Below are 72,089 nucleotides of genomic sequence, written 5' to 3'. Positions count from 1 at the left end.
CCACGCTACCAACACGTAAGTCGTTCGACCCTTAGAAGAGATTGTCTTAAATCATGGAAAACGCTAAATCCGAACTAATTTCATACTTTTCAAACTTACAAACTGGTGTAAACTTAACAACGGATGTGTGGTCGGTACCTAATGGTTCGCCCGACTCATACATTTGTGTGACGGCTCATTGGGTTGACCCCGAGTCGTGGCAAATGATGAAACGAACCGTTGCGTTTCAATTGTTTGATTACCCGCACACGGGTAGAAATATTTTTAAACTCTTGGATAAAGTCATTCGACAATACAAGATTGAACATAAAATCTTTTCAATTTCGTTTGATAACGCGTCCAACAATACGGCCGCGGTTGGCCATTTGAAATTAAAGTATAAACCTATTTGTGATGGAGCGTTTTTTCATAGCCGATGCATTGCACATATTATCAACTTGGCCGTGCAAGATGGGTTAAACGTGATCGAAACGCAAAGAAACAATTTTAAAAGAATGTTACGAGATGTTTTTAGCAACAATACAACATTTTCAAGATACAAAAAATTTTGTGTAGAAGCTAATTGTCAATGGTTGGAGCCAAATTGGGATTGTCCAACAAGATGGAACTCGACTTGTGATATGTTTGAGAAAGCCATCCAACAAAAAGATTCATTAATTGCGTTTCATCAAATTTTGTCAAATAGGGGTAAATGTGCACCGTACGATCCTAGAAACTGGTTATTGATTGAGATCGTTACGGAGGTCCTTCAAATTTTTAAATCTTGCACAACTAGTTTATCCGGGGTTTACTATCCAACAAGCCCCATTGCTTTACCAAAAATTGCTGTCATGTGCACAAAGTTGAGTGAACTTCATTGTAGGGGTGCACCTTATTTTGATATGGGTGTAAAAATGAAAGAAAAATTTAGAAAATATTTTCAACAAATACCCGCTGTTTTGACATGTGCTGCTGCGTTAAACCCTTGCATCAATGTTGGTGGTGTTGAAGCTTTAATAGAAAAAATTTGTGATGAGCTAGAGTTAAACGACGATCAAAACCCCTATTATAACCAAACTTTAAAGAATGCTTTCAACACCACCTTGTCAAACATGTATGATGTTTACCTTACAAAATACGGGTCGTCTTCCCAAATTCATGACTCGTTAAGAGCTGTTGCCCAATCCCAATCCCAAACCGACCTTGAAATGGGGATGTACTACATGATTTGGGAAGACGCCGGTAAACGTCAAAAGGTAAACACCCCAAGCAGTGAACTTGGAAGGTATGGTGGTACCAACTTTGTGAAACACATGACTCCGGATGAATTTAGAAGTCTTGATTTGCTGGCTTGGTGGAGAGGTAAGGAGGATGAGTTTCCGATCCTCGCCGCCATGGCCAAAGATTTACTAACGGTCCAAACTTCCACGGTAGCTTCGGAGTCTGCTTTTTCTGTTTCTGGCAGGGTTATATCGATTAGGAGGACTCGACTCACTCCACCAGCTGTAGAGATGTCGATTTGCTACAAGGATTACTTGGACTCTTTAGATAGGGCACAACATCAACGCTCACTCGAGGGGGAAATGGACTATGAGGCGGCCTTGTATGAAGACGAGGTCAATCAAGGACACACTCAACCAATGACCGATGAAGAAGCCGCGTACGACGATTACCTAAGGAATAGCTCGGGATCGGGTAGCGAAGAAAATTAGTTAAAGAAACAGCAAACATGGAGGCAAATAATGAGTAAGAAACAGCAAGTTGTTAATGTAATCGTGTCTAAGCATTATTTAATGTTTGTATTTTTGAGTTACGAATATGCGATAACGATTTAATGTTTGTATTTTTTATGTAAAAGCTATAAATGAAAGTTATGTGTTTTTAATCTTCCAAGCAAAGAACCCTAACAACGAAAGCAAAGAATGGCTTCGGTCTTCCAAACTAAACCCTAAACCCTAAACCCAAAAAAAAAAAAAAAAAAAAAAAAAAAAACCGGTTAACCGGTTAGACCGGTTATTAGAAAACCGGTTAATAAAAAAACCGGTTTATTAACCGGTTCTAACCCGGTCCTGACCGGTTAGGGTTTTCAGATACAAAAACCGGTTAATAACCGGTCCGGTTATTAACCGAACCGGTTTTTTTCCGGGCCAAAAAAACCGGTCCGGTTAATAACCGAACCGGTTTTTTTTAAAAAACCGATTTGTGCACCTCTAATCCTAACAATCCATAAACAAAAAGCCATTATTAGTTTATTGCTTCCGTTGTTTCTTTCCCAATAATCAACCTATGGTATTATGTACTCTCTTTTCTTTTCTTTATTTTAAACGACAAACTTCTTTAAAAAGCTTGCAAGGTATTGGATGTCAAAAAACACACGACATTACAGGTTAAAAGTACACTAATCTTTTCACACGATGCGCTTAAAGGAGGATCGGTTTTTTATTCAAAGAAAGCTTATCGATTTGATGTCCACTAATGTCGTAGTTAAGCAATCCTGTTTATTTGAAAAAAATGACGTCATTTATCGTTTTTCAAATACACCAACAAGCTGTTAGGATGATCCCATGCACCATCTTGTTTTTGCGATGACCCAAGTTACTAACTTCATGGATTTTAAGCAAATCACGAACCAAGAACGTGCATATGGGAGGCGAGTGACACCAGATGCTTACCGATTGCCAAACTAGAGTAGCAAAGTGACAACCGGTAAAAAGATGGTAACTCGTTTTTTCATAATGACCATAAAGCTCATCCTAACTAAGGGGCTTGTTGGAACACGAACACAAAATTTTATCTGAACAAATATCGATTATTTTTGTCTAATTATAATTCTTGATCCACTTACAATAACCCTAACCAATCTATGTATACCATACTATTTCTACTCAAGCCTAAACATAAGCTCAACTTACTCAAACTGAAACCCCCCAATTCTAGACTTTCAAACTTGATAAACTTGCAAAACATTCAAAAACAAAACTGATAAATTTAAATTTTCAAACTATTAATTAAATCATATTTAAATAAATTCTTACACAACACCCTTCAACTTTCACTTTCTTTTAAAACCATTTCATTTTAGCCTTTTAGAATAAACTTCCAATAGGGCTCACAGATCTCCTCCATCTCTCCTCCACGATGGTCAGTAAAATAATGGATTTTCAAAGGAGTATTAATGAATAATGTTTAAATGAATATCAATATCCCTTTAGTATTATTTATCTTTTTCAACTTTGTAACTTATAACTTATATATGTGATAACCCTTTAAATTAATTTGAATCATATTACAAGATTCTGTCTTTATGCAATAAATTTTGCCTTTTTTGGAGATGAATAAAATAATACTATATTTTTTCTTTTGCTCCACACTATAAAGTTTTCTTCATTTTAAACGAGAAGAATTGACAAACGAGGTTCGGGTGTCTTTTGTTTTATACGACGATGTCCCTTGACAAACCTTAACAAAATGGATCATTGCAGTCTTCTAGAGTTGTAGGGGAGATCCACATCACAACACACCGTCCATGTCTCACACGGTCAACAAACGTGCTAATGTGCTATTATGTTAAAAAGGAAAAAAACGCATGTCTTATTTAAAAGAAGATACAAATAAAATAATAAATCCACAGCCCTAAAACTTACATTTTAACGAAAAAAATTTAGATTACAATAGAAATAATTGCGCTGCCTTTGGTTTACCACCCTCATAAGAAACCAACTATAATAAATGAAGATAAAATGGCAAAACAGGTCCTTTATGTTTGCACGTTTTTTCATTAGACGTCCTTTGGCAAACATAATGACAGAAAACGTATTTCATGTTTTAAATTTTGTTCACGTTACATCCTTTGGTACTAACCCAGTTAATTTTTTTTGTTAAATATGGTTATGTGTTTTGCACATGAGGGTAGTGTGGTCATTTTACTCATTCAAGGACTGTTTGTGTAATTAGACTAAAGATTTGACCTTTTGAAAAAATACTTTTATATTTTAATAAAATAAAAAAATATGCACAAATAACCCCTCTCTCTTTCTCACATCCCTCTACCATAATAACACATCCACCATCACTATCCTCTCCCATCTTCTTCATCATCACCACACCCCCAAAAACCACCATCACCACTAATTCACTATAACTTAACGGCCACAAATCAAAGCCGCCATCGATCTACCGTCTTTAAATCAACCTCCAATACCACCACCAAGACCGCCATCGAGCACTTGAAATCAACCTCCATATGTGAGTCAAGAACATAGCATTGGAGATCTCAGATCTTTGGATATATATATATATATATAAGAGAGAGAGAGAGAGAGAGAGAGACAACGAAAAACACACTCCTCCAAATTCCCCCAAATTTTGTGAAGAATGCGACGAACTAGGGCAAAAAAATGGACTTGAATCGGACCAAATGTGATATGTAAACCAGATCATTAATAAGTCGGACAAAATCGGACCAGAAATAAGAGTGATAGTCTTGTATATCGGGTGAATTTTGTAGTTGTGGCCTGCTGACGGTGGTTTCATGTGGCGGCAATATCTGTGATTGTGGTTGGCAACATTCAAGCAACTGTTCCGGCTACACTGCAGGTGGTCGGTAGGGTTTTGAGAAAAACTGGTGGTGTGGTGGTGGTGGTTTAGTTGTGGTTCAGTGTTGTTGTATCTGAGAGAGAGAGAGAGAGAGAGAGAGAGATTATATTTATTTTATAATGAATTATTTTTTGCTTTTAATTATTAAATAAATGTGTGAATTTACTACAATGCCCTCATGTGCAAAGCACATTACCATATTTAACGAAAAAAATTAACTTGGTTAGTACCAAAGGATATAACGTGAATAAAATTTGAAACATGAAATAAGTTTTCTGTCATTAAGTTTGTCAAAGGACGTCTAATGAAAAAATGTACAAACATAAAGGACCTATTTTGTCATTTTGTCATAAATGAATAAAACCTTTAGCCTTATTCAACTCTCTGAAAACTAGGGATGGCAATGAAACCCGAACCCGATGGGAATATCCGAAACCCGACATAAATGGGACGGGTAAAACCCGTCCCATTAGGGATTGGGACGGGTTTGGGTTTGGTCTTGAAATTTTCATGGGTTTGGGACAGGTTTGGGATTTCTAAAATACCCGATTACCCGATAACATTAACCCATTTACCCGATTATATACCCGGCATAACTCATATTATTATTATTATTATTATTGCTAAGTGTATACCTCAGTAGCAATAAAAAATCAAAAAACAAACATAAATTTATTTGAAATTTGTTTTTAGCAGTTATTAGAGATATTTTATGATAAATATCATTATTCATTTGTTATAATTTGTTAAAACCCGATACTTACCCGATGGGTTTTTATTTGGGCATAGCAACGGGTACCTGAAACCCAACGGGTTTGCCCGATACCCGACAGGTAATTACCCGACAAAAACCCGACGGGTTTGGAACGGGTTTGTGATGAGTTTTACTAATCGGGTATGGATTTGGGATTGCCTAAACACGTCCTATTGCCATTCCTATGAAAAACCAACTTAGTAAGTATTTTATTGCAGTTTACTTCACCTAATAAGCGAACAATAATATTTCATATATACAATTAAAATAATTATATAAATATATATATAATTATATGTTAAGTCTCTTTTTTAGCATGTTCATATTTTTGTTATTATTGATGTTTATATTTTAGTGTTATTAAAACATTACATGTATTTTATAACGTATATCATATGTTCACTAATGATAATAATTATTATAAGGCTATTCGTAATGGGGCGAATTTGAGGAGCGGAAAAGGCGATTTTTGAAAGGATCCCCCCCTGGCGACAATAGGGACGTTGGGGGGGATGAGTTTTTGTCGCCTGTGAAAGGTTTGAGGAAGTAATTATTTTATTCTTGTGTGATATATATATGGCTACAACACCATTACACCCCTAAAACAAAAACTCATACTTTGCTGACTGGACGTTACATGACACAAAACACCTCATTTTATAGTCTCTCCACTACACATAGCCTAATGAAATCTGTTGTGGATGCCAAATTAAGCGCCATGCGTAATATCACCTCTCAAAAATAGGCGGCAATCCACATCATTAACAAATGCAAGCGCCATCCATTTTTTTATCCTTTAACACCACTACCATGGTGCACGCCATCCCTATTGGTGGGTGGGGTCTAGTTCAAACTCATTGTCATAGCCCCCGACCCCTACACCCTGGGAGGGAAGCCTTGAACATTGATTGGTGGTATTGGTGTTTATTAAATTATTTTGCAGCGGAATAATTCTTCAGAACCGTAGTTAGGAAAAATGATCAGAGTTATAAAAAAACCATGTTTATTTTTATTATAAACTGGGAATTTAACCCATTTTGATACAAACATAAACTTTATAGGGATAAACCTTAATTTACAAAACACGTTTCTTTATTCTGGTGACAAGCCACTTATTTAAGCTGGAAGCTCGCGTGCATCATTCCTTTGTCTCTAACAAGTCACCTGAAACATGTTTAAAATATTTAATCAGCAAGAAATACTGGTGAGTACATTCATTTGTAAATGACACATTTTACATTTACAGCATTATGATGTTTTTTACACATGCCTGCTTATAAATTACCGAAAGGTACTTGTCACTCGACCGTATCTATGATTATGGTCATATTACTTATTGGCTAACACTTGTCCAATAAGTAACGTGTAATAGCCAAGTAGGCAAGCCTTGTATACAAAACCCCACCATACCAGTAGTAACCATCCCGTAAGTCTACAGAGACTTAATCACTGTAATGTATTTAAAATACTTTAAAAATATATTTGAAAACATTTAGACCATCTGCCATGAGTTTTATAGTTTTGAAATCATCATGACAGTGTCGGAAACACAGTTGTCTCACGCAAATGTGAGTGGTACAAAAACTCGAATGTCTCACCTTGCAAGTTTACAATTAAATAAAACGCCTCTTGGTATTAAGCAGCTAGGATAAACACAATGTAGTATATCTAGATTAGTATAAAACCAATAATCATAACGATAATCACGAGAGTAGAAACTTTACACGATAGCACAATGTCTTACCTTAATAGGCAAAGCTTTCGGATTCGTGTATATTAATTTCTTTTGATCGGGTAGGATATCGCTACGACACTCGGGTATTATACTATATTCTTAATATGTATGTATAGAAATTCAGAGAGAAAAAGTGAGTTTGGACGAAGAGTGAAGGTCTCATGTTCAAACTATTTATAGCGGATTATGAAGCCCATCGCGATACGCGATGGCCATATACAAAAGTCATCGCGTATCGCGAAGAATCTATAGCTTCGATGAGTCAGCCCTAGGCATGCTACGTGGCACGCCACGTGGCATGCAACGTGTCTCGTCTGCGTATCTTCCACGTCGTGATACGCGATGTGCTACTTTGATAGTCCATCGCGTATCGCTACGTCACAATTTTTATGGATAAGTTTACACGTCATCCCGCTACGCGATGAGGCTAATCTAAACCCGTCGCGTATCGCGATGGAAGGATTATTTAAAATCTTAATTTTCCACAAAAATACTAAGGCGGCCCTTAAGCGGCGATGCGAGCGTGCGAAGTGCGATGGAACCCGAGCCCGTGCGCGTGCGCGTTCGGGTGCTTCGCACCCTCCGCTAGGACCACTGGGTTTGATATGTTATATAAAAACATTAACATATGAGTTTTCTTTCTTATAAATAACTCATGGGTTTTATAATCTAGCGATGTGTGACAAGGACTTACACTCCTATTTATACGGTGGTGGAAGCTTCTCATTTTCTTTCCTCCACCAATGTGGGATGGAATTTTCTCCTTTCATTTCCTTACTTTTTCCTTAAATTTATTTTGTAGTTTGTTATAGTCTCCCCTCCTTATTTTGAATCTCGTCCTCGAGATTTACTTGGAATAAGTGTGGGTACTTCCGTTTCATTTCTGATTCCAATTCCCAAGTATATTCTGGCCCACGTTTTGAATCCCACTTCACTTTGACCAGAACTATTCTTTTAAGTTTGAGATTCTTGATCTTTCTATCTTCAATTTGCAAGGGTTTCTCAACGAATTTCAACTTTTCATTTATCTTTATATCTTGAATAGTACTTTTAGTGATTTATCAGCTAAACATTTTTTTAAGTTACTTACATGAAATACATCATGTATACCTGACTTTTTCTCTGGTAATTCTAGCTGATAAGATACTGGTTCAATTCGTTTGGTAATTTGAAATGGTCCAACAAATCGTGGACTTAACTTTCCTCTCTTACCGAATCGGATTACTCCTTTCCATGGAGATACTTTCAGTAGCACCCTGTCTCCAACTTGAAATTCCAATGGTTTGCGTCGATGATCCGCATAACTCTTCTGACGATCTCGTGCAGTTTTTAATCTCTCCTTAACTTGATTTATCTTGTCAGTACTTTCTTGAATGATTTCAGGACCTGATAATTGTTTTCCTCCTATTTCTGCCCAACATATTGGAATTCTGCACCTTCGTCCATAAAGGGCTACAAATTGGGCAACATTAATACTTGTATGATAACTGTTATTATAAGAGAATTCTATTAGTGGTAAATGGTCATCCCAATTTCCACCAAAATCTATTACACATGCTCTTAGCATGTCTTCCAATGTTTGTATGGTCCTTTCACTTGACCATCAGTCTGTGGATGGTATGCTGTGCTCAAGTTTAATTTTGTTCTCATAGCTACTTGGAAACTTTTCCAAAAATGAGAAGTAGAACGGCTATCCCGATCCGATGCAATGGATAATGGAACTCCATGTAATGAGACAACTTTGTCTACATACAGCTTAGCTAATTGTTCCATTTTTAAAGTTTCCTTAATTGGTATAAAATGAGCTGATTTTGTTAATCTATCCACAATTACCCAGATTGTGTCATTACCTCTTCTTGTAGTAGGTAATTTGGTAACAAAATCCATTGTTTGAAATTCCCATTTCCATTCTGGCATTTCTAATTGTTGAAGTAATCCTGATGGCTTTTGATGTTCTGCTTTAACTTATGAACAAGTTAAACATTTTGAAACATAACTAGTTATGCCCTTTTTGATTCCTATCCACCAATAGATTTTCTTCAAATCTTGATACATTTTATCTCTTTCAGGATGCATTGTGTATTTGGATTTATGAGTTTCTTCGAGAATCCTTTCTCGTAATCCTCCTATGATTGTATCCAGATCTTATTCCCCATTCGGAGAATTTCATCATTTCCTTTGACAAGTAGATCAATGGTACCATTCATTTTCTCATCAGCAATATTATTTTCTTCTATTGCTTGTTTATGAGCATTTTTTACTTCATCAATTAAATTGATTTGAAGTTCTAACCTTAAGGCTCGCACTCTCTTAGGTTTCTCATGCTCTTTTCTGCTTAATGCATCGGCTACTATATTAGTCTTGCCTTCACGATATTGGATTTCACAATCATAGTCGCTAAGAATTTCCATCTAACGTCTTTGCCTCATGTTAAGCTCCTTTTGCCTAAAAATATACTTTAAACTTTTATGATTTGTGAATACGGTAAACTTACTACCATATAGATAGTGTCTCCAGATCTTTAGGGCAAAATTATTGCTCCAAATTCTAAGTCATGTGTTGTGTAATTCTCTTCATGCTTCTTTAACTGTCTAGATGCGTAAGCAATAACTTTTTCACTTTGCATTAGTACACATCCTAGTCCTGATTTAGAAGCATCACAACAAATTGTGAAATCTTCAGTTCCTTCTGGTAGTGCAAGTATTGGGGCGTTTGTTAATTTTTGCTTCAAAGTTACAAAAACTTCTTCTTGCTTAGGTCCCCATTCAAACTTGACAGTCTTACACGTTAACTTGGTTAACGAAACTGCTATTCGGGAAAAGTTTTGAATGAAACGTCTATAGTATCCCGCTAATCCTAAGAAACTTCGAATTTCTGTAGGAGTTTTAGGAATTTCTCAATTAGTAATAGCTTCTATTTTTGCAGGGTCCACGTGAATACCTTCATGGTTAGTCAAGTGTCCTAGAAACTGTATTTCTTGTAACCAAAACTCACACTTTGAGAATTTAGCGTAAAGCCTCTCTTTTCTCAATAGTGTCAAAAGTGTATGAATATGTTTGACATGATCTTCACTGGTTTTGGAATAAATGAGTATATCGTCTATAAAAACGATTACAAATTTATCCTAATATGGTTTACATATTCGATTCATCATATCCATGAATGCAGCTGGTGCATTGGTTAAACCAAATGGCATGACTGTAAACTCATAATGACCATATCTTGTTCTAAAAGCTGTTTTAGGAATATCTTCTTCTTACACTTTTAATTGGTGGTATCCTGAGCGTAAATCAATTTTAGAAAAATATCGAGCTCCTTGGAGTTGATCGAATAAATCATCAATTCTCGGTAAGGGATACCGATTCTAAATTGTGACTTTATTCAATTCTCTATAATCGATACATATACGCATTGACCCATCTTTCTTTTTGACAAACAACACTGATGCTCCCCAGGGTGATGAGCTAGGTCGTATAAAACTTTTTTCTAGCAATTCATCTAATTGCTTCTTTAATTCTAAATCTCTGTTGGCGCTAATCTATATGGTGCGAAGTGCAAAGTGCGCCACATTGCGCCCATCGCGTGTGCGCGTTCGGGTGCTTCGCATCCTCCGCTAAGACCGCTGGGTGTGATATGTCTTATAAGAACATTAACATATGAGTTTTATTTCTTATAAAGGACTCATTAGTTTTATAATCTAACGATGTGAGAAAATGACTTACACTCCTATTTATACCATGGTAGAAGCTTCTCATTTTCTTTCATCCACCAATGTGGAATGGAATTTTCTCCTTTCATTTCCTTACTTTTTCCTTAAATTTATTTTATAGTTTGTTGTAGTCACAAATGATATGCAATTACACACATATTTATTTACTTTTTATTTTCATAAAAATAGATGTGGAATTTGGAATTCATCATAATAGTCGGCCAATATTTTCTCAAAATCATCATTTAGTCATGTAGAAATTAGATGATTAGGGCACGAATCAAACCTATGTTATATGGAAAATCAAGTTTCTTTATTATCACTACACTGCCGACTAATTGTCCCGTAGCACTAGACCACGTCGGATGAAAATCAAGTAAGTTTTTGAATACATTGATCAACTTCAATTTTTTTTGGGTAAATTTCCGTTATTACAAGCATATGTTAACTTTTGTTGTTTCTTAGTGTTTTGACGTTTTGTTTTGCTTTTCCTCTCTTTTCTTTCCCAAATTCTTCCTTTTCTGCTCTTTCCTTCGTAAATACAACCTATATTTGTTTATCTTGTTTTCTTGACTTCTAAATAATGTGCATCTTCAATGTCAATGATTTATGTAATTACGGTTTATTCAATGTGTGTGGCCCCATTCATTCACTTGAATCGACATATGTTATCATATAATAGGGTTGCCCTATTCTTCACATCTTGATATATCTTTGGTGCAATTATGTCGTTTAGCTTGTTCTCAAGTTAAACATCCATAATATAACAAAACAACATTAAATGAAATATCACAATGAGCAAATGGTACCGGTATCATCGGTACCAACTATTTGATGTTTCAGGACCGGTACCAGTACAGTTTGGTACCGTATTTCCGAATTTTTGTCCACGCTATCTGTACCAAGCTAAGCTGAGCATTTCCGGTATTGGTATCAATAGTAAGTTTTTAAGAAAATAATAATCGAGAAATTCGGGATCGGTATATCTTTTTGATATAAGCTTGGAATAGAGTTCTTTCCCACCACAATGCTACGCTGATCTCAAACAATAGTGTTGATGTTATATATACTATCATCAACCTTGTACACTTTCAGTTTCCTTGAACTATGGATTGGTGAGACACTTTCAGTTTCTAATATTGTTGAACACATATGACATAACCAATCTTATTATGAAATGACAACATTTATGAAACACCATCCATTTTGATTTTGTCTAGCTATTCTTAGTATTATGCCTATAGATATCATCGGTTTTATTAATATATCCCTTGTCATTGTCTTAAAAATCTTTATAACTTATTACCGAGTACTTGATCGATAACCTCAACACAACAATTAATCACATCAAACATAAAGCCATGTTGTTTAAGTATATGTGAATTCTCCTTAGCTCAAGGGATCCCTCTTTTTTTAGCTTTTCTCATTGAGGTCCTCATGTTTGATACACATGTTCTTTGATTTTGCGAAAACAGTTTGATTAACAATGGTGTTAGTTATGTTAATTAATCAATTGTTTATTTGATAAAGAGAAATAAAAAACAAAACAAAGAAATACATAATTGCCAACTTAGCCAATAACTTTGAATCTTGTGTACCTATTAAGGGTGGCAAACCCAACCTAAATGGGTTGTTTTGGATCAAGATGGATAAAGATTAAAAGTTAAATGGGTCAGGATGGATAAAAAAATTCTTCGATGAGGTCGGGATTGGTTGAAAGTATACAAGTGGGTTTCATTTGTAGGTTAAAATGAGTCAAAATAAAATACCCAAGTTATCCAAAATTTATCTATTTCAAAATATCCAAACTATCACGTGTGAAACAAAACTCAAACAAAACACAAAAACACGACCAAAACAAAGCAAAAACACCGAACCGGCCAGAATGAAACAAAAAAAAAACGAAACTGAACCGAAATAGAAAAAGCGACCAAAACGAAATAAAAAACGAAACCGAAAAACTGACAAAAAAAAACAAAAAAAAAAACAAAATGCAACCGAAAAGCTGACCAAAACGAAACAAAAACACTGAATCGACCAAAACGAAAAAAAAACAAACAAAACGAAACTGAACAGAAATAGAAAAACGAAACAAAAAAATGAAATAAAACTGAAAAACTGACCAAAACGAAACAAAAAAAACGAAATGCAACCGAAAAGCTGACCAAAACGAAACAAAAACACCGAATCGACCAAAACGAAACAAAACAACCGAAACGAAACTTAACTGAAATAGAAAACGACCAAAACAAAACAAAAAACTATAAGAAAACCAAAAGTTGACCAAAACGAAATAAAAAGTGAAATGCAACTGAAAAGCTGACCAAAACAAAACAAAAACACCGAATCTACCAAAACGAAACAAAAAAAAATGAAATGAAATCGAAAGCCCGTGTGTTCGTGTCCACGGGAATAAAGTTATTATTATTTTTTGCTGCCGTTGGGGGTCCCAAAGCAAAAGAGTGAGCTTCTTGTAACCTGGCTGCCGTTGAGCTGTATCTGCCTTCATCATCTTCACGGTATACTCGTTCCTTTCTCACTATTATTATTATTAGTATTATTATTATTATTATCATTAGAACATACGTGATCCGGATCTTTGGAGTTTATTTTCATTTTAAGATCTCTTGACTATTATTGTTATTGCTACACACTATTATTATTATTATTATTATTATTATTATTATTATTATTATTATTATTATTATTATTATTATTGATTTGGTGTCCTATTGCTTGTGTTTGTGTGATTAGTTGCAACCATAGAGCGTAGGAACCATGACTATTACTTGAGACCATGTCCTGAAACGAGGGGTGTAGGAAAGATTAAAGATAGGGAGCGTATATTGCGTTTGGCTTCTTGGAATGTAGGAACATTAAATGGTAAGTTGCTAGAATTGGTAGATGTGCTTAAAAGACGTAGGGTTCAGATAGCATGCCTCCAGGAGACTAAGTGGAAAGGACATAGAGGGGCTGACTGTAATGGGTATAAGTTGTGGTACTCGGGGTCTGATGGAGTTAGGAATGGAGTGGGATTTCTAGTGGCTAAGGAAATACACACTAGTGTGGTGGAGGTGATAAGACATAATGACAGGATTATGGTGTTGAAATTAGTACTAGGAGAGGAAGTAGTGGCAGTAGTCTCCGCCTACGCGCCTTATGTAGGCCTAGGGGATCAGGAAAAGAGAGAATTTTGGGATTGCCTAGACGCAGTGGTAGGGGGCATACCTAGGGGGAGAGGATTTGCATAGGAGGTGATTTTAATGGACACATTGGTAAGGCTAACGATGGTTTTCAAGCCGTACATGGGGGTTTCGGTTTTGGTGATAGGAATGAGACCGGAACAGATCTTCTAGAGTTTGCGGTGGCACATGACCTAGGTATTATAAATTCTTATTTTAGGAAACAAGATTCTCATTTAATCACTTTTAGCAGTGGCGGACGCGACACGCAAATTGACTACCTTTTGATGAGGCAAGGAGACCGACGTTGGTGGAAGGACTGAAAAGTCATACCTGGGGAGGCAGTTGTGACTCAACATCGAATACTAGTGACAGATATAGCCTTCAGAAATAAGCTGATTGTTCGAGAGAAGAAAGGTACACGGAGAATTCGATGGGGAAATTTGAAGGACAAAAATCTCCTACTGTTTAAGGATAAACTCATACTGCATACACGGGCTCGACTAAATGGGGACTCAACTCATATATGGGAAGCTATGGAGACAAAGATCATCCAAGTAGCAAAGGAGACTCTCGGGGTCACAACAGGAAAGACAAGTGGGCATAAAGAGTCTTGGTGGTGGAATGACGCAGTGCAAGACAAGATAAGGGACAAACAAGGATGTTTTACGGAGCTAATGAGGTGCACGAATGAGGAGGAGTGAGTGGAATTGAGGGACAACTACAAAACGGACAAGATAGAGGCGAAGAAGGCAGTGGCGGAAGCAAAGAAGGCGGCCTTTAAACGGATGTATGAAAGTCTAGAAACAAAAGAGGGGGACCATGCTATGTTTAAGATTGCCAAAGCCAGGGAGCGTAGAAGGCAAGATCTAGGACCGGTGAAGTTCATAAAGGATACAGATGGGCATGTACTGGTCAAGGAGCAGGACATCAAGCTAAGATGGCAAACCTACTTCCACAATCTTTTTAACAATGGGAGAGCTTAGCAAGAATAACATGACAACACAAACTTTCAACGACAACAATCGAATAACTGCTACTGCCGACGGATCACACGAGAAGAGGTGAAGGATGCACTTAGGAGGATGGGAAGGTCTAAGGTGGTTGGCCCAGACAACATACCCATCGAGGTGTGGAAGTGTCTGGGGGAGGAAGGAGTCATGTGGTTAACTACTCTGTTCAATAGTATTCTCAAATCAGGTAAGATGCCAGACCAGTGGAGGAGCAGCGTTGTAGTTCCTATCTATAAGAACAAAGGAGACGCCCAATGTTGTGGTAACTACCGAGGAATCAAACTACTAAGTCATACTATGAAGCTATGGGAAAGAGTGATTGAGGTTAGACTTAGACGAGAAACTCAGGTTACGGTCAACCAATTTGGCTTCATGTCGGGGCGTTCCACCACAGAGGCAATACACCTTATAAGAAGATTAATGGAAAAGTATAGGGAGAAGAAGCATGATCTACATATGGTGTTTATTGACCTAGAAAAGGCCTAAGACAGTGTGCCACGACAGGTGCTCTGGGAGTGCTTGGAGGGTAGAAGAGTACCCAGGAAATACATAGAGATAATTATGGATATGTATACCAGGAGTGAAACAAGTGTCCGTGCGCCAGTGGGGGATACTGATTTCTTTCCTGTAGAGGTAGGTCTTCACCAGGGGTCAGCGTTGAGCCCGTTTCTTTTTGCAGTAGTCTTGGATGAGTTGTCAAAGTCGATTCAGGGGACTCTCCCGTGGTGTATGATGTTCGCAGACGATATTGTGTTACTTGCTGAGAAAAAACAAGATCTAAACATGAGGCTTGAGGAGTGGCGAACAACCTTAGAGACAAAAGGTTTAAAGATTAGCCGATCTAAGGCGGAGTACCTCCACTGTGATTTTGGTGGGATAAACGACAATGAAGACGCACAGATCACAATTGAAGGGCAGGTGGTCCCGCAGGTAACGAAGTTCAAGTATTTAGGATCATTTGTACAGGGCGATGGGGAATTAGACAGTGATGTGACCCACCGAGTTCAGGTAGGATGGTGTAGATGGAAAGCAGCCACAGGTATATTGTGCGACAAGAGTTTCCCGACTAAACTAAAGGGAAAATTCTATAGGGTGGCAGTTAGACCTGCAATGCTATATGGAACAGAATGTTGGGCCATCAAGAAGGCACAAGTGCGGAAGTTGGAGGTAGCAGAAATGAGAATGCTACGTTGGATGTGTGGGCACACAAGGCTAGACCGAATAAGAAACGTTGTGTTTCGCGAGAGATTAGGGGTGGCGAACATAGCAGACAAGATAAGAGAGTGGAGATTGAGATGGTTTGGACATGTAAAGAGAAGACAGACGACGAATCCTGTTAGATCCGTAGAAAACATTACTATAGAGGGGAGGAGGGGTAGAGGACGACCGAAATTGACTTGGGATGAGAGGATTAGGCATGATTTGATAGACCTAAACCTCTCCGAGGACATGGTTGAGGATAGGAATTCGTGGAGAAGTAGAATTAAAGTTAAGGATTTTTAGAGAGAATTGAATACCTTAGGGCTTAGACTTAACTTATTTAGGTCACATACCATAATGGTATTTCCCTTACATATATTATTATTATTATAATTATTATTAGCTTTTATATAGCTGCTAAATTGTGATCTTATTATTAATATTATTATAATTAGTAGTAGTTTTTATATAACGGTTAAACTTTGATTTCCTTTATTTCCTTTATTATTAGCTTTTATTTTGCTTCATACACATGTACTTAGAGCCGAGGGTCTCTCTGGAAGCCACCTTTTTATTCCTTTGGATAGAGGTACGGTGTGCCTACATCCCACCCTCCCCAGACCCTACTTATAGCTTTGCTGTCGGTGGGATTTTACTGGGCATAATTGATTGATTGATTGAAATCGAAAAACTGACTAAAAGGAAACAAAAAAACGAAATGCAACCGAAAAGCTGACCAAAACGAATTATAAATACCGAACCGACCGAAACGAAACAAAAAAACAGAAACGAAACTGAACCGAAATAGAAAAGTGACCAAAACGATACAAAAAAACCGATATTAAACCGTGAAACTAACCAAACCGAAACTAAAAATAACGAAATGCAACCGAAAAGCTTACTAAAGCGAAACAAAAAACCGAAACGTAGCCGACCAAAACGAAACAAAATGAATCAAAACGGAACAAAATAAACGAAATGAAACCGAAAAACCGACCAAAACGAAATAAAAACGCTGAAATCGAAAAATATACCAAAACGAAAAGTATTAACCGAACCTGAATCGAAATGAAAAAGAAAAAACCGACCAAAACAAAACAGAGTAACTGAAAAGATCGAAACCTAAGAGCTAAACTAAACCTTTAAACCGATATTTCTCGTTTTTTTTATATGAACTAGGATGACAGGGGAAAACAATTTAGTTGTTTTACATTTTTTGTTTTTTATTTATATTTTAAGTTACTAATTTTAATTATATTTTTTTGAATTTTTTAAGGTGTTTTTGAAACCTTTTGTATTTTAATCTTTACATGGGTCAAGATATATTAACTTAACCCATCCTGACCTATATCCATCTGAAGAGGTAGGTCCCCGCAAAGCCCAGTTGGACCCACAAGACTTACCTTGAAGAGGTACATCTGCGCAAAGACCAACTGGATCCGCAGGACCCACCATGCTCAGAGAGATGAAGACCATACACGCAGTAAGCCAGCTGTTCCCGCAGGAAAGCCTCTCTTGGTACAGTACCCTGCCTGTCCCCGCAGTTGTAGGTACAAGCAAAGAAGGAAGGCCACCCGCACTAACAGTAAGGCTACACGCATAAGGCACTTAACTCTTAATACTTCAGTAATATCACCTGAAGAAGGAATGAGCAGTGCGGGAATATTCCCGCCCAAAAGAGCCAGTCCGTACGCTTCTAGAAGATCTTTTGTACTATACCTACCAAGGTATGGACAAATAGACAAAATCTGACAAAAGCGACCCATGAACCAATCACAGGGTAACAGCTCACCGACAATAGTACGAGGAGGAGCACGCTCTAGTACAAAATGTCACTATCAGCCGCTGCCTACCCACCAACTCCCATCGTGGCACGAACATAGCCCATGGTTGGTGGAAAAGGAATATTATATACAGCTGGCCGTACCTGCTTGGAAACCTACCTTCGGCTATAAATACTCCAACACCTTGGAACGGTATCATCATCTTCTCTCTAGCTATTTCTCTCAATATACACTTATATTCAGAGCAATCTAGTCTGATTCTCACGCCGGAGGGTGGTCACAAGGAGGAACCCCCCCCCCCTTCTCAGTGACGAGCTTACGGTGTTTGTTTTGCAGGTTGAGAAGAATAACCATCTTTGTCGGACCTAACCCTCGTGGGAAACATCTACTTAACCCTAAGATTATCCTTAATCTGCCAGGGTCACTTAGTGTTTCTTCACCATCCTAACTTAATTTTTTTTTAAATTCATCCTGACCGAAACCCATCTTGACCCATCACCTCAACCCAACTCAGCCCATTCAAATTGCCACCTCCAGTACCTATCGCTAAGGCAAATAGTAAAGACCCTTTGGTCTTTATAGGTTAGTGTTATATTTAATTCATAAATTGGTTCCTAGTCTAATACTGTAAAAATTCTCTAAATAATCTCAACAAATAATTACAAAGACTACATACATTCTCATCGAATCTTCAACTTGATCTTACTTTGATTGTACGCGTTCTCAAAGTAACTTCCTAAGAGTCTTCATCAACCGGTACAAACTTTCTCTAACACTAGAAAGTTCTTCACCAATACGAAGTTACTATCATTAGTAACTCTTCGTCGGTAGTAAGTGTTCCATAAGTCAGAATCACTTATCTATATTAAACACTTTGATCTACAATACAACTCACCAATCACCATGTTTGTCATTATCAGCATTAACAAAGCTTTTAACTTCAATAACCCTAAAGAAGTCCCTTTCATCAGCATAAGTTTTAATAGTTTGTGAATCTTTTTGTTTTGTTCAATTACTTCTAATACAATAGCAAAAAAGCTAATCATTGTAAACCTTCACCGTTGTTTCACCAGTAAGCTAGTGTATCGAATGTGCTAATAAGCCACATTTGAATCTACAACAATTTAGATGCTCTTCGATGTTGAACATTCCGAATTTAGATCTTATAAATATTTTGGTTTGGTTCATAGGCTCAAAAGGTTGTAGTTACAATTAAAAGCTGCAAGAAAATCCTAATTTATTTGCAAAATAAACCATATAAACAATCAAAGTTTTAAGAAACCCTTCGATATGTGAAATCAACTTTACCATTCTTTGTCTTTCACGGAAAAGATGGAAGTAAGGAACCTAAGTTTACTTGATTAAATGGTGATGCTTGACTCAACTCTCGCGTTTGCAAACAGTTTCAGAGGTACAATGTAGAAAGGTGTATGCTAAACATGAATAGAAGTACAAGTGTAACATATTTTAAAATAATTATTTTATTTGTTTTATATTTACGACAAAAACATTTGTTATTATAATTATTAACAAGTAATTATTGATAGGGGTGAGCAATAACCGAATCGTTAACCGAAACTAAACCGATAACCGTCGAAACCGAACCGATATAACCGAAAACCGAATTAACCGAACCGAACCGAACTCTTCATTTTTTAATATTTTCAAGCATTTTTCCTTCTATTTCATGTATTATATGCATTACTAGTTTAATACTATCATTTTTATGTATTTATATCCCCATTTCATGTATTAATATCTCAATTTCATATATTTAAACCTTCATTTCATGTAGTTATGCATTCATTTTATGTATTTAAACATTCATTTCATGAATTTTTAAGCAAAATTTTAGCACAAATTTGATACTGGTTATTAACCGAAATTAACCGAACCGATAACCGATCGGTTAGGTTGGGTTAATGCTAATAACCGAACCGTGCACACCCCTAATTATTGATACAATCATACACAATAAATTAGATATTTGGTTGTAAATAATTGGTCTCTAAAATGACTCAAGTAAGTTAGCTTTAATCCAGGATCAAATTCAAAGTTAAACGAGTTAACTTAGCTTGGCTTTTTTTGCTATTATCAACTAGAATACCAGGTGAAATTTGAGCTTGTTCTCGATTAGTTAAACTCTCGACCAACTCATTCAAATTTAGTTTAATATTTATTGTAACGTAAGAAAATATTAATAAAAAATCAATACTGTATTTATCTATAGTAGGCTTATGAATATAACTAGGTTTATAACATTAAATTTTGGGTTTAACTTAAACCACTCAGATAAGCATGCCAACAGGCGAGATTAACTTCACCTGAGCCTCACTTGTTTACAAATTAAGCTAGCTCGACTAACAAGCCAATTTCGAAAAAACATGTTTTAAATTAGCTTTAAACCAGCTCTAAATCACGAGCCTTGTGAACAAGCAATCATGCTAAATATAACCTTATAATATATACTATATTTACTATTTATACTTTGACATGTATTAACTTTTTTTGAAGGACACTTAACATGTACTAACGACTTTATTAATTAGGGATGACAATAGGCTGGGTTTAGACTGGGTATTGCTAATCCTAGTCTATACCACGTGCTAAAATTGTGTCCCATATCCGGTTCAATACCCACCTTGTATTAATCTGTCGTGCAACTACCCGTCAGATCTTACGTAAACCCGTTAGTTTGTTACCAAAAAAATCCACTTAGAATTTCAGTGCACATATTTTTACCATTATAATTGTTGTATATCTTTTAATAATATATCAACTATTGCAAATTAAAGTATAACATTACATATAAATATAAGTTATCATAAATAAATAATATCACTATAACTTTACATATATACTTCATAACATATAAAATATAAATAATATCATTAAATATAGACAGAATTACAAATTTTGTCCTTTAAAAAAGCCAAACTACGGTTCATGTCATTTTTTTAATTTCTTTGCAGGCGGTGTACTTTAAACATTGTTTTCCTACACGTTATGTCCTTTACACTAACTGGGTTAGAAAAACTCAGTTAAATACCCTCACGTGAGACGCATTTGAGGGCATATTGGTCTTTTCAAAACAAATTCATATACTCATATTATTAATAATAATAACATAACCACCTCCTTCAATCACCATCATCAATCTCACCGTCCACCCTAAACACCCCCGCCGGACTCACCACCACCACCACCATCACCACCGGAATCACAACAACCGCCGCCGGAGGAAATCCTAACAAAGCACAAATCTACAACTCCACCCGTCCAGTCTACCGCCCACAGCCTCGCCGGAGCCACCGTAGCTGCTGCCGTACTGGTGGTCGGAAAACCGACTGTGACGGCGATGGTGATTATAGGGAAGGAGAAGTCAATAGCCATGAGTGATTTTTATGTCGGTGACGGCGACTGTGACCACTATCGTAGGATTCAGATCTGCGATTTTTCAGATCTGCGATCTGCGATTTCGACTTTCAGATCTGCAAGGATTACGATGGTGGAGGAGTAGTATTGTTCCGATGGACGGTGATGATGGCGATTGAACGATGGTGGAGGCGTAGCGGTGTTCCGGTGATGACGGCGACTGGACTGTGGTTGTCTTCAGATAGAGAAAGATGAGAGATATAGAGAGAGAGAGAGAGAGAGAGAGAGAGAGAGAGAGAATGGGAGAGTTTCTTAGATTAGGTATTGTTGGTGGTGGTTTATGGTTGGAGTGGAGATGGTTTTTGTCGTCGGAGAAGACGGTGGCGGTGGCTTGCCGGATAGGGAACCCGGTGGCAGGTAAGGGAGGAAAGGACGAAGGGGGAGACGGGGGTGGGTTGGGTTTTGTTTGACTTCAAGGGGTTTTGTTTGCAGGTGTAACACCCTTGGCAAACACAACATCGTCCCACTCTTAGGTTATCCCACATCGACCGTGGACAAGAGAGATCCTTGATTCATAAGTAATGTCCTGCCTCTTAACATCACCAACGCGTTTTGGGCAACCAAAAACAAATCCGTGAGCTCTTCGTGGGCAGAGCGGACAATATTGGTGGTACGAGAGGCCGGGGTGTTACAGGTGGTATCAAAGCCATTCTTGCGCCGTTCGGGATGATGAGACATGCCTCATCGAGGACAATGAGTCCAAAGGGAGGTTGTTTGTAACACCCTTGGCAAACACAACATCGTCCCACTCTTAGGCTATCCCACATCGGCCGTGGACAAGAGAGATCCTTGGTTCATAAGTAATGTCCTGCCTCTTAACATCACCAACGCGTTTCGGGCAACCAAAAACAAATCCGTGAGCTCTTCGTGGGCAGAGCGGACAATATTGGTGGTACGAGAGGCCGGGGTGTTACAGCAGGTACAGACGAAAAGATAAAAATTCCCTCACATACGCCTCACGTGAGGGTATTTAACTGAGTTTTTCTAACCCAGTTAGCGTAAATGACATAATGTGTAGGAAAAAAATGTTTAAAGTACACCGCATGCAAAGAAACTAAAACAAAGACACGAACCGTAATTTGGCTACAAAATTTGTAATTCTGTCTTAAATATATAATAATTTTTATTATTTATTTTGTATAATGAACATACAAAATTATTATCGCACAAAAGAAAATAAAAATTTTCTGGTTTATGTGTTGAAATTATTTGGTTTTGTATAAAGTTATTGGTTTTATATAATCGAGTCGGATATCACATAATCCTGTTCTTGTAAAAAATATTAAAACAAACCCCATAGCTAGTCGAATACTCACTTGTCTTTGAACATCCCCATCTTGGTCTCCCATATGTTTCGGGTTTTGAGCCTTTTTTTTGGAAAATTCCCAAAATAGCCCATTTATAGTTAGTGTTTCCAAGTTTATCCTTCATAATTCAAGTTTCCAATTTTAGCCTTTTGCTATCTCGTCGCCGACGACATGATAGCGAACATCGACGATGCGTTACCGAAACAAATAAGATAACGACACGTGGCCGGAATCTGGCCGGAATAGGTTTTCGACGATGCGTTAGTGGATAACGCATCGCTGCGACCCTACGTTATCAACATAACGCATCGTTGCTGCCCTACGTTACCTTAGCAACATAACGCATCGCTGCTACCCTAACGTAGGGTAGCAACGATGCGTTATGTTGCTAACGTAGGGTAGCGGCGATGCGTTATGTTGCTAACGTAACGTAGGGTAGCAACGATGCATTATGTTGCTAACGTAGGGTCGCAACGATGCGTTATCCACTAACGCATCGTCGACGACCTATTCCGGCCACGTGTCGTTATCTTATTTGTTTCGGTAACGCATCGTCGGTGTTCACTATCATGTCGTCGACGACGAGATAGCAAACGGCTAAAATTGGAAACTCGAATTATGGAGGATAAACTTGGAAACACTAACTATAAATGGACTATTTTGGGAATTTTACTCTACTAATAAAAAAAAATAATGATGCTGATGTATCATAACTACATTATTTCCTACTTTTTAATCTTTATTCTATATAATCTATGCTATCCAGGTTGAAATTATTTTGGCAATTAGGTTATAAAATAATCAATTTTCCATTCTAATAGTCATTTACAATGTTTATCAATTATTTAATATATTTTTTTCTTATTTATTTCTGATATCTATTCTATTTCTATGAAAGAGTGAGTTACATGTGTACGACGTTAATGATAATGCACCAGTTGGTGAACTTTTCCAAACCAGATTACCTTTGCCTATATTGATTACAAATACATATGTATATTTATATTCTTATTTTTTGTACATGTTGAATAAAGTTAGGGTATATAGTTTTAGTTATTGAATTGTATTGAGGCTGATATATGGCTAGTAAAAGCGTAGTGGTCGATTTAATTAGTCTGGAATTCAATATATGCATGTTGCTACTAAAAATTTGGTTATTATATGTTAAAATCGAATATTTCAGATTTTTTATGTTATTTTCCACTTAGATTTGTTACTATATTTGCCACCTATGAATCTTACCTTAAACATGCCTTTTTATGTTCACTCATATTCTCTCTCTAATGATTCATGTTTGGACAACAAGAGGGGCTTTTAGATGCCACATGGTGGGCCATACATATGAATTTTCAGATATGGGCCCGTCTAGATAACACAATAAATAATGGAGTATTTTTCTTCAAATAAAAATATTGAAATTTTCCTTCGATAAAATAGTGTAAACACTAAAACAGTCCGGTGTCCTTCACCTTCTCCTCTTCCCTCCGGTTGTGTCACGTGGTATTTTGAAAGCTCAAGGCTAGTTTAAAAAAGGTTCCATCTTGCACAGCTAGCTCGCTTGAAATTGGCTACTTGGTAAATGAGTCGAACTGAGTCTGGGCGGCTCGGTCTATACACGAGTCGATCCCAAACAAAGGCCGCCTAGACTCATGGCTCACTCGTGAGCTGACTCATTTAAATAAAGAGGTCAAATACAAACTGCTAAGAGTCTAGGTCATCTAAAATATTTGTGAAACCATTTTCAAACAATATTTTATTAACTTTTATGTTTTCATTCTTTTTGCATGTTACTAATCTTTGCTAAATTAAAATATATATATATATAGCTTGTTAAATTACATATACATATATGTAGCTTATATATATATAGACTAGTTTTTATCCCCCGTATTACGGGGGTTGTTTTATATTATCTGTTTCTAATATTTATTTATTTTTTGAATTTTTATTATTTTTATTGTATGAAAGTTAATATATACTTATGGTTTATGGTTTGATGATAAATTGTTTCACTAATAAATGAGATGTTATAAGCCGGTTTAAAAGTTATATGTGTTGATGAGACCCAATACTCGTTTATTTTTTTACTATAAAATTGGGTTTTTAATTATAAATAATATATATATATATATATTAAATAATCATATATTAATTTTTTGTATATCCCCTACTTTATATGGTTACACGTAAAAGGAATATATCAGGTTAAATTTAAACGAAAAAAATCAATCAAACGTATGTTTGTAAATCTTGAGTGTAGGAGTATATGTATGCCATTTGTCTTTGCTAGTTTTTGGTTTTATATATACAAATCAAACGTATATTTTTATATATATAGCTTGTATGAAATACATATATGTGTAAAATATATAAAAACTCTTTTTATAAGATTTTTGTTTATTTTGGCATACATTAATATGTAAAAACTCATAAAAGTAAGCAAGTTAGCTAGGTAAACCATGAGTTCGCCTTGAGCTTCTGGTGAGTCAAGCTTGACCTCAACATTTCAGCCCATTAAGCTAGCTAGCTGAGCCGGCTCAACACAATTTGTAAATGAGTCCAGCTCGAGCCACACTTGCTCGGGTTGACGTTGCCCGTTTACAGCCCTAGCTGTGTCACCTACCATCATAGAAAATCACTCGTCCTCAATCATTATAACCCACCAATGACAACTCATATTCGTCAAGAGACCAACACTACTTGACACTTCCCGTTCACGACCACTTATTGTGTGAGATACACCGGCTGTTGAGAGTTTATACATCTTATTTCCACACAGACTTTTCTACCTTTAACTATCTTAAAGGCCACATACTCCTCTTAAGTTGCATGTTACCTGATCTAGTTTGTTAGAAAGGTAATGATGGAATGAGAGTTAAGAGTTTCCATGAATTTTTAAGTAACAAGTTCTCATGATTAAAAGAGAGCTTACTGGTTTGTGGTTAAAAGTGAGTTTTGTACTATTTGAGTTGTGCAACTGTATGTGATGTTGGGTTATGTTTTCAAATACAGTCCAGACTTACCGTGAAAGTCCGTTTTCTTAGAAAGTTGGGATGATAGCCGGTGGTGCTAGCCTGCTAGGCATGGCCAATGCCGCGTAAATAGTCGATTTTGAATGTAATATATGAATTACATCATGTGTTACAATTAAAAACCACGTCACCATTCACTAATAAAATAATGAATATCTTGTTAACCATTTAGTTTGCTAAACTAGCTCATAGTTTTTGACTTCGTTAGCTTTTAAAAAGAAAAACGAAACTTTTAATAAATAAGAAAACTATTAGAAATTAGAATGTATTTATGCGTTACTATTTTATAATATCATGTTAGAATTAAAGAACACCCGTGGACCCAAAATGTTGTGGGGGATTTTTTTTTTTTTGAATGTTAATGCTTTCCTCCTACTATTTACATTAAACCGCCATTGCCAGGGATCGAACCCTGGACCTCTCACCCAAAGGCCAAAGCCTTTACCATTCCACCAAAGTGGAGATGGCAATGTTGTGGGGGATTTGGTAGGTGAAATGGGGATCTCAAATCTTTACAGAAAAATAAAAAATGATTAAATTCTGTGGCAAAGATTCAGACAACCCCTCAAACCACAAAAGATTCAAACAACTCATGTAACACCCCGGATTGGTGGGGACATTCCCTTTTAATGTTACAAAATACATTTGTCTTCTTCCTTGCATCCATCTGTCTTCTTTCGTTTGGTTTGAAAGAATATTGTAACACATTCGGGTGCTCGTGGGTCGAAAACCAGACCGACCGAGACTGAAGATACAAGAGTTTTTATACCAAAGACTCGATGGTCTCTACGAGTGTTGCAGATATCCCGATTATGTGTCAATTAATCACCGATTAATTGCTAGGTCTCATTTCAATGAATAATTTTGGGCTAATTGGTCGAATCTGGCTAAAATCAGGATTCATCGGACATAATGGGCTTTTTATATGAGTTTTTGGCCAAAATAGGTAGTTTTCGGCAAGTTCCCGGCCAAAATCAACTGTTTATGATGAGATTCCAGTAAAAATTAGCGGTTACTAGCGAAATTTACAGCCAAAGTATGTTTATGTGTGTATAAAACTAAAAATTACTTATAATAATGTGTGTGTGTATAAAACTGAAAATCATTAAAGTCCGGTCTGATTAATCTCGATTAATCGTTAGTCCCCACTCTACCGTCCGACTTGCGACTAATGATTTTTACAACACTTTGTTTAAGTGCATATGCTATTATCACTTTATCAGGCAGTTCATTCGCCAGACCGATTTAGAACCATTTAAAATAAGTGTTTATATATATTTGATTCAGGAGTTTGTATTAAAACTCATGTATCAAAATTTCACAAGTCATAAAATATTTGACTTTAACTTGTAAAATAGTTATAGTTAAAGAAATAGAAAAAATCAAACCACTTACTATTGATTCTGGTCGGTTCAAATCAGTCTTGGTTTGGACTGACCTTAATGTTTCTCAGCCTTAGATGGAAGTATGTTTAGCGTACTATTTTTAAGGGTAAAACTAAAATATAAAGAAGACAAAACTGAACAATTTATGACCATATAAAAAACCCTTAAAATTAAATTCAAAAAAATAATAAAAAAATCATAACTCAATATATAAATAAAAAATAAAAAATTTAAAAAACTAAAATGTTTCCGTCATCATTACTGTTAAAAAAAAAAAAAAAAATTTATGAAAAGACACAATCCCGAGATCAAAGACAAAATGACGAAAATGAACAAAATAAACAATTATAACTAAAAAAAGGCACAATAGATCGCACAATTTAGTACAACTCCGTACAAAATATAGCACAATGTTAAGTAATATAACACAATATAAAAAAAAATGACACAATGTCAAAGAAAATAAACACAGTCAATGACGAAAATAAACATAAAAACACAATGATAAGCAAAAAGACACAATAATCTTTTTCACTAACCATTGTTTTTTTATCGAGAAAGATGGTGGAAACATTTGTGTGTTTTTACTTTTTTCGTTTTTTATTAAATTTTGAGTTATGATTTTTTTAAAGTTTTTTTTGTAACTATAAATTCTTCTCGTACTTCTCATTTTTATTCATCTTTGTATAATAACTTGACCCATCTTTATAAACAGCCCGCGCGTTGTGGCGGGAACGTAACGGGAGTTTGGTTGGTAGCAGGACAGTTTGTTATGGTACCGGGAATAAGCGACTACAAAATTAATATTCGACATAGTTTATGGTACAAAAGATAATTTGTCAAACCTGACATGCAATTTGACTTTACCTGGTCAAAATGTATGCAAATATGCAATCTGTCGCATTAATAATTTGATGATTCGATTTGCTATATATTTATATATAATATGCAAATTCATACCAGAGACAAAGTGAACTCCGTTAACATACAATATTACAAGTATTACAATGTTAATTGATTTTGAAACTAACACATTAATTACATGTTACATCCTCTAAACTTCATAAAATGCCATTTAGTATCCAATGACAGGAAAAAAAAACACAATCTTAAATCATCATTCTGCCTCATTCACTTGAGGTGCCTCCATAAATAGATACTGCATAAAACAACAAACAGGTTAAACTGATCACTCCTAAAATGATACAACTTTTGCATAAAATGAACAAAATTTAATCGCCAACACCTCAAATGATTTCTTGAAACGTTTCAGAATACTCAGTTTCTTTGCCGTTGGCCCATAAACTTTCAAAAGGTCATTAGGTACGAAATTTCCACGGTGTTAAAAAAACCAATCTAGTGTTTCTCGCTCGAGTTGATAGTAAATATAGCGAAGTTGGAATTTGAGTGCAAAGTCAATTTGATAATTTTGCACTTCTTTTTTCCAACTTAAGTACAAAATAACAAATTGGACCGACTTTGACCCACAAAAAGTCGAACCTTGACTACAAAACGGCTTCTGGTCAAAATGTGATCCAATCGGACTGGGTTCGGTAACGAATTTGAGCGAAAAGGAGTTCATGTTAAAATGGTCAACCTTATAAAAAAAACCTGGTTCGGGTCAAAACGAGCCACTTGAGAAATAAGTAATTCTAATATGCAGTTTATTCTTTATTTCCAATTTAAACACGAAATAGCAATCAAACTTTAACCAACTTTGACCACAGAAGCCCAACCTTGACGAACAAGTCACCAGGAACCAACTTTTTTCTTTGCTTCCAAAATTCTTATTCATCTATATTAAACGAGATGGACTTCACGATAGGGTCTGAAGCAAAAAAAAATCAATGAAGAGTTTTATTTCTAACCAAAGTTGGGTGAATATGTAACATGGATGAGCACATTTTGCAAGCTTGGTCATAATAGATAAGGTACAAACTAAATAAACAACAAATATGGAACTAAAACAATGAGAGTAAAGGTTTATTAAATCTAAATGTGTTTTTGCTACTAGTGCATAAATAAGCATTTAGGAAATTATACATTCGACTCATAGACTCAAGAAAGAAACGAAGGGAGAGTGGGAGAAAGAAAAGGGCAGGGGACATACACTAATGATATAATTTTTTTCCAAATCAGTCACCATAGGCTGCAAAAGAGATTGAATCACATGATTAGCTTGAATGAAAAGTTAAAAAAAAAAAAAGCACAAACCTCCACTGCTTCACTATTGTTATAAAAAAAAAGAAGCACAGACACACACATGAACAAACATACAGAGCAATAAATTACCATTGTTATAATGTTATTAACCAAATTCGCTTGATTTATTCCAGCAAACTAATCGAACAAATTTGAATGGCTCTGAAACAAGTAGGAAAACATAACCGCATAATTAAGGAAGAAAATGATAAAGTTTTATTTAGAAATTTAAGGAGGCGGTAAAACACTAAGGTCATGATCGTGTTGTGTTAGTGGGTGAACACGACCCATATATTTATTCGTGTCAAAACCATCAACTCTTTTAACCCGAACGTGACCCATATAACTTATCAAAACATCGCAAACAAGTCGGTGGGTCATAATCAAGCTGTAAACAGGTTAAATGTAACTTTAAATAGCTTGACCTTAACATGACGAATGTACATACAAATACAACCGACCCATCATCATCGTTTGATTTTTTATTTTAAGTTTTCGAGCCTTAACACTTGTTGTTTTCTTTTTCAAATCCTCAATATGAAAAACTTAAATTATAATTCACACCCCGACCAAAGGCGGAACATGCCGGGGTGCAACATGATTGGACAAATACACAAGACACTATTTAAAGTGACAATATTCATTTAACTCATTTTATTTCAACAAATCAATAAACAACACTTCTCGTCTACACAAACAAACTGAATACAAGTAATAACTATATTGTTCGTTTTGCTAATATCCTAAAGGTCTTGGTAACGTTTTCCGTCAAGCACTCGAGTCAACAAAAGTCAAACCTGTAACATTTCATAAAATAAAGTTTGTCAACACAAAAGTTGGTGAGCAATTCATAAGTTTGAGCATATAAGTGTATAGTATGAAAATCCACAAAACTTGTATACAAAACAATAAATAAGAGCTATAAATTGGAATAAATAGTTATCGCTAAACAAGTTAGCAACGCCTAGCTATTGGCAATTAGTCTAGGATTTTATGACAGTTGCTAATAAGCTTACATTAGCACCACCTAGCTACAAGGGGATGCCGAGTAGTCTAGGATTTATAGTTATCGTTAATAGCATACGTTAACGACACCTTACCATTGCCAAATGGTATAGGATTTATAGATTCACCATCCAAAAGCTGTAAACACATAGCCAAATAAGCATACAACACCAAATCGAGCAATTATTCAAGTAAGGTATACAATCACGTTTGTGGGTTTAAGATGCAAGTAATTAAAGCATTTAGTTTGATAAGTATGAAATGTCACCCCAAAACGAAAGATGGAAAAAGGGGTATGAAAGTACTCACCTCGATTGATGAACCGATAAATAAATAGATAAATAAATGAAGCTCGAACGACAAACGAAAAAGATCCGACTTGAAACGATAAACACCTTAGCTAAAATAAATAATGTAATATATATTAATGAACTTGAAACCATAATGAAACTATATTGGAAACAATGACCGACGAGGTTTGGTTATAAATCGGATTACCGGTTAATTTGTTAATGATTAAGGACTCACACTTAATTGATAATTAAAATAAAAATAATATTATTTTATTGAGGCTTTTAATTAGCTAAACTAATATTAAAAAAAAACAAGACGGGTTTTTAATCAATGGTTCGGTTTTATAAAAAAAATGAATTGATAATCAAGTTTATAATAATATTATTAATGATAATGATAGTAATGATAATAATAGTTTTAGAACATGTTATTAATATATATATATATATAGATATATAAGATAATAATGATAATAATAATAATAATAACAATAATTATTATTAATAATACTAATTTAGTATAATACTAATAATATTAGTTTAAGAATAACGATCTTAATATTAATTAAAATGTTGTTGATAAAAATAATAATAATAAAAAATAATATTGATAGTATATAATGATATTATACGTGATGTAGGTTCGATTTTTAAATGAGTTCACTAAATAAATATAATAATATTATTGCTAATAATAAATGGTAATAATATGAAGATAATAATAATAAGATATTTAATAATATTAATAACAACTTTAATATTTATAATAATAATGATAATAATAATAGTTAAAGAATAATAATAATAATAATAATAATAATAATAATAATAATAATCTAGTTGATAATAATAATAATAATAATAATAATAATAATCTTTACGTATTTATGTTAATACTAATAGTAATAATAAATTTATTAAGTATAACAATAAACAATACCAAAAACCGATCTAGGATGACCCGAATCTGAGACCTCTAATTTAATAAACGCACCAACCAAACCGAACCAAAATAATTAAACCCAAGAACTTATTATATCCATTACCGATCGTTTATCTTTTCCCAAATCAAAACAACTATATATGAAAAAAAAAAACTAACAATATCAAAACCCAAATCATATTTACCTATTATATGAGCACGAGGTCGCCGGAGTTGATTTCAAAAAAAAAACGAACTTGAGAGAGAGCGACTGAGAGTTAGAGATAGAGAGGGAGAGAGAACGAAGAGAAAGAGAGAGGGAGAGTTGCGGTGCCGGCGGCCGGATTTCCGGTCGCCGGAAAAACGAAACCGAAATGAAAGGAAGGGGGTTTGGGTGCGGGGTTTTCCGGGGAACCAAGAGAGGGCAAGTGTGTGGTGGCGTCGGAGTCGGAGGTGGGTGGTGCTCGGTGGTGGTGTATCGGAAACGAGGAGAGGTATGCGGTGGCCGGAGATGGCGTTGCCGGAGGTGGCGAGTGGTGGTTTTGGAGGTGGTGTCCGGCAGGTGGGGTTGGCCGGAATCGCTGCGGCGGCCGGAAATCGGCTGGAGGTTAAGGGTGGCGGCTGGGATGATTAAGAAATAGGGTTAGGGTTTGTTCTTTTTATAGGTGGGTATAAATGTTACGCTTTTGGCCCCTCAAGTTTGGTATTTAGTTATAAATGGTTTAAATCTTGAATAGGTTTAAGGAAATCCACTTTAGCCCCTAGAGTTTATTTAACCGAGCTTATAAACTATAAATAACTTTATTTTGACAAACCTCGCACACGCTAGAGTTATATTATCAATGAGTTGATGAATTCCGATTCGAATTTACAAGTTTAACCACAATTACTAAGTATAACTTATTTAAAATTAACGCGAAAGAAATCAGCATGTTACAAAAAAAATGAATATAGAACGAGACTCAAATTTGACGAATGTCACAATAATCAACCCGTATATGATGAAGCAAGAAATATAGATTTGATGCTTTTAAATTGAATTCAATGGCTTTGAAACAAAAATCCAACCAAGAAATAGTTTTATAAAATGAATTTCTGTTAACAGTTTTGTTAATTTATTTAAAATGACAACTTTACCCTTTTCTTAGGTAATCGGGCCCACGAAAAACGGCTCAATTGGAACACTAATGAATGTCTGCTAACAGTTCTGCACATATGAAACAACCAAACATTGTTGTAGTAGGTGCAACGCGCAGGCTCTCTGCGCGCGAACCAAGCTGATACCCTTTCAAAGGGGCCCGTTGTGACCATAACTAAACCGAAACCTTTTAAAAGCAACATGTTTCGACATGAACCAAACCGAGAAAAACCGAATATTGAACTGAACCGGTATGCAAAACTGAATAACTGAAACTGACTTAAACGAAACCAAAGGGTCATGGTTGTTAGGTTAACCGAAAGTCGATTATAGTTACGATTTGGGTAAAGACCCCAACTTTGAACCAAACAGCGCAATACTAAATATATGAACCAAACCAACATGCATACGTGTGATCTAAAATTTGAATAATAATAATAATAATAATAATAATAATAAAACCTCACTGGATGCAAGTGGCCTCTAACAAAGTTACACCAGCAAAGCCCAGCGATCCTCACACTACCAAAGTTGATTCTTGTTATAACCTACGCAAGTATAATATGTTAAAATTAGGAAGCTTATACCAATCATTTCAATTATTTATCAAAATTCTTTTACATAATCTCAATTACTACAGTATCCACATACCCGGTGCAACTTTACATTAACCATCTTCTGTTCATCAAGCTGCAACAATTGTGATTCTACATTAGCCATCTTCTGCTCAAACTCATACTCTTTAACCAGTACTTTTGTAGTCTAATAACCAAAACACCAGACCTACATATTAGAAACAGATTGGTTGGTTCGTATACACACCAAAATAAAACATTATAAGTTATAAAGAATTGATTATTATTATTATTATTATTATTATTATTATTATTATTATTATTATTTAACCCAAAACCTTGAAGTAACAAAGAATGTGATACTTCTAAAACCATCCTCTGTAGTATCATCATAATCCCCGAATCTTGATTCCAATATGAACATCTAAACTCAAAAAAAAAGTCGCATTAGTTGATAGTCATATGAAATAATGTTTGTAAATTTCTAGTGTAAAAAGAAAGGTTCAGTTCATGATACCCTCTCTAAAACTGGACAATTCATTTTTGGACTCAAAAAAAGATCAACGTGGTAGCAGGTTGGGGTTCAATTTTACCTATTGTGCTCCATATCTTGTGTCGTAAGAATAAGCTTGATCTGAAAGAAACCCTAAATTGTTATCCTAAAGAGAATATATAAACCATAAAAATAAGATTGAAACAAAATAACAAGATCGATGACAGCATTTGAGAGAGCGATGGTGGAATTCCATTCGATTTCGTCTTCAATGATAATAGTCCAACCGTCTGAAAGATTTGATTAGGTACTATAATGGTGGTTTATTTTAATTGATGGAATATTAATTGCAATTGAAGGTAGCAAGCGGAGATAAACTGAGGATGGATTGCAATAATTGGAGGCCGGAGTGAATGGATGGTCGCCTGAAATTGAAGTTTGAAGTCGTCGGTGGTGATCCCTAATAAATTCTACGGCGTCTTAGAGAGAGAAAAGATAGGAGATGAAGAGACGCCTATATGTATTATAATGTAATATAGATATAGATATAGATATAAATATCAGGCTAATTTTTTTATAGTTAGTCCACCAAAATATTGGGATATAAAAGTATTTATAAAAGATAGTTAAATTAGTTAAAATAAATATAACAATTTGATTAGTTTATTTATAAATATTATCTTTTTATTTGAAATGCAACAACCTAAATTTAACAAATATTATTGATCAAACAAACAATAAGGCTATATGGTGTGGCTACCGTTATGTCGCTGAATTGTTGAGGTGGCGGGCGATTCCGTCGGCAAACACCGCCCCGGTGTTGTTGGTGCAGCCCAACTTCACAAATCGGTAAAAGCGTTGTGGAAATTTCGCCGAGGAGAGTGCCGCCCAACTTCAACATCTTTCTCTCTTTTAAATGGGGTGTTGAATAATCACAAGATGATCCAAATTGAAGATGGTGGTGAGAAGAATTTGGGAGTTGCATATGTCTCATGGGGGTGGAGTTGTAGAGGAGAAGAATGTGGACATTTTTTTAACCTAACGTGTAATTTAATATTTTAATAATAATTAAAAAAACTTCATATATATTTAAGTAGGTAAAATACTTTTTAGTTAATAATTTGTTTTTGTTAATTTAAAAAAAAACTAAATACATAGGTTTATACAAAAAATTTTATAAACATCCCGGTATAAATTTTAACAAAAATGATTTTTTTGAAAAAAAAACTTTTTTTTGTCTCGTAAACGACTTTGCCGCATGCTTGAACCGGCAAGCTTAGCAAAATATTTACGTTTTTGACTACTCGACAACGATGAGTACTCGAAAATTATTTTTTTTATTTTACGTTTGTACACAAAATTTAATATTTTTATTTAAGATATTAAATTAACTTTACTTATATTAATATTATTATTTTATTTAGAGAGAGGGGGAAGTGGTGAAATGGTAACCATTTCCATGATATTGTTGAAAATAGTGGAGTAGAGTGACGTATGATGTGGCGCTGATATGACACAATAAAATGAGAGGCAAAATGACATGTACACCTTATAGTCTAAGCATCGAATAATTATAAAATCATTAGTCAGAGTGTAGGAAAGTAACTAAAAATATGTAAAACTTATTCTTATAACCACCTTCACGCATGGAAAGGGACACTAAATAACTTTTTTCATTAAAAACACGTAATGGTTTAACTAAAAACACAATAATTATTTAATTTATATATATATATATATATATATATATTAAATTGTGAGTGATTAATTTGATTTGTTCAGATACTCCATGACCAACTTTCATTGCCCTGGTGCCCGTTAATTACAAAGCACACAAGAAGGCTCTTTTACTTTTGGCGTCCTACACAAAGGGATGTGAAATGGTTTAACCGACACCGGCATGCCGAGATGGCTAGGGCGCTACCCTAGCATGCCTAGCCTAATAGCAAACAAATGTAATCTAATAAACAACCAAAACTAGACAATAGTTAGGATCGTCTAGGAGAAGATACAAGGCTTAGTTGCGTGTTTAGGGCCCGTTCTCAGCAGGGTCCTAAGTTAAAAAAACACATAAGTGCTTACTTGAATTCCCGGGTGTGATTTGCTTTGTTAACTGTTTGAAATTCGTTTACTTGTTCATTGCTTAGTTCTCTGAATTTACTAAAAATTGCTTGTGTGATCAGCACTAAAAATTAGTCACTTCATAATATTAAATCTGTTACACGAGTACATCGACCACATACTCCTTGTGATATGATATCCTACTTGCTCTAACTATTTAGAATAATTAGGTTTTTGATTGACTCAAACGATGGTCATCAAAATGACGCCGTTGCTGGGGAGTTAGTGCGCTTAGTGTTTTTCGTGTTATTTGATTTCTTTGTTTATTTTAGTTTAGTTTAGTAATTTTTAATTTTATATATGGTTTTTATTTTATTTATCTGTATTTTATGCGGGTTGTGTTAGAGTGAAGATTACAGGTTTATGCGCACCAGCCATTCGGGCCGACAGTCTCCGTTAGGTTACGAGCCCGAAATTGAGAGGTTAGCTCGGCAGAACCGAGTGTAGAACATAAATTGTAACATCCTAAAATTTATAATGTTGAATAAAGAAAGTTACGTTTAGTGATTTCGCGTTATTAATTAATTAATATCGAGTAAAGAACGGATCATGGACTTAGATTAATTGAGATGGGTTAAATGAGAATGGGCCTTAGGTCCATGGGCTTTAAGGGATATAAATATCCCCTAAACCAAGCTAAAACCCTAAACCCTCATTTCATTTCCATCTTATTCTCTAACACACTCCAAACACACACACACCATATTTCGGCCGAGAGAGAGAGAGACGTCCAAGACCAAAATCGAGCCAACCATTATTAGATCTTCTATATACGAGATAACCAAGCAAACCACGACCACACCGAACGTATAAAAGGTATGTTCTTGACCTTTAAAGTTTACGTTTTATTAAACGTTTAGCCTTTTGAATGTCCTTAAGCTTAAAGATCCAAGCTTTATAGTATATACGGGATATATATACGACCAAAAATGATTAGGGAACGTTAGTGGGTGATGTCGAACCATAACAAGGGTATTAAAATCGCCAAAATGCTTGATAAAAACCAAACCCGTAGCTGAACTGGGCAACTTCGCCTGCAAACTGATAACTTCGCCTGCAAAAGCTTAACTTCGCCTTCAAAGCTTAACTTCGCCTACGGCCAAGTTCGCCTAACTGGTAACTTCGCCTAAGGCCAAGTTCGCCTAATTGATAACTTCGCATAAGGCCAAGTTCGCCTAATTGATAACTTCGCCTAAGGCCAAGTTCGCCTAATTGATAACTTCGCCTACGACCAAGTTCGCCTAACTGATAACTTCGCCTAAAGCTAAGCTCGACCCCAGCCAGGGGCTCTGCCCCTTGGACCCTGCTAGGGGCTGCCGGCCCTAGACCCCGCTGCCAGGGGCGCTGCCCCCGGACCCCCGTTGGTTGTGGGTCATATAAAGATAGAAATACAACATGAGTAGTAGTAGTAGTTAATTGATACCTGTAAATATTATACAGTTAGCCGTGCACAGCTCAAGAAGGGAATAACTATTAACGGAGAGCGTAACAGGATTCAGGTGAGTTTCTAGCCCCATTTATGTGTTATGTTTTCGGGGCTGTGTGCATACTCGATATGTTTGTTAATACGCTTATCCTAAGAGATAAGTGTATGCCTTATGTGAATGATGTGATATGTATGAATGATGGCTTGATGGTACGTGAATGATCTTCGGATATTGCACGTACTGTCAGGTTGTAACGCTAAGTATAAGGTAAGTAGGAAATGTATGCTTATGTGTATGAATGTGATAAAGTTAATAAAAGAAGGAAAGGATGGTTGTATGGTTACGAAGAGGGTACCGGGCCCTAATAATACTCGAGGTATGATGTATGGTTGTATGGTTACGAAAAGGGTACCGATCCCTAATAATACTCGAGGTATGATGTATGGTTGTATGGCAACGAAGAGGGAATCGAACCCTACTAATATTCGAGAACTAGGGAACCGAACCCTACTAATATTCGAGGAAAGAGGGTACCGAGCCCTAATAATACTCGAGGAAAGAGGGTACCGAGCCCTAATAATACTCGAGGAAGGAGGGTACCGAGCCCTAATAATACTCGAGGAAGGAGGGTACCGAGCCTTAATAATACTCGAGGAATGTAGGGCGTAATGCTCTTTATAACGTAAGATATGAAAGTAAGTTAATACAAAAGAAAGTATGAAAGTATGAAAGTATGAATGAAAGAATATAAGTTTATGTGTATTGTATAGTGTATGATTAACTAGAACTCACTCAGCGTAGTTGACTTTTAGTATGCACGCAGGTGAGTAGGATGAGGCAGCTCGCTTGAGGAGACACGTGGCACTGAATAAGAGGCTGGCATCGGAAGACTCAAGACGTTTAAGTTTAATGTTTCGTTTATTTTGAAAGACAAAATGATGTTTTAAGACAAGACGTGTTTTGTTATGAAATGTTTTATGAAAGCTTTTATATTCCGCGAAAGTTTTAATTAACTCTGATATTTAGAACTGTGTTTATGATTAAATCCAACACGAAAGTAGGGCTACCGGTAACGGGGCCTTACATAAATTCAGAGATGGAAGACCAGAACCAGAACCAGAACCAAAACCAGAACCAACACGAAAACCAGAACCAGAACAGTAACCAAAACCAAGACCTACTCCCACAAAATAACGCATTTCACCCAGACAACATACCCGACCCACTAAATTTCAATAACCAAAATGACCAAAATCACTCAGCTCGTGCTTCCAGAACCCGAAACCAAAATTCAAGACGAAACCTAAACCTCAACTTTGACCGAGCCGGACCATCCACTCCAAATAATAACCCCAACCGTCGAGTTCGGATAAATATCGATGATTTTCAACAGAGTGTTCCGACAGAGGAGGAAGATGAATGGGAAAATAATAATAGAAACGAGGGTTTGGAGTTGATAATGAGGTAGACAGATGGTTAGAAATAATCGGGCATTTGAGCCCGAAAATGAAGGTTTTGAGCAGGAAGATGTGGGTTACGGTAATCGGGATGAAGTGGTAGGAGATCCGGTTAATCGAAGACGGGCTGAACCAGTTGACAGAAACGGAAGGGGTCGAGAAAGGGTGAATCGGGCGGAACGGGCCGAAAGAGTTCGTGGTATTCCGGTTAACCGGGGTGGTATGGGAAACCCCGGGGGGCTTAGGAGAAATTACATAGCCCCGGCTCATGGTGTTAACAGTCGGTTCAGACCGGCTATCTCAGACGGAGCATCCCTGTTGGTTTCACAGGAACAAGTGCAGGGACAACAAACTTTCAAGTCCCGGCCATCCTACATCAACATCGTTTCTCACTTCAACGGGATGTCTTCGGAAGACCCGTATTCACACTTAATTGATTTTTCGGCTATCTGCGGGTCTATTGGTGACGGTACGTTTGATCAAGATGAAGTCCGGTTGCGGTTATTTCAATTTTCCCTAAAAGACAAAGCGAAACTTTGGTTTAACTCCCTACCGATGCACAGTATCAGAAACTGGGCCGAGATGCAACAAGTTTTTCTAATGAGTTTTATTCACAGTCTAAGACTACCGAGGCCCGTTCCGACATTCGTCACTTTTCACAGTTACCTGGTGAGTTATTTCACGAAGCCTTTACCAGGTATATAGACATGATCAGGAAATGCCCACACCACCAGATCGAACTGTGGGAACTGGTAAAGTGCTTTGTTGATGGGTTGACATACGAGGACCGAAAGCATATTAAGGCCTCGTGTAATGGTCTGTTGCTGAATCAGCCTGAGGAAGATGATTGGGATTTTTTGGAAATCATGTGTGAAGATTCCAAGGCAGAAGCAGCAGCTGAAATACGAAGACGTGGTAATTCCTCCAGGTCAGTTAAGTCAGTCACGAGTGAATCTGAAAGAATTGCTGAGTTAGAATGTGAACTGGCTGGGTATAGAAAGGGTAAGAAGAAAGAAGTCGGGAAAGTTGGTGTTAAATTCCCGGTTTGTGAAGATTGTGGTGAAATCGTGCATAAGGCAGAAAGTTGTCCCGAGTATTATGATGATGTGGAGGATGACACCGAGGAAGTTAATTATACTTACGGGGATTCAAAAGGCCAAGGGTTCAACTCGAACACATATCACCCGGGCCTGAGGAATCACCCGAACTTTCGTTACGGGAATGCGTCTTCTCAGTTGAACCTGAACTTTCAGGGATCGAGCCAGAACAGATCGCAGTGTAACTACCGCCAGATCGGTTATCAGCAGGGTTCGATTAATCAGAATCGGGGGTATAACAGAGACGGTAACCGGGGCGGAAATTCTTTGGGTAATCAGGATCAACAGAAAGGGTCCTCGGGAAATTCTGATGAGTCGGTGCACTCGAATTTGGATGCGTTGTTGAAAGTCATGACCGATCACAAAGCCGTAACGAAGCAACAGTTCGAGTTACGGGATAAGTCGTCAGAGGCAATGATGAAGTAGATCGGTCAGCTCGCTTCAGATGTGGCAAAGTTACAGAAGAACACGAGCCAACTCCCGAGCGACACCACAGTAAACCCGAACCACTACAGTTCCAGTTCGAAAAAGAACGTAAATCAGGTAAGTATTTTACGTAGTGCTAAGAAATATGATAATAAGGTTGGAAGTCCACCACCATTGGTTGATGGGGGTGGTGGAAGAGATTGATGAAAATCTCGTCAGTGATGACGAGCCGGAACCGATTAAATTAAATGAATCTAATAAAAGTGAAACTAAAAATAATAAATCGGTTCCGAAGGATGACACCAACAACTCTAAGGATAAGGAAAAGGTGAAAAACGTTCCATATCCCGATGCTTTGTTGGCGCCATCGAAAGCGAAGATGGCATCAAAACGAGGCCCGCAACAAGAAGAAATGTGGGAAACTTTTAAACAAGTTAAAATTAACATTCCTCTTTTAGATGCCATTAAACAAATTCCCGCCTATGCTAAGTATTTAAAAGAATTGTGCACACAGAAAAGGAGTCATAAGATTCCTAAACATATTTATTTTACCGATAATGTGAGTGCAATTCTTTCGGGTGCTCTTCCACCCAAGCTACAAGATCCGGGAACGCCCATTACACCCATTCAAGTGGGCGATTTTAAAATGACTCGGGCGCTTCTTGATCTTGGAGCTAGCATTAGTATTCTCCTGGGAAGTCTATACGATCAGTATGACTTTGGACCGCTTCACGCAGCTGCCACCACGGTTGTCCTGGCTTACCAGACACCGAAACTGCCCCGAGGAATATTGACTGACGTTATCGTCAAGGTGGAAGACTTTTACTTTCCAGTTGACTTTTTGGTTCTCGATTATGTTTCAGGTGAAAGGACCAAACAACCCACGGTTATCCTCGGTAGACCATTTTTGGCTACCGAAAATGCCAACATTAATTGTAGAAATGGTACCGTTGGCATGGCATTCGGTAACTGTAAGCTGAGAATTAATGTTTTCACACGTGGAAATATTCTCCGGTCGATGACGAGTGCTTCCTAGCCGATGTCATTGACGAGTGCATCCCGCTATACGACTCTGTCGTCAGTTCGGATGGCACAGCGGAGACGTGTTTTTTGTTTGACAGGTTACAGGTGGAAACAGACAAGTTGCTGGAAGAGGAAGAAAAACAAATGGAGATCGCAGCTGTGCGAGGAGACCGTCCACCATGGTCAGTTCAGGTGGAACCGCTTCCCGAGAAGATTGATACCGGGTTGAAACCATCAATGCTGGAAGCACCGAAAGTCGAGCTGAAAGAGCTCCCAAAGCATTTAAAATATGATTTTCTTGGTAAGAATAATACATTGCCTGTTATTATAGCTTCTAATTTATATGTTAAACAGGAAAATGCTTTGATGGCGGTGCTGGTTGCGAATAAAGAAGCAATCGGGTGGACGATAGCAGATTTGAAGGGAATCAGTCCCTCAATCGTGATGCACAAAATCTTAACAGATCCGACTGTCAAACCCGCGCACTATGCTCAGCGAAGGTTGAACCCGAATATGAGGGAAGTGGTGAAGAAGGAAGTGCTGAAATGGTTAGATGCGGGCATTATCTTTGCCATATCAGGCAGCACGTGGGTGAGCCCGACACAGACAGTACCGAAAAAGGCGGGCATCCAAGTCGTCAAGGATGACTCAGGTAACGAGGTCGCCACCCGGCCGGTAACCGGGTGGCGCATTTGTATTGATTATCGTAAACTGAAAGCGACAACATCAAAAGATCATTTTCAGCTTCCATTTATCGATCAAATTGTCGAAAAGCTATCTGGTCAAAAATTTTATTGCTTTTTAGACGGGTATAACCAGATAGCTATTCATCCTGAAGATTAGGAAAAGACTACGTTTACGTGCCCGTACGGTACATTCGCGTTTAGGCGAATGCCATTGGGGTTATGTAACGCCCCCGCCACCTTTCAGAGGTGCATGATGAGTATCTTTTCAGATATGGTGGGGGAGTCTTTGGAAATTTTCATGGATGATTTTTTGATTTTCGGCACATCTTTCGAGTCATGTTTAAACCAACTCGAAAGAGTTTTAAAAAGATGTGTCGAAACGAACTTGGTTCTTAGTTGGGAAAAGAGCCATTTCATGGTCCAAGAGGGAATTGTATTGGGCCATGTTGTTTCGAGTCATGGGATTGAGGTGGACCAAGCTAAGGTCCAAGTCATTTCCACTTTACCTCATCCCACCAATGTCAAAGGCATTAGATCATTTCTGGGGCATGCCGGGTTTTATAGACGGTTTATCAAGGGTTTTAGTGACATTACCAAACCCTTATGTAATTTATTGCTTAAGGATGCCCCGTTTGACTTTAATGATGAATGTGCTAAGGCTTTTGACTTTTTAAAATTGAAATTAGTTGAAGCCCCGATCTTGCAATCACTCGACTGGAGTTTACCTTATGAAATAATGTGTGATGCAAGTGATTATGCAGTCGGGACTATTTTGGGTCAACGAGTTGACAAGAAACCCGTTGCTATATACTATGCAAGTAAAACCCTCTCGGATGCTCAATTAAATTATACCACAACCGAGAAGGAGTTACTAGCAGTAGTATATGCTCTAGATAAATTCCGATCTTATATTTGGGGTAGTAAAGTTATTATATATTCTGACCATTCTCCTGTCAGGTAACTCATGGATAAAAAGGATGCAAAACCGAGGCTTATCAGATGGGTTTTGCTGTTGCAAGAATTTGATTTAGAGATTCGGGACAAGAAAGGGAGTGAAAATGTTGTTGCAGATCACTTGTCCCGAATTATGGCGGAAAATGGGAACACAGATGGGCCCATTAACTAGTCCTTCCCGGATGAGCATATTCTGGCAGTTTCACTATATCCCTGGTTTGCTCATATTGTTAATTTTAAAGTTGCAGGTGATTTACCAGAGCATTAGCCGAGGAGAAAGAAGAAACAGTTGATGTCCCAGGCTAAACAGTACATTTGGGACGATCCAGATTTGTTTAAAATCGGCGCAGATCAGATGATCAGACGATGCATATCTGAGGAGGATGTCAGAGCGGTGTTGGAACACGCACATTCGTCTGCGTGTGGTGGTCATTTTAGTGGCCAGAAAATTGCTCGAAAAGTTTTAACGAGTGGTTTCTTTTGGCCATCTTTGTTTAAGGATGCTCACGAGTTTGCGACACACTGTTTAAAGTGTCAAAAACTCAGGAGCATTTCTAAGAGAGACGAGATGCCCTTGAACCCGATCCTTGTTGTTGATATTTTTGACGTTTGGGGGATCGATTTCATGGGCCCGTTTCCTAATTCGCATGGTAATCTGTATATCCCAGTGGCCGTTGATTATGTGTCTAAATGGGTCGAGGCAATAGCCACTAGGACAAATGATCATACAGTCGTTTGAAATTTCGTTCAAAGTAATATTTTTCGAGATTTGGAGTCCCCCGAACTATCATAAGTGACGGGGGATCTCATTTTAAGAATTTTAAATTCAGGAAATTGCTTAAACGATATGGTGTTGACCATAGAATAGCAACTCCTTACCATTCCACAAACGAGTGGACAAGTTGAGGTTTCCAATAGGAAAATGAAACAAATTTTGTAGAAAATCGTTCGGGCAGACAGAAAAGATTGGTCAACTAAGTTAACCGATGCTCTATGGGCCTACCGAACTGCTTATAAAACGCCAATTGGAACCACTCCTTATAGACTTGTGTATGGAAAGGATTGCCATTTACCGGTTGAAATTGCACAAAGGGCGTTTTGGGCTACTAAACAGGTTAATATGGATTATGATGATGCAGGTAAAGCGAGGAAATTGGCTTTGTGCGAGATCGAGGAGTTGAGAGACGAGGCATACGATTGCGCGTCCGCTTACAAGGCAAAGATGAAGAAAGTTCATGATGCTAATATCCGGTTGAAAAACTTTGAAGTTGGTCAACGAGTGTGGTTGTACAACACGAGAATGAAACTCTTCCCAGCAAGTTAAGAAGTAAGTGGACGGGCCCGTACTCGATTGTAAGAGTAGGGAATCATGGTCAGTACGAAATTGAAGATTTTGATGATCATTTGAGACAAGTGGTAAATGGCTATAGACTGAAGCCATATTTGGAGATGAAGGACATACATTAGCTGTATGAGGAATCGGTGAATTTTATTGTAACTTCACCGGTTTATGAAGATAACTGAGTTCGAAGCATTGTCGAGTTGTAGACTTTAAATTCAGCGCTTACGGGAGGTAACCCGGGGTTTGTAAGTGTCTGTGCTGTTTTGTTTTTATTTTATTGAGTCTTGTACTTAGTGTCGTCTCGAGTTTTGTGCAGTAAACGCCACGTGTGAGGAAGCTCGTTGAAGATTGGGAAATTAGAGAAATTCGGTAAACATTGGTTTAGCACACGTAACTCCAGGTATGTAAAGGTATTTTGAGTTTTTCACGTGTCTAGGGTGATGTCGGGATGCCAAAAAGCTTCATTTTAATAAAATATTGATTCTGCCATAGAACCCATCGCGGTACGCGATGGGATTCTTTTTACCTCCATCGCGATACGCGATGGGGTGTAAACCTTAATTTTCTCATTTTGGGTGGCGGTACGCTCCCACACACATTTTAACCCATCGCGTTACGCGATGGGTCTTGAAGCTCCGCCTGACCCAGTTATTTATAAACCCCTCTTTCTTCTCTCTTCTTTCTTTCTTTCTTCTTTGTCTTCTCTCATTCCCGTCTTCCCCTTTCCGGCGAACCACCACCCCTGCCACCTCCGAACCACCGTCATCATCATCCATCAATCTCGCCACTCAATCACCACCACCTCCGTCTCTCTCCTCCGCCGAACCCAGTCACCATCACCACCCATCCACCACCGCACACAGTCCACTAACCACCACCACCCGCCTTCTTCTTACCACCGCCGTACCCCCTTTCCGGCCACCACCACCTCCAGCAACTGCCGTCTATCCACCACCACCTGCCACCCACTGTTATTATTATTCCTCAGTTAACCGACGTTAAGGTATGTTAATTTTAGATGCTTATTTTAATTCGGAGTCATTATGGTTATCGGGTTATTATTGGGTTCATTTGGGTTGGATAGTCGGGATGCTAGGTTTGTTAGGGTTATTGGGTGTGTCGGGACGTTAGTTGGGGTTATTAATAGTTGCTTCAGGTTTGCGGCTATCGGGTTGTCGGGTTGGGAAAGTAAGGCCGTTTAATCGGGATGTTGGTTTTGGTTGAATGTGATTTTATGGCGAAAACGGGTTTTCAAGTTCAAAAAAAAATTAATTAAAAATCATTATTTTATTATTAAAGTAATGATAGTTACAGATTGATATAAAACGTTAATTTCTGAACTTCATTTATTAATATTCTATTCATAAAATCCGATTTGGCATATTAGTCATCGACATGTTCAGTGTTGCGTTATACGTTATTCGAGACAGTTTGTCAGTTTGTATTTTAGCTAGTTAGAGTCAGTGGTTTGCTTTTTTTTTTTTTTGTCGTGTCTTTTAGAGTCCGGTTGTTTTAGAGTCTGTTTGTCAAGTGTCGAGTAATGTTTGTTTGTGGGTTGTTAATCGAGTCTCGGGAACACCTTGATTGTTTAAATTGTGAATGGATTCCCGCCCGTACTCAATCTCCATTCGGCGCGGGTTAACCTGGTTTTGAGAAATACGCACAGGGTGTCCCCGAATTTTTCGTCTTTATTTAATTATTTTTAGTATTTTATTAATATTTTAATATTATTTTATTATGTGGGACGACCGCGAAAGAAATGCTATACGGTTGTCGCCACATTGACGTTGACATATCTAATTTGCATGTTTGATTTTGCAGGTATGTCTGATGCACCAGAGTCCTCGCACCCGGCGCAAGAGGCAGCAGACTGATCCTCGTGTCATCCGTTGTGACAGTGATGGGGTGCAGATAGTCGACGACATCGAGCCAGCAGATATCATGGGTGATGGACGTATTCCTCATCACGTTCTCCGATTTTATCTCACATCAGAGAAGTACACCAGATTGCAGCGGATCTGACAGATGCAGCTTCTTCACCACCGTTCATTTGATTGGACATTGCTGCGTCAGTTGGAGATTGACACCCAGGTACAGCCACTATTGACTGCTCCGTGGGCAGATGTGCTTGCGTGTGACTCGATTCAGTACTGGCTAACGGAGGCCCAGCTCGGCCAGTATTGGGCGGAGATCGCCGACGGGGCCCACTCCAGTGATGTTGTGGAGTCGTCTATTCGGGACCCCGTCCATCGCTACATTCACAGGATCATTGCCTGTACTCTCGTCGGCCGACATTCGGGCCACGAGAAGTGCAGCAACTTAGATCTGTTGTGCTTATATTCTATTCTTGGCCAACGACCGGCCAATGTGGCGATGCTCCTACTCACGTCATTCGCTCGGGGTAGCAGACTACAGGGATCCTCGGCACGTTTACCCTTAGGGCCTTACATTACGAGGATCGCCGAGCGGCTTGGAGTTTTTGAGCGTTATCCGACTAAATATTTTACGCGGGGGCCACCTATAGGCGTTTTTGGGATATTGGAGGCCCGTCGGGCCGGGATCGTTGAGGAGCATGATCCAGTAGCTTTAGTACCGGTCCGACAGGGTCCACAGGCACCACCACCAGAGGGGTCAGAGGCTGCAGTTTCTCTACAGAGAGGTATTCCGACACGCCGTCAGCGTGGTCCGACTCCACATATCATGCTACCTTAGCAGCAGCATTCACTCCAAGAGACATCAACCCCGTCCTCACGCCAGCTAGCAGCCCGTCACATTGGCTATGATATATCAGTGGCAGTCGGAGATCCTGGAGGAGGCTCGAGCCCATCGACAGGAGGTTCGGGCCGAGATGGAGGAGGCCCGAGCACAAAAGCTGGAGACACGGGCCCATCTGACCCGCCATGATGACTATTTTCGTTTGTTATTTGTCTCCTCGCAGGTACCGCTCCCGCAGTCATTGATTATCACAGCGGAGCAGCCTGTGGATCCGCCAGAGGACATTGCTGGCGATCAGCCGCAGCAGTAGATTTTTGGGTTACCTTTTTACTTTATTTTGTTTTTATTATTCTCATGGTTTGTATTATATTAATATTATATTTATGGGAATACTGAATGGGTAACCGGTTGGGTGTATAAGTTTATATATCTTTTGATTGCTGCTGTGTTTGATTTATTTGTATATTTGTTGTAACCGAACTTTGTGGGTGTTGTTCGCTATAAACCCTCATGAGACCCCACTCGTCCTCCCGGGCTACCGGGGGGTTTACAGGGCTTGTTGTATACGCTAAATGCAATCGTGACTCCTATGAAAGTGAGTTAGGTCTTTTAACGTTTTTAACTAATTTAACAGAATTTATTATGAAACGAATTAATTGTGCTCGGTAATTGTTTTAATAAATTTAACAAATATTCATTTTCATAACTCTTAAAAGACCTATGTCTTACACTTGTGAGAAGCTTGCTTCTACACGTCACGAGATTTTGTAGGTTCGATTGTCAGTTTGGTAATTGGATGAGACGAGAGAATACGAGTGTTATGAGAGTTAACGAGCCGACTGGTCCTTCTCCAGTCACGTTGATATCAGGTGATTTCAGTTTCTTAATTTAATTTTGTTATTATTTTAAACGTTAAAAGTGTAATTGTTTAATTGTTAGTAGAACCGCCACACATAAGCCCCAAAATTTTATAATTGCTTAATAGTCAAAAGTCAATTTCAACCCCGTCCCTCAAATGTTCATTAATTGTTTTATCATTTTTAACTTTGAGGACAAGGTTAAGTGTTCTTACATTGAGGAAAATGTAAACCTCAAGTGTGGGGATGGGGGAAATTTGAAAAATGTTAGCCCGATAGTACCTCGAAGAGAGTTCAGAAATTAAAGTTATTAACTGTTAATTATTGCCATTAATGCCAAGTTATAGGTTTCTATCATGGTTGGTTTGTCAGCTTCTCATTATTCTTACTCACAAATGTTTTTATAACGAGAAGTTGAAAATGGGGTCGTTTAGGCGGGGATAACGAGTCAAGGGGACGGGTATACATGTTTCATATCGGCAACCCATTATTCCAAACATATTGTGAGATGCCCCCCTATACTTAATACATATACTATGTAATAGATATAAAACATGTCTTACACCATTGATTGAGGGAAACCAGTATGTTTTACAGAGTTAGAACTTGCTTGTCACATGCTTATCGAGATCTTAATACCACGACCTGTATGGAGATTAGGACTTTAGAAAACCTTTACATACACTTTTCCTCCACTAAATAAATTTCCTTACCCGACATTGTCCCCCTAGGAGCCCGTTTGGACCTCAGTCCTGTTTATTTGCTAAACCAGACATTACACACCATTTTAGCCTTGGCCTTCATTATATTGTAACCTTGTGTAGGCATGTTCAAAACGGTTTGGGACTAGGAACCGGAACCGGTTCCTAACCGGTTCCTATATTCAAAACCCCCTTTTAAACCGGTTCCAGGCTCGAACCGGTTAGGGAACCGAACCGGTTCTCCCACCCTCGGACCCCTAACCTATCTAACCGGTTCTTACCGGTTCCTAACCCGGTTCCTATACCGTAACCGGTCAAAAAACGGCTATTTTTGACCCCAACGGTCAAAAAACGGCCAAAAAAACGGTTAGGAACCGGTTCCGGTTCGGTTCCGGTTTCAGAACCGGTTCTGGTTCGGTTCCGGTTCCTACCCGCCCCCACTCAGAAAAGCAAGAACCGGTCACGGATCATCGGGTTGAATCAGATAGGGTCCGGTTCCTACAAAAAACGGGTAGGAACCGGTTCGGGTCCACCGGTTCGGTTCCAGGAACCGGTTTCGTTGAACATCTCTAACCTTGTGTGATGAAATCTAGTTCGTTATCGAGTTGTATATAGTCAGTTGCTGAGCATAGTACACAATGTACGTATGTCTCGGTTGAGTTGTAAATATGTGTTTGTCAGAGTAGTGTAATTATTTGCTTCAGTGTATTGTCTGTCAGTTGGTAAAAAAAACAAATAAATAAAAAAAATTCCGCAAAACGCCAAAAAGAATGGCACTTCTTATCCACTTATGTAATTAGCAGTCTGTTTGTTTTTTTTTTCAGTTGTCTGTGTATTTGTTTAACTGGGTTTCATCCACCTTAGTCACTAAATATGCCTATACCACACCCAACCTAAGCCTCAGCAAAACCCTAGTCCGAGTCTTTATGCAACCGGTGGGTAATGGGTGGAGATAAGACTGACCTGCAAGCTTATTAAGTTGTGACTCATAGTTGGTATTTGAGGGCAGAGACATATACTAGCACATCTTTTGCTAGTCCAGATATTAAACCGAGAGGAGTGTTGATAGTGTTAGGGGTATGAACATGATGCCTTAACCGGAAACAAAGTACACTTGTCTGGGCGGCTCTATTGTTTTTATTATAGCATTTAACCGTATTTGTGAGATGTCAATATAAAAACAGTGTCAGTCTGGGAAACTGGGTATGACCTTAAATCTTACTAGTATTAATGGCGATAATCTACACACCTATGATGGAGGTCGATGTTTGCTTTAGAGTTTTGCTTGAGGGAAAGCAAAAGATAAGTGTGGGGATGTGATGGTCGATTAATTTGTATATGTTTTAGTTCGTTTATTATTTAGTTTTAACTGTTTATTCTAAAATTATCGATACTTCATACGTGTTTTATTGGATTTTAGGTCATAGGCGTTAAATTACTCAATATGGACCTGCTGTGACACGGAATGAAGACCCGGGATATCCAGCACGCAAAACGATGAAGCTGATGGAAGGTTGTTGTAGCAGTATCCCATCGCGGTACGTGATGGGTATGCTGAAGATCCGCGATGGGATGTTAATGAAGTTGACTTACGGTCAATCGCGGTACGCGATCGACTCACAGAAGGCCCCGTCGCGTACCGCAACAGGTGTGCAGACGGGATTTTGGTTTATAACATCAATTTCATCAAGATAAAACCCTAACTCCGTTTTTGAAGAATACAGGCGATTTCTCAGTTCCTATAGGCGATTTCACCATCCTAGCTCGTGTCAAGTCCATATCTATGATCCATATCATCCGTATTGAAGATTCAATGATGTCGCGGCTCGGCTAATCTCCTAGAATCGCACCCGGGATGTATAGTTTGTAACCTTTTACAATTTTTCTCATGTGATTAAGAATACTTATGTTTTGTTATTGATGATTAATATATGATTATTGATGTTTGGTATTTCTTAGTGTTCGGTCGGTTTAGGTTTACATTGGTCTGAACGATCTGTTACCAGTTGCTAGATAATTAGTCATATAACTGTTTGGTTAGATTGAATACGATAAAACATACAATTACCCTTAACTGAGTCACACTGGCATGGACTGTTTGATAACCAGTGTCGTGTGTAAAGTAATTGTTGATGTCTAAGGTTTTGTCTGATTGATCAGTTTTCAGTTAATCGTTAATAATTAATCTGTTAGGTTGCATGAGATACTGTTGGTTGCTTACTTGAATTCCCGGGTGTGATTTGCTTTGTTAACTGTTTGAAATTCGTTTACTTGTTCATTGCTTAGTTATCTGAATTTACTAAAAGTTGCTTGTGTGATCAGCACTAAAAATTAGTCACTTCATAATATTAAACCTGTTACACGAATACATCGACCACATACTCCTTGTGATACGATACCCTACTTGCTCTAACTATTTAGAATAATTAGGTTTTTGATTGACTCAAACGATGGTCATCAAATACCTGTTGGTTAAAATTGTTTTACGGTTTAAACTAGCACTTCACTAGTATTATAGGAAAATGTCGATGTCAAATAATATGTAATATAGATAAAATAATCAAAAATCCAAAAGTCATAAATTTTGGAAAATATGAAACCAGAATAAAAAATATCATAAAAAGAGTTTAGGAAACTGGGTTTGACAATGAAACCTAATTTTTTTATTTCCATGGAATTTGTTATTGTATCCTCTAGAAAACTTTTACAATAAAGTGGCAGGCAAACGGGCAACAAGCTGTGCCGCTACCCCCTTTTGAATAGCAAAGTCAATCCTACTAAAAACGAAGTTTTGAGACCTAGGAGTTGAAGAGGTTCCGTGTACGACACGTTGAAACCTGAATTAGATAGGAATACCCGTAATCAGACACAATTGAGACGGGTAATACTTATTCCATTAGAATATGTGACTGGTTTGGGATTAGTATTAAAACTTTTCATGAATATAAGATTTCTAGCATACCCGATCAGCCGACCCGGTCACCCTTGTATTCTGTTAGTGTAATCATACCCTTAACTAAAAAAATAAAAAATAATAAATAATAACCTAATACGTAACTTCAACTTGCATACAATAGAGTTGGTGAATTAAATTTGGACATTTTGTGTTACACCCAGATTTAAAAAACTTATATTTTAAATAAATATAATATCAGAGTTCAGTCCAAGAAAAAAATTTTAATTATGCTTGATCACAATTTCTTGGAAGTTATGTTTTAAATTTGGGGCTGTTTAGGCCATAAAACAAGACCATGTTAACCAAAGTTCACAAACAAGTTTCAAAAGGATCAAGTATTCATGTTTTATGGCCTAAACAGCCCCAAATTAAAATATAACTTCCAATAAATTGACCCGTAAATCCTTGACCCGATCCGAGAACTTTAACATGAGCCATTTGACTACATAGCTTTATCTCTTAACACTTTCACAAGACGTGAACACGCTTAAATACATTATTTCTTTTCATTATTTTCTTTACTTGCCCGCCGACCTTCTTCTCATCCGATCCTATCTTCTTTGTCCGAATCATGATCTCCTACGCGGCTAATCCCACTCCAATTCCGAGCTAAGATATAAGTTTCCCCTAAAGCATTACCACATCACATTAGTGTCATTATTACTTGATTAACATGTGACATCCGTCAAATTTGAGTCTCGATTTATATTCGTTTTGTAAACTTTCAATTTGTAAACCCGACTCAATATTTTTAGAACCTTATTTAATTATTATATAATATTATTATATACCTCGACCATCAATAATCGATATTGGTCATATTATAGTGTGTTAAGAAAAACTTAAGGGGTCCAAACTGATTTTTTGTAAAGTTGTTATTAGTTGTAAAAACCTTTAAACTCCTTTTGAACTTTGATTGAAACTTAGAGGGGGTGTTATGAAAATATGTAATATGTATATATAAGCCAAACCCTAACCCTATTATCATTATACTTACCAGCCTCCATCTCTTTCTCCTCCCCCCTTGCCGTTTTCCGGCGACCGGCGAGCTCGAACTTCCGGCGAGTAGCCGGCGATGCACCACCACCTCACCTCCCTCAACCCGACACCACCACCCCTCACGTTCCACCTTCGTTTTTCCGGCGAGCACACCTCCTCCGGCGCCCCTTTCCCTCTCGGATCGTTTTTCCGGCGATCGAAAAGTCGGCCGCCGGTGCACTGTCTCTCCCTCAGCTCATTCTCTCCGTCTCTCTCTCTCTCTCTCTCTACGACTCTCTCCCTTTTCCCCCCTCTATCTCTCTCTCTCTCTTCGTCTCTCTCTCCGGCTCTCTCTCTCTCTCTCACACACACACAGTCTCTCTCTCTCTCTGCTCTCTCACCGTCTCTCTATCTCTCTTTCCCTTCCTCCCTCCCTCCCTCCGGTTGCGGTTTCCGTCTCTGGCAGGTGCGGCTCGTTTCCTTCCTGATATAGAGCCACGACTCGTGAACATCTAAAAGGTGAATTAATATTGAGTTTAATGAACAAATCGTTATCTTGGTTCGGTTGGTTTGTACGTTAGTTGTTGAACTAGAGGTCTCGGGTTCGGGTCTCATCCTAGACCGGTTTTAATATTATTTTTATATTTAACAAATTTATTGTTACTATTAGTATTAATATTAATACGTAAAGATTATTATTATTAGTATTAATATTAATACATAAAGATTATTATTAGTATTATTACATTTGACTTACTATTATATTTATTAATTGATATTATTATTATTATCATCATTATTATAAATATTAAAGTTGTTATTAATATTATTGAAGATCATATTATTATTATCTATTAAAATCATATTTTTATCATTTATTATTAGCAATAATATTATTATATTTTTTTTGTGAACTCGTTTAGAACTCGAACCGACATCGAAGGTGGTATCATTATTATTATTATTATTATTATAATTATCAACAACATTTTAATTAATACCAAGATCGTTATTCTTTAACTATTATTATTAGTATTATACTATATTAGTATTATTAATAATAATTATTGTTATTATTATTATCATCATTATCTTATATATATATATACACACACACTAGCTGTGTGCTCGCGCGATGCCACGGGATATGCACAAAAACATGTTATCGGATGCATAACCGGTGTTAAAACGTGTATTATGAACAAATTAATGTATAACTGGGTTTTCGAAATTTTACACTTTTTATTTAGAATATCTAAACTCATTTGGCTTACATCTCGCTATAACTTGAACACGTTTTGATCTGTCAAATAGGGATAAGCAAATTCGGTAATGGTACTATAACGATACCGATTTGGTACCGTCTGTACCAAAGTTTTGAATTTCGGGATCGGTACAGTATTTCCCGAATTTATACCTTCGGTACCGGTACTATCCCGGTACCGTTATCGAACAAAATATTTTGGTATCGGTACCAGTATCAAGAATTTACAAATTTCGGGATTTGTATTTCCGGTACCGGTACGGTACCGAGCTCATCCCTACTATCAAAGTCCTCGATCGTTGACTTGAAAAATAAAAAAGAAATTTAAAAATAATCAAAACTCATTTTGCTGGGCATTTTGACCTGAACCAAAATTGATACTTTTTTTTAAATGTCACGAAATCATTTTGCTTATAATACGCACATCGATATTTAGTAAATCATATATTGAGACGTCAACAAAAATAAACACGTCGTTATTGTATGTTTTGAAATTTATTAAAACTTATTATATTCAAAGATATAAAAGAAAAACGAAGAAAAAGGAAAATAGTTGAAAATATGGGTAAACTTAATGGGATGAAAGAGTAATTATTAATTAAATTTACAAAAGTTGTGTATAGTTAAAGGGTTAAATTTGTAATTATATGTTTGGTTCATAATTGCATATTTGAGTTGTACTTTTATGCTTAATTGACTTGTACATTATAATAAATACATTAAAATAAAATAAAGTTTACATTGAAACGTCAACAAAAATAAGCACATTGCAACGGTAAGTCCGGTTTTTTTTTAAACATAATATATAAAAAGATATAAAAGAAATAAAAATTTTAAATGAATTTGTCAAATAAATGGGCAAAAATTAGTGATTTATGTGTAACTACTTTATAAATTAACAAAGTTTTGTTGAAGTTGAAGGACTATATTTGTAACTATTTTCTAAATCAAATATTCTTAACCGTCAACATGTCCAAAATACTATACTACCCCTAAAATTTCAAATTTATATGCATTACTAATTGTTTATTATGCAATAGTGATTGTACCTCTTAAAATTTAAGAGGTCATTAACTCATGCATTATATATAGTAGAGATATATATCTAACATATCTTTTTTAGAATTATTATTATCATTACTATCTTTATCAATAATAACATCATTATAAGCTTTATTATCTATTCGTTTTTTATAAACCGAACTCTTGAATTAAACCCGTCTTGTTTCTATTTAATATTGGTTTAATTATTTAAAAGCCCAATAAAATAACATCATTTTATTTTAAATTATCAATTAAATACGAGTCCCTAATCGTTAACAAATTAACCGGTAACCCAACTAACAACCGAACCTTCTCGTCCAATGTTTCAAATGTAGTTTCAACTAAAGTTCAAGTTCATTAATATATTTTATTTATTCGTTTTCAATTAGCTTTCAAGTCGGATTCGCTCATTTCGTTTACAAGCTTTCTATATGTCGATCACTTAATAGTTCTCAATTCGTCAATCGAGGTGAGTACATTTCATCCCCCGTTTTCACTTTTATATTTTGGGGGTAACATGCATACTTATTCATAACAAGAATGGTTTATTATACACATTTCTCAAACCTCAAACCTTAGGGTGTATGATACTTAGAATACTTGCTCTATCGTGTATTATATGTCTCATATGCTTTACGTGCACGAGTGTTTATTTTTATGTTGTTGTTGAGCCTCATTAAGTATGATCATACGCTCCCCTAACTACTTAGCCTGGTGCTAGTAGAATAGGGCCTCATTATCCGAGTATGTCGGTTTTTACCGAATAGAAAGGATCCTCATTACATATGTTTTTATATACCGCGATTGATGCTTTTATTTATATTTTCATATACGTTTGTGGATTTCGCTCATATTATATATACTCAAACTATGAAATTGTTCACCAACATACGTGTTGACAAAATATTATTCTATGCATTGTTACAGGTTTGACTTTTATCGACTTGATGACTTGAGGAACAACGTTACCAAGACTATTAGGATATTAGTAAAACGAACAATATATTTGTTTACTTGTGTTCAATTTGTTTGTATGACCAAGATGTGTTGTTTATTGATTTGTGAAATAAATGAGTTGATTAAATATTGTCACTTTAATAGTGTCTTGTATTTTGGGCAATCGGTTGTACCCCGGCATGTTCCGCCTTTGGTCGGGGTGTGACAGATTGGTATCAGAGCGACAAGACTATATGATAGGTGGTTAGACGTAACGACCTAGTATAGTCTTTACTTTAGGGTCCTTATACGTGTTGCCTATACGTGTTTACCCTACTTGATTGTTCAATGCACTTGTTTATTTATATACTTATTTATTTTATCAAATCATAAATATACACATACACACACTTTCATAGTACTCCAAGGTATCCTTACCTTAAAACGCAAAAACATTAGTTTTTATTGTGTTTTATGGATCACGAGCTTAACTTGGATCCCGTTAACCAAAGTTCACAAACAAGTTTCAAAAGGATCAAGTATTCATGTTTTATGGCCTAAACAGCCCCAAATTAAAATATAAATTCCAAGAAATTGACCCGTAAATCCTTGACCCGATCCGAGAACTTTAACACGAGCCATTTGACTACATAGCTTTATCTCTTAACACTTTCACAAGACGTGAACACGTTTAAATACATTATTTCTTTTCATTATTTTCTTTACTTGCCCGCCGACCTTCTTCTCATCTGATCCTATCTTCTTTTTCCGAATCATGATCTCCTACGCGGCTAATCCCACTCCAATTCCGAGCTAAGATATAAGTTTTCCCTAAAGCATTACCACATCACATTAGTGTCATTATTACTTGATTAACATATAAACATCTCTATTAAACTCAAAACATTTAAGTTAATGGGAGATCCAGCACCAAACCAGTTTTCAGCGTTAATTCTGTCTTTCGGTGTAGCCTACGCTGAGATCAGCGTAGGCTACGCTGACTAAATGTATGCAACCCATATTTCCCACTTTACTGTATTTAACAGTACATTCGATCCCGAACTTCACGTACCTGTTTCTAATGAACATGATTACAACCAATTGAAGTTAAAATCAAATGGAAACGAAAATCTTAATATGGTTGAAAAAATGAACTCATTACAGATGAAACCGAACAATCAATTTGCATTCAAACAAGTCTGAATTTAAATGTCACGTGATACTTTAATATAATCATTTATGCAATAACTTGGTTTCTCTGACTTTCTAGTAATTGCATATCAACTCATATCGTATCGACTTTGTAACTCTTTACCCAATCTAATACCACAAAACTCACAATCGCATCATACTATTCACAATCATACAACATGAATTATTATTAACAACTAACAAGTCAAAATCCAATTTAAAGTTACTACTTTCAATAATAACGTTAAACTAGCAACTTAAGGTCTTGAATTATCAATAAGCCATCGTTGATGTATCAATAACTAAATAAATTGCATTTCATGTGTATAGGGTGTAAGATCCACTTACACTTGTAGTGGGTCAAAAAGAAACACTCAAGCAATATGCTTTTAAAATAATCGAAAATTCTTCTTAAAGTGGTCGAGACAACCCATACCCATACTTTGAAACTATTCATAGCAAAATACTCTTTTCATGGGCACAATCGACCGCTTCCACCATAAAAAGTTATACTAATCAAAATACTCCAAAAACTCGGATTTTGTAGTTACAAACAATCTTATTTAAGATAATATGCCCAGCTACATAAAGGACTATGTGTAAGCTTAACTTACCTTTGCCCGTAGGAGCTTGATGACACCTTGTCCGTTTAATCCGCTGACTTCCAAGCTTCATCGTACCTAGCTTGTTAGCATGTCAACTTTCAAATGTTTAGAATACATAATGTGGATATCCAAATCACTCAACATCAATATTCGTTGGATTTCATAATACTTTGATTTACACCAAATACCTAGCAACAATATTAAATTGAACCGTTTGGATGATTACCTCATCACCTATATAATTAAGTTCTAATAGGAAACCTCATACCATGTAACATCTCTCTTACATCATATTGGTTCTATCATAATTTTATCCAAACTAGATTAGCATCCGTCGTTAAATTTCTTGAAAACTTTATTTTCAGTGCTGCACTTTTTGTGCAGCAGCTATTCACCTTGATTTTTGACCACCTTACAATCGTATTAAATCCAGCATGTCAAAATATAAAACATAGTAGACTCAGAGGGCTTTCCGTACATACAAATTATGTATTTATCGGAGCCAAGCTTAATTTTATACAATTTTTACAAAAACAGGACAAAATGCAAAAATCCATACAACTCACTTTTTTACTGCATTCATAGTCTGTTGAAAATTGTGTTTTGGACCCACTTAACGAACGCATTTTTCTTTATTCTATAATTATACCAAAACTATACACAGAGAGCTTTCCAGTGATATAAAATACACCTCAAACAGACACACGGTTAATTTTATATGATTTTCTAAAGTCTGACTAAAATCTGATGAAAAGATATGACAATCTTGTTTCTGGTTCTTCCTATTTCGACCTACATCTCCAAGTTCAGCCCTTCCTATAGTTAGAAGCTCTTATTAAGGGTTAGGATCATCTAATCAATACAAAGACTATATAGAAACGGATGGCAAAACACTACGCAAATAGCAAACCAAACAATCAAATTGACGAATTTAGCATAATGTGAAGTTCTTCCAAACTACTTAACATCATACAACTTCCAAAGTTGTCATAACACAACATGTAAGCTTTCAAATACAACAATGGAGAGATGAAGAAAATGACACTTACAATGTGTTTTTTATCCACTCAAGTTTCGTTCTTGATGTCTTTAGGTGATGAAATCTCTTTATATGGCTTCAATTTTGACATCAAAATCGATTTTGCTTCTCTTGTTCTTCTCCTCGTGGTTCACCCACCAGAACAACATACGTGATTTCCACCTAATTTAGAACTTTCCCCTATTTTCTTCATTTTTTACTTAAAAGAACTTAAACATAGTTAACTATTCCTTTTTACCAACATATAAATAACCTACATAAGTTTGTCATCCTTACCTACTCACCTCTATTTGTTGGTACAACACAATCTTATTTATAAAATCTTATACATATATAAATTTTGGGGTGTTACATTTTGCTTGAAAGTGAATGTTTTCTAGTAGGGTAATCATAGTTAGAAATTATAGCACTTAAATTATTATTGTATTGTTTAAAAACCATTGTTTTGTGTCGAAAATGGTCTATTGGTCCACTTAACAGCACCTCAATGGTTAACATCTTTTTTATATATTTTATTCTTTTGTTTTTTGTTATTAATAAAAAATTACAATTCTTTTAGTTATTATTAGTATACCGTGACACCAGCTGAATTTGAGTCTTTTAGCGACCACACAGTGTTATTTTTTTGTTCGTCGCGGTGTTTATTGTTGTTTGAAAGGCAACACCTTCGATACCGATTGAACTTGCATCAGTTCGTAGCCACAATGCGATTTTTTTTTGTTTGCCGTGAGTTTTGTTGCTTAATTTAGTTTTTTTGTTTAGTTTCGGTGCCGTAAACCTATATCGACCGAATTCTTGTCGGTGCGCCACTGCAACGCGTGGTTTTTATTTCTTTTTAAGTATATTAATTTGTTGTATTTAGGTATTGGTGAATTTTTTTTACTAGCTACACCATCAACGTTGTTGGGTGTGATACCTAATTGAATATACATATGTAGCACAAATTTGTTCCTAATCGTCAATTACATTTAAACTATAATAATTAATTTATTTTACCGCTCTTGACAAAATTATTTTATATAAATGTATTTTAACTGTTTTCTGAATAAATTATTATTATTACGATTGTAATTGGTATTATTAAATTGTAAATGAAATAAATATTATGTAGTCTTTTAGATAAAGTTATAAAGCAGCCAAGGGAGGAGACGTTACAATATAAAAAATAAAAATAATTAATATGAAAACAAAACCTCGGTAGGTTGGGTTAAATATTTGTCTAGACTGTCAAGACAAGATATTATTCGATCCACGTTTCCTTTGAATTTGCCAATCATGCGATCAATTGACATGAATAGATTAACTTGTGGAATTTCTCCGTGCGTTAATGATGATGCATTTAAAAAAATAAAAAATAAGAGTTAAAAGTATTTTTTCATCTTTATGATGAAAAGACGGGTGCACTCCACAAGTCTCCAACTCCATTTTTGTAAATAACCCCACCGCATTCCCGACTTTGACATTTTACTCCACTTTGAGTCCATCCAACTCGTGGTTTTGTTAGCAAAAGAAACATAGATTGGGCTGTAAACGAGTCAAGTCGAGCTAAGATAGGCCAAGCTCAAGCTAGAATAGACTATAAGTCAAGCAAGCTCGGCTCGTGCTTGAAACTTAAACTGAGCTAACTAATGGAGCTTGAGCTCAACTTGTTCAAAAATCGTGCCAGATCGGCTTAGCTCGATTTGACTTAAACCTTTTTTTTTTAAATTGGTTCTAACACATAGTTAGATTTATCTTGATTCTATATGCATATGTGCTTGCCGTTGAAAATAGATTAACCGGAAGTTGTCACTTAGAAGTTTCATAGAGGTACTTAAAAATTGGAGAAAAATTAAAATACACAAGGCGGTGAATGCAATAAGAACAGAACTTTTCACATTTTCTTTAATTAAAACTAATTATTAATTGGTAAAAAAACCTTTATTTGTCGTAGAAAGATTTGAGTTCTTTAGTGGAGATTCAATTTCAATTATCACTTATGTAATTTTGGGTGTATATTGACAATAAAAATTAAGTTAGGTCTTGTGAGGTTGTTAGTTCGAATCCCGAACCCACCGGGTTTTCATCCCACCATGTGTTGCGCTAGAGAGTTCGGCTCTTGGGGCGGCACAATGAGTGTCAAGTGGCAGCCGACGTTATGGTTTACCTGGGGAAAGGCCAAACAAATTCTAAAGCCAGCGTAAGCCTAATTAAAACAACATAGTCTGATCAAAGTAGTGCAACAAGACTCTTCACATTAGAGAGTGCGATAGACCAAATCCAAAATAAAAAATAAAAAAAAATGGTAAACCAAAATTAAGTGGTTTTGTTGTTTCATCGTAGACCAAACTTTTTGTGGGAACCACGTGAATCATCCCACTTATTGCTTTATTAATACACAAGTAAAAAGGGTAATAAATCATGAATGATTTGTGTAATCTTAAAATGTTCGTATTATCATATCGCATAAATGCAACATCTTTTCATAATTTCCATTTTATGACTATTTTTTATCTTATCTTTCTCTCATTGATTTTTTCTCACAGTCATCACGTGAAGTGTCAACTACCACCACTTGATACAAGCAACATTAAAACCCTAGACTGCATCATAACCCTAACACTACCAGATGTCATAACTTGTAAACCTACGTTATTGCAACACCATTGTTGACAACATACGTGCCATGAGTCATGGCATTAGTTGGATCATAATGTAACTAAAACTAGACGAAAAGAATATACACTAATGAAAAACTAGGGTGATAAACCAATAAAAGTATTAGTTAAAATAATGTACCCATATACTACTGATACTAAAAAAATATGTATATAACTATTGATGCTAGCATATACAAAGTGGTCTAAATATAACATCAAGATACATTAACCACATTAGTTACTTGGCTTATTCATTTCCACTTTAATAAGATAATACGGTGGTTAATGTGTGAAATATGAGGTCAATTGACACATTAGATATCCATGTAAGACATGTTAATTGACAGAACTTCCTATAAAAATGAACACACATAAAGGACGAACTACCACCATCAATTTCATTTCAAATATTTTATAACTCACTCAAAACATAAAAAGATGAGACAAAGTAGCACACAAAAATATTTGAAATAAGTTAAAAATATACAGTATGAAACAAGTATGATAATCAATATTAATAAAAACGTGGATCCTTTTCACACACAAAACCAAATGTTCTTGTGGCCGGATATTGACCAACTATTTACCGACCCGAACCGGCCATTTGGATTTCTTTTCCCACAACTCATCCAAACCAATCCTGGCCGTAGAATCACAGGTTACACCAATCCGACGGCTGTAACAAAAGCTACTGGAACCTTCCATTTTCCTTCAACCAGCCTCTTTATAAATTGGTACTGGCTGTGCTTGTGGCCTCCTCACGCTCACTCTTATCACTCATCATCCTAGGGTTTATCGATTCGATTGTAAGGTTAGTCTTATTATCATATCGATCTGTTGATTATTGTATCGTAATTTAATCGCCGATAGCCAGTGTACTATTGCTTGTACTTGTACATTGTTTATACAATCCGCTTGTGATTGTCGATCTGACGTTATGCATTTTGAGTTTATGTACGAATCTGGTGCTCATTTGTGTTAATGTGTGGATTTTGACTTATTTGATCGGTTAATTTGGGGATTGTTGGTGAGTTGACTTTTTAGCTATATGCAGTAGGCTTAAAACATATATTTGATTGTTTTATCTCGATCGATGTTGAAGTTTTGGAGTATTAGTGTGCTACTGAGGTTTTGATAATAATGTATGGTGTAAGTGTGTAAATGGATGGAAATGTTGAATATCATAATTAGTGCTTGCTTGATTCGTTAACTTATCGTTGTTTTTGTGAATGGTGGTTTAGGTTTTAGTAAAATGGGGAAGAGCTATCCATGTGTTAGTGAGGAATACAAGAAGGCTGTTGAGAAAGCCAGGAGGAAGCTCAGAGGATTCATTGCTGACAAGAGATGTGCTCCTTTGATGCTCCGTCTCGCGTAAGATTTTCTTTAATTTAGTCCTATGATATAATGATTATGTATTGATTTTGTGAGGAAGTTGTAATGCATTTGATATGTTATGGGCTATAACATGAATGTAATCGGTTTGCTATGGTTTTATACTTTGAATAATAATTATGCAATTAGTTTTAAAACAATTGTGTTTTAACAAAAACAGATGGCACTCTGCTGGTACCTATGATGTGAAAACGAAAACCGGTGGTCCTTTTGGAACCATGAGGCACACTGCTGAGCTAAACCATGGTGCCAACAATGGTCTTGACATTGCTGTCAGGCTACTGGAGCCGATTAAGGAACAGTTTCCCATCATCTCATATGCTGATTTCTATCAGGTAACTTGGCTTTTGTGTTGTGTGTGACTAGTTTTTATCTGGATTAGTGTTTTGATTTGATGCTGATATGCTTAACCTTTTATTGCAGTTGGCTGGTGTCGTTGCTGTTGAAATTGCTGGAGGACCCGATGTTCCTTTCCACCCTGGAAGGGAGGTTAGTATTATTTACCTGGAAAAGCATATAATTATGGAATTTCATTTTGATTTTGATCTTGATCTTTTATGACTAAGTGGCTTGATTTACATTGCTTCAGGACAAAGCGGAGCCCCCAGTTGAAGGCCGTCTTCCCGATGCAACCAAGGGTTAGTTAGTTTAGTTACTTTAGAAGTTTATGTCTATTTGATGATATGTTATAAGTGAAGTTAATAAGATGTATTGTTTCTGAATATATATCAGGAAATGACCATTTGAGGGATGTGTTTGTTAAGACCATGGGTCTTGATGACATTGACATTGTCACCTTATCTGGTGGCCATACTCTGGTTAGTGTCATCGCCTGTTTCTATTTTGAATTTGATTGAGCAATTGTTCTAATGTCGTTTCTTATAGGGAGCTGCTCACAAGGAGAGATCTGGATTTGAAGGACCATGGACTTCTAATCCGCTTATCTTTGACAACAGCTACTTCACGTAAGTTTTAGTTTCTGATACTATATCGTTTATGTTTGTATGTAAATCCTAAATATCAGTTGTAAACAGAGAACTTCTTGCTGGTGAGAAGGAAGGTCTCTTGAAGCTACCTACTGACAAAGCTCTGCTTGAAGACTCTGTTTTCCGACCCCTTGTTGAGAAATATGCTGCTGTAAGTGGATATACATAATTAGTGCATTAAGTAGTTGGAATGGATGCTTAATATTGTTGTTTTGTTTTGAATCAGGATGAGGATGCTTTCTTCGCTGACTATACCGTGTCTCACATGAAACTCTCTGAGTTGGGGTAAACTTTGTAACTTCGGTTTTCTCAGATGTTGACATGTGGAGAAATGATGTGTTGACTTTTATTCGTCTGGAATGATTTGCAGATTTGCTGAGGCATAAGGAATGAATGGATTGTAAGGGTGGGGAGCTGCTAGTAGATCTTTGTTTTGAAATTTGAAACTGTTTTTGTTTTGTTTGGGTAGAGATTTAAGACTACAAAAAGCAAATTGTAACCCCCCATGGAAGTTTTAATTGATGAACTTGGTCAGCATTTGATTTTATTGTTTGATGGTGTCTGCTTTATTCTAAACTGTATGGTGGTATCTGCCATTTACCATTCGCCTTAATAACAACAGGAAGGGCAGGACCGTGGGGAAAGACGGTTGTCTTTGGTCTGTATTTGATGTTTTTATCCCATCTGGCTAATATGACCTTTCACCCATAGATGGTAAAGGTGTTAATACATCTTTGAAGCCAATCAAACCGTCTAAACCGATATAGTCTGTTTGAAATTATGCTTTGGTTTTTGTGGTCTGGTTGGTAGGTCAGTACTTGGAATTGGTTTTACTGGTCTTTGTTGGTTTGTGGGGTTGTTGAAGCTTTAAGTGATTTTCTTAAACCAATGAATTGTTAAATCACTTTGTGGATGCCTGTGTTTGCTTTTGGAAAAACAAAAGATATTTGACAAAGCTTCTTCAAAAGCTTCAAATTATAACACCCCCTAAATTAATAACTATAACTCCTGAAGTTCTTAGCCAGCAGACATGAAAACCACATTTTGTTGATAAGACTAAAATAGTAAAAGGGATGTAAAAAGATAAAATATCAAAGCAAAAGGGACTTTTGTCTAAAAACAACGTACAAGATTGTTTCTTGTGTCCTACAAACCAGCAGCTGTTCCCATCACTTTCGGCCACCAAACAGAATTTAGAAACCAAAGTGCAGCAGAAAATCAGAGATTATCTTTATTTCTTTTTCTATAACAAGAAAACCAAATTAAAGATTGTTAGGAAAGCCGGTCACGTAGCGTTTGAATTGATTAATAATCCTTAAGGTTTTGATCACATACAAGATATGGGAATGAGTGTCGATTTTTATAACATATTGAATGTATCCAGGACCGCGAATGATGATGATCTGAAGAAGTCATACCGAAAGCTTGCTATGCAATGGCATCCGGACAAGAACCCTGACAACAAGAAGGAGGCTGAAGCCAAATTCATTCAAATATCTCAAGCTTACGAAGTAATTACCATAACCATATCTTTAATTTCTTGTTAACCGCATGTGTTTGATAATAAAAACCAAGTGAGATAATTACAAAGAAAACCAAATCAAATCATATCTCGTAAGGATAATTACAATAAACCGTGTAGCTAATGTATTCTATCGAATGGTAGACGTTTATGTTTTATGCATCGATGATATCCAGGTATTGAGTGACCCACATAAGCGGTCATTATACGATCATGGTGGTGAAGAAGGCTTAAAAGACACGCCACAACATGGTTCTGATAACAAAAACGGGTTTACAGGTCGACCTGCTGAGGATTTCTTTGAAGATTTCTTTGGTAGTAACGGTTTTGATTTCAATACAGCCGGAAATAGGAGGTCCACCAAGTTCCACTCCAATGGAAGCACGGCGTATGATAGCAAGTTTAGAGGATCGAGCGATGGTGGTGGTGCAAATATGCGAAAGAAACCGCCGCCTGTGGAGAACAAATTGCCTTGTAGCCTTGAGGAACTTTATAATGGATCAACAAGGAAGATGAAGATTTCAAGAACAGTTGTTGATGCCAATGGGTATGCATGAATGGTAGCTACTCTCTTTTTCATGTTCTTCTCTAGACATAACAATAATATTATTATGAATGACCACTATTCACAAATTAAATACCTAAATGACAGACAATCGACACTACATACGGAGATATTGACAATTGATGTAAAGCCGGGGTGGAAAAGAGGAACGAAGATTACGTTTCCTGATAAAGGGAATGAAAAACTTCACGAGCTTCCGGCTGATCTAGTGTTTGTAGTAGACGAAAAGCCACACGACATCTATAAAAGAGACGATAATGACCTCTTTGTTAACTATAAGGTTACATTAGCGGAAGCACTTAAAGGAACCACGGTTAATATCACTACACCTGATCAACGAGATCTAGGCATCGAGGTAACTGACATTATTACACCTGGATACAAGCTAGTGGTTAGCCAAGAGGGAATGCCTGTTGGTAAAGATCAAGACTCTAGAGGTGATTTAAAGGTCCAGTTTGAAGTCAAGTTTCCTACAAATTTAACATCCGAACAGAAAGCGGCACTGCGACATGTTTTAGCCAGTTAAAAACATGTAAATTAAATGTCAAAATCAACTATCGGTGTCACGTTAGAAGTGGTTCCTTTTTTTTTCCTCAATAAAATGAACAAATCTAATCAAACACCGCCAACATTTTATCCATTCACCGTTGACTTGTCATATTGCTGGTAAGACCCCTATGGCATGGAGAAAATTGCTATGCATGACAGGGAGGAAATGGCCATACAATCGTATGGGTGGCAAATTATACGACCAATATGACGATTTTGACTATCAAATAAATGTGATTTGACCATTGATAAAATCATCATGTGACCTGTATGACATTTTTGGCCTACCAAAATGGTCCATATGACATGACAGAGTCAGGTATGTATAGTTAATTTGACTTTATACATATTGCATACACTATACATTATACGACTCACATGATATCATAGCACTAGGATGCAATGGATGGGTAATGTTTGTATAACAAGACCCAAATAAACCAGATGTAACAATCTTTTTTTTGAACGGAAGTGAATGATATATATAAAACAAGCCACTAGCAAGGAGCTAGCAACACATTACAAAGGAAAGTAAAAAATCCAGAAGATTATGACCGAAAATCACACCAATTATCCACTTCAAGTCTTTCAAGTTAGATCGACTTTTGACCCACATAAAGTCGATGTTCTTGATCTCCTCAAGTAATCTAGGGATGAACATCTTCTTTCTGGAGAACACCACTCTCCTTCTTGTTTTTCAAATACACCAATAAGACAGTAACATTACCAAATGCACCATTTTCTTCTTTATAACCGATGCTTTCAGGTTGCGGTGGAATTAACATGGGGACGTCCTTCACCAATAAGACAAAAATATGAGGGGCTTGACATAAATCAGATACCGTTATCCACATTTTTATCCCCACGTAAGATGATGTGAAAATATGCTCGATAGTCTATGTTCCCTTTCAGCACAATGGGCACAACATAAACGCCCGATTTTTCCACTCTCTTCCTTAAGCTTGGTTTGTTAGCAACATGTCTAGATCCGTTCTCCATACAACTATAGTAACCTTTAGGAGAAACCAACATTTCCATTCAAAGGCTTCGTTCATCACTGTAAAAAATGAACAAATAAGTAATCGTTTCACTGATGAGGGAAAAAAAGACGTGTTCGGGTCTTGCAACACACCTATTGTAGTTAAATTTCTCGACCACAACCACTTAGCTCAATCGCCACTATCCTCCACCGTGCATCTTTTTGCACTTTCCAGTTTAAACAAAGCTAGGAAAGTGATCATTAATGAGCCGAACCTATCCAAAAATCAACCCAAGACAAATATTCGTACCGTTACCAATTCCCCTTTTATGATATTAGTGATTTGTATATTCGCTTGATTTAGAACCTTCTTGATAAAGACATTCGAGATGGTCAATCTTCCGTTATACTCCTAGAGTGGGTTAGGCTTCAAGAACAAGAAGAGAAGAAGAAACCGAAGTTAGGAACAATTGTTCTTATTCTTTTTATTAACTATGATTACAATTTACAGGGAGAGAAAGACATGAAAATAGGAAACGATAAATAGTAAGGAAATATAAACTAACTATAATAAGAAAACTAAATAATATTTTGGCTATGGTAGGTCTCAACTGAAGAAAAGGAGGAGGTGGTGACATTGTGTTTTTATTTTATTATGAAGACATAGTTCACATCTTTTGGTAGGGGTGTTTGGATTGTCTTAGGTCATCGGTTGACATGAAAATAAAGGGTTTACCATTTCAACAATTATTGGCGGTGGCATTATGGTTGCGGTTATTGGAGCTGACGACGCTGGTTGTGATTGATTCGACGTGGCGGTAAGTTTGGTAATGGCGGTTGCGAGGAATGTGGTGGGGGTTTGTGGTGCTTCGATGTGTGCGGCTTCTTGAGAGGCCATGGCAACATTGTGGTGCAACAACTGGTCGAGTCGTTCAACCAAGGCCATGATCAGGTCGTCACGTGAGGAAAAAGACATGAGTAAGCTTATGAAAGCACCAATTTGATAAATGGAATAATTTTCTAATTATTTCTCTTATTCTTTTTATTAACTAAGATTACAATTTATAGGGAAAAAAGATATAAATATAGAAAACAATAAATAATAAGAAAACATAATTAAACTATAATAAGGAAACTAAATAATAGATAAACTTAATTAATATATTAGATCGTGCCACTTCTCCAGTTTAGAAATGTTATTCCGTACGCCCGCTAATCTTATGTTAACGGGAATCTTTGACAAACACCTTAGAGCATTCACAATAAGGAGTTTTTAGAACTCGTTCTTTGAAATTTTTACACGTAACCCATTTTTCTCTATTGTAGAAGTCGTTTTAGAAGACTTTTTTCAAACACGTTTTTGAACAAAACTAGAAAAAATAAGTTGGAGTGGGCCTTTTTTCAGATGGTGACGGCTTGGGTAATGAAAAATAATAATAATGTTGTTAAAGGTAAAAGATGGTGCTGATGTGTCATTGTTTTTAGGATTCGATGGGTTTTGGATGTTTTTAAATAATTGTGTTTTTATGATATGAAAGCTGACTAGACATGTTTTTTCATATGTTCTTATGATCATTATTGTGGATGCTCTTGGAGTCCATAAGCTGAAATTAGTTTGCGCCATTAAATGATCTCGTTTTGTTTTGTATCTCCATCACAATTTTGATAGTATGCTAATATTAGTGTCGTTAAATGGGCAGCGTCCCAAACTTCCAATCTACCTGTCTCTTTTGGGTTTGTAACATTTCCACAATTTACCCCGTGAATCTTAGTTTTTTCATCACCTCTCATAAAAAATTCTCATCCACAAACTTTCCAATCTGTTAGGTATCTTCACCGGGGCTTTTTAAAGAGAAAATTAATAAGTTGGTAAGCTATCCAAGTCCGTCTTTAAGAGAGTGACTCTTACCCTCTGTGGAATGAGTTTTGGCTTTCCAAAGGGAAGACAATTCTCAAACACATCTAACATTGGGCCGATTCTTGTATTGGTTCATAGCCGTTCCCTCACTTGCCTTGGAGTTGAGTACATGTACCACGACATTAACCTCCTGGGTTTCACTTCAACACCATATGCTCTTACAAACAAGATTTCTTGAGGATGATCTTAACGCCCAAAGCATCGCATTGGCCTTGCAATATTTTTGGACGGAATGTTACTAACATAAATGTGAGAGGACCGGACCATTGTTAGAAAAAATAATACCATGTAAAATTCTGGAATCGCATGCCTTGTTGATTAAGCACGTCAAAGCTTCCATCACAAGAATAAAATGAAGGGAGACAACGAGTCGCCTTAACAGGCCCCTTTTTGGCATTGAAACTCGGGGGTGGGAGAACCATTGAAAAAACCCAAGATTTTGTATTGAGACAAATATCCTTCGGATCAACCTTCTCCATAGCCTGATGGGGTTTGGGGGGGGGGGGATTCATTTGACTAGGTACTGAGTCAATGAACTCCGAATGATGCTTATCGTATGCTTCCTCAAAGTCTATTTTGAAGAGAAGAGCCCTAAATTTATACCTTTTTTAGCAAGAGCCTATTTCATTAATCATAATATGACCGCCGAGGATACTTTGACTTGAAATAAAGGCCGATTCATTGAACATCCGAAATAACCGAACCAACGAAAAGTTTAAGACGATCAACATTTGAAGTTATATTACTTATTCATAAAGAGAAACTAAGTACACATGGTGTGAGTTCCCGTTTTAAGATTATCATGGATGTGTATGTTGTGAGACACTAGGCTAGCTTTGTTTTTGTTATAAATGAAATTGTCCTCAAAAAAAGGGAAAAAAGAAGCAACCGAGTCCGAATATTTTGGTATCAAGAAAATAAGGGACGATCCACAGCCTAAATAGACCGGTGAAACCCGATTCAAGTATATCCTAATATCCCATGTAAATGTGACAAGGATTTTATTTGTTATCCTACAACAAACGACAGCCAACTAAGTGGCGGCTTTGTTGGTGGAATAATTGAAGTCCACCTACCCAATTGCTTGCTTATCTTCTCTTGCCACCATATAACTAAAGTCTATTTATAGGTCGAGTCATGGTCAATTAAATCAATTTTTATTTTCTCTCTCATGTTGAAGTGAACTTTGATATTCTGTTTATTGCCCGTCATTTTAATTTAAGATATATATAGTAACTAAAAGTTGTTGTCAAGAAACTTCAATCTTATAGACTTTGTTTTATCATATCAGAAAATAATTAAATTTTCCAATAACGTATTCTAAAGTAGACCTTTAAACGAACTGAATGTATGTTCCTATTCATTCATTTAACTTTAAATGAACACGAACATTTAATGATTTTAATCGAAAAAAATATTTGATGTTCATGTTCGTTTATTTAAAAAAATGAACATGTTCGTTTATTTAAAACCTAAACAAACAGTTCACGAACATAAATGAACACAACTGAATAAAGATAACAAACATAATTGAACATATATATGAGCATACTTAAATGAACACAAAAAAACATATATAAACAAACATAAACGAACGTTCACGAACATATATAAACACCTTAACTCTCTGTTTATTTACACACACTTAATCACATAACTGCAACTACAAAACCAGCTTTAGTAATATACATAACTCTAATGGCGGACGCTAGCGGCGGTGGTCAGTACACTGATTTTCCGGCAGTGGCTACACACGGAGGTCAGTTTATTAAGTATAACATATTCGGTAATGAATTTGAGATCACTAGTAAGTACCGGCCTCCTATCATGCCGATTGGCCGTGGTGCCTACGGGATCGTCTGGTACGTGTTTTTTTTTATTCAGATATTAACACCGTTGACTTTTTTTTTTTAATTCTTAGTTTGTTATGTTAAGAAGTTGAATTTGTGTGTTTGTGATTAGTTCGATGATGAATTCGGAGACGAATGAGATGGTTGCGGTGAAGAAGATTGCGAATGCTTTCGATAATTACATGGATGCCAAGCGGACACTTCGCGAGATTAAGCTTCTCAGACATCTCGATCATGAAAATGTCAGTTTCCTCATTTGTCTAGGATCGTAGGTTTTTTAATCGATCGTGAGTTACTTGAGATTGGATCGATATAAAGTTGAAACGAGCGGATCATTATCAAGCCGAGCTTGAGCTTCAAATAAAACTTGTTTGTTATCGTACCCGAGCTTGAACCTTATGTGGAAAGATTGTTTAGGCTTGTTGTGCCTTAACTAACCTAGTGTTTATTTATAAGTTTTAACTCTTTTGAAGTTTTATGTATTAATTTCACATTACATAGTGAAGCTTGCGCTGAGCTTTGGCTCGTTATGGTACCGCATATGAGCTAGAGTTTAGGCTCGTTTAATGTTGTTTGAAAATATATAAATAATTAAAGTGTACATAAATTAATTATTAAACATAAATGAGCCAAGCTTGAATTTGAAAAAACTGACACATGAGCCGTGCTCGAGCTTTAGAAAAAAAAGAAGCTTACAGCGAGACGAGCCTTGGCTCGTTAAGGTACTCCATATGAGCTCAAGCCGATTTTTTTTTTTTTTGAAAATATATAAATAATTAAAATGTATATAAATCCATTAATAAATATATACTAGCCAAGCTCGAATTTCAAAAGCTGACTCATGAGCCGTACTCGAGCTTTTGAAAAAAAAGCTCAAAGCGAGCCAAGCCTTGATTCGTTAAGTTACTGCATATGAGCTCAAGCCGAGCATAGGCTCGTTTAATGTTTTTTTGAAAATATATAAATATCTAAAATGTACATAAATTAATATATAAACATATACCAGCCAAGCTCGAATTTCAAAGGCTGACTCATGAGCCGTGCTCGAGCTTTAGAAAAAAAAAAAGCTCAAAGCGCACCAAGCCTTGGTTCGTTAAGTTACTGCATATGAACTCAAGCCAAGCTTAGAGT

The 72,089-nt window shown here is 36.6% G+C and overlaps 3 protein-coding genes and 1 long non-coding RNA gene across 5 annotated transcripts in view; 3 read left to right on the top strand and 1 right to left on the bottom strand.

Annotated features, from left to right (window-relative positions):
- Positions 1-32,724: 32,724 nt before the first annotated feature.
- On the bottom strand, positions 32,725-33,895 carry LOC143609438 (uncharacterized). Its single transcript, XR_013149420.1, has 4 exons — positions 33,764-33,895; positions 33,585-33,670; positions 33,323-33,454; positions 32,725-33,219 (listed from the first exon to the last, which is right to left on the bottom strand). It is a non-coding gene; the product is annotated as an uncharacterized LOC143609438 (long non-coding RNA).
- Positions 33,896-61,867: 27,972 nt separating this feature from the next.
- LOC143609437 (L-ascorbate peroxidase, cytosolic-like) lies at positions 61,868-64,122 on the top strand. Of its 2 annotated transcripts, none has more exons than XM_077084190.1 (10): positions 61,868-62,008; positions 62,439-62,568; positions 62,750-62,924; positions 63,013-63,078; positions 63,179-63,227; positions 63,322-63,407; positions 63,475-63,554; positions 63,624-63,726; positions 63,802-63,860; positions 63,946-64,122. In XM_077084190.1, the coding sequence occupies exons 2-10, from the start codon at positions 62,450-62,452 to the stop codon at positions 63,959-63,961; spliced, it is 753 nt and encodes a 250-aa protein (XP_076940305.1). In that variant the 5' UTR covers positions 61,868-62,008; positions 62,439-62,449; the 3' UTR covers positions 63,962-64,122. The 2 variants fall into 2 exon arrangements, with proteins under 2 accessions (XP_076940305.1, XP_076940304.1); XM_077084189.1 differs by having other exon boundaries at positions 61,927-62,012.
- Positions 64,123-64,708: 586 nt separating this feature from the next.
- On the top strand, positions 64,709-66,188 carry LOC143609432 (uncharacterized). The gene is made up of 3 exons (XM_077084186.1): positions 64,709-65,086; positions 65,274-65,644; positions 65,750-66,188. The coding sequence occupies exons 1-3, from the start codon at positions 64,916-64,918 to the stop codon at positions 66,186-66,188; spliced, it is 981 nt and encodes a 326-aa protein (XP_076940301.1). The 5' UTR covers positions 64,709-64,915.
- Positions 66,189-70,797: 4,609 nt separating this feature from the next.
- LOC143609439 (mitogen-activated protein kinase 3-like) overlaps positions 70,798-72,089 on the top strand; it is a 2,953-nt gene continuing 1,661 nt past the window's right edge. The window contains exons 1-2 of the mRNA XM_077084192.1: positions 70,798-70,970; positions 71,071-71,200. Coding sequence (XP_076940307.1) covers positions 70,807-70,970; positions 71,071-71,200 — 294 coding nt within the window. The 5' untranslated portion in view covers positions 70,798-70,806. The remainder of the gene's footprint in view (positions 70,971-71,070; positions 71,201-72,089) is intronic.

The sequence above is a fragment of the Bidens hawaiensis genome, unplaced genomic scaffold (assembly GCF_021521415.1).
Source record: "Bidens hawaiensis isolate Kalapana, Puna unplaced genomic scaffold, B.hawaiensis_p1.1 tig00419638_1, whole genome shotgun sequence".
Taxonomy (NCBI): domain Eukaryota; kingdom Viridiplantae; phylum Streptophyta; class Magnoliopsida; order Asterales; family Asteraceae; genus Bidens; species Bidens hawaiensis.
This window is presented reverse-complemented; position numbering and strand designations above follow the sequence as displayed.

Excerpts from the sequence above, each read along its gene's own strand:
- LOC143609437 (XM_077084190.1), top strand. The coding sequence starts at position 62,450 with ATGGGGAAGAGCTATCCATGTGTTAGTGAGGAATACAAGAAGGCTGTT. Across the intron at positions 62,569-62,749 it reads CCTTTGATGCTCCGTCTCGC|ATGGCACTCTGCTGGTACCT; the intron begins GTAAGATTTTCT and ends TAACAAAAACAG. Across the intron at positions 63,079-63,178 it reads CTTTCCACCCTGGAAGGGAG|GACAAAGCGGAGCCCCCAGT; the intron begins GTTAGTATTATT and ends ACATTGCTTCAG.
- LOC143609432 (XM_077084186.1), top strand. The coding sequence starts at position 64,916 with ATGGGAATGAGTGTCGATTTTTATAACATATTGAATGTATCCAGGACC. Across the intron at positions 65,087-65,273 it reads AAATATCTCAAGCTTACGAA|GTATTGAGTGACCCACATAA; the intron begins GTAATTACCATA and ends GATGATATCCAG. Across the intron at positions 65,645-65,749 it reads ACAGTTGTTGATGCCAATGG|ACAATCGACACTACATACGG; the intron begins GTATGCATGAAT and ends CCTAAATGACAG.